Source organism: Oncorhynchus gorbuscha, linkage group LG17, assembly GCF_021184085.1.
Source record: "Oncorhynchus gorbuscha isolate QuinsamMale2020 ecotype Even-year linkage group LG17, OgorEven_v1.0, whole genome shotgun sequence".
Lineage (NCBI taxonomy): Eukaryota > Metazoa > Chordata > Actinopteri > Salmoniformes > Salmonidae > Oncorhynchus > Oncorhynchus gorbuscha.
In genome coordinates, this window is record NC_060189.1 from 52,508,056 (window position 1) to 52,569,003 (window position 60,948).

General features: G+C 42.6%; 3 protein-coding genes across 4 annotated transcripts; all 3 read left to right on the forward strand.

The window, feature by feature from the left end:
• Positions 1-283: 283 nt before the first annotated feature.
• Positions 284-9,118, forward strand: LOC124001639. The gene is made up of 6 exons (XM_046308612.1): positions 284-816; positions 1,716-1,843; positions 2,039-2,206; positions 5,655-5,816; positions 7,351-7,462; positions 7,673-9,118. The coding sequence occupies exons 1-6, from the start codon at positions 561-563 to the stop codon at positions 8,617-8,619; spliced, it is 1,773 nt and encodes a 590-aa protein (XP_046164568.1). The 5' UTR covers positions 284-560; the 3' UTR covers positions 8,620-9,118.
• A 13,499-nt stretch (positions 9,119-22,617) lies between these two features.
• On the forward strand, positions 22,618-26,776 carry LOC124001673 (Wilms tumor protein homolog). Of its 2 annotated transcripts, XM_046308672.1 has the most exons (4): positions 22,620-22,723; positions 22,810-23,058; positions 23,417-23,547; positions 25,164-26,776. In XM_046308672.1, the coding sequence occupies exons 2-4, from the start codon at positions 22,818-22,820 to the stop codon at positions 26,223-26,225; spliced, it is 1,434 nt and encodes a 477-aa protein (XP_046164628.1). In that variant the 5' UTR covers positions 22,620-22,723; positions 22,810-22,817; the 3' UTR covers positions 26,226-26,776. The 2 variants fall into 2 exon arrangements, with proteins under 2 accessions (XP_046164627.1, XP_046164628.1); XM_046308671.1 differs by having other exon boundaries at positions 22,618-23,058.
• A 17,926-nt stretch (positions 26,777-44,702) lies between these two features.
• LOC124001637 (Wilms tumor protein homolog) lies at positions 44,703-55,479 on the forward strand. Its single transcript, XM_046308611.1, has 6 exons — positions 44,703-45,159; positions 45,511-45,641; positions 45,816-45,983; positions 48,930-49,076; positions 53,756-53,867; positions 54,259-55,479. The coding sequence occupies exons 1-6, from the start codon at positions 44,883-44,885 to the stop codon at positions 55,194-55,196; spliced, it is 1,773 nt and encodes a 590-aa protein (XP_046164567.1). The 5' UTR covers positions 44,703-44,882; the 3' UTR covers positions 55,197-55,479.
• The last annotated feature ends 5,469 nt before the right edge of the window (positions 55,480-60,948 follow it).

The window sequence follows — 60,948 nt, forward strand, 5'->3', positions numbered from 1 at the left end:
GCGAATGGAATGGCATGGAAACAATTTATTCCGAAGTGTGAAAAGGGGCATGGGATAAAGGAGTGTGTAATTTAAGTGGGATGTTTTTTTTTTTTTTGGGGGGGGTGCCCAAATGTCTGTTTATTGCTATGGTCATTAATTGTACCGCACAAATGGAATGGAAATCCCAGAAGATTTATTTGGTAGTAGCAACAGCAGATATTTTAGTGCAGGGGGTTTTGAGAGAAGGGCTTCCATCCAGGATCTGTTAGAGCTTTTTTTTTGTGAACAAAATGTGCAATTCACACTCCGACCTGTGACAGTAATACGCAACACAGCGTCTAGTCTGCCGGAAATTCATACAAAAAAAGTCAACGGTGAACAAGAACAGTTTCCAGGTTAGCGTTGTTATTTATGGATTTATTAACACTCTGGAACTGAAGATATGACTAATTTAACTGCACAATATCACACACTTATCACATGTATTATTTAGTTCGCATTGGAGACCAGACGTTGTCAATAGAAGTTATCTAGGGGACGATAGCTAGCTAGATACTGACGTTAGCAAGCTGCTAACAATGGCTAAATGTATGGTTTCTCACACTCAAATAGCCTCCATCATGGAGGTACTAGCGAATGCAGCCGTGGCAGAGATCTGTAAAGTCGTAGACGACGACTATGCAGTGTTTCGTTTGGAAATAACTCAAACCCAAAAAGAAAACAGGACATTGCGGAAGAAACTACAGCTACTGGAACTGAAGGTGGCACGGGAGCGCGTCCTCGCCAGTCCCAGTAGTGTCAAGATCATCGACCGATACAGAGGAATGGCAAGAGGTACATTTAGCAAAGGCCGAGGCTGTAAATATATGTCTGTCGCCTCCTGCACATGTGTTCAGATGTGTGACAGCGATCCAGCTGTGACATCATCTCTGAGAGGTCATCCCTTTGCGGTCTCTATGCTGCCACCTACTGATATGTAAATCAATCTCTCAGTGCAGTGTAGCTCATCTCTCAGGAAAAGTAGTGGTTTCGAAAGGAGTGGACATTTAGAAAGGAACCATATAAGTAGGTGTGGGGTTTTTGAAAGGTGCAACTCAAGACTTCGTTTGGGTTATCGGACGTTAGTCGTGGTCTGCACTCTGCAGAGATGACAGCAATGAATTTCAGTTATGCAAAGAAATGTCTATCGTGAGCTGTCTTTGAACGTTACCATCAGGTAGCCATGTATGTAACTATTTTTTTTCGTAAATGTAAGTACTAGCTAACATTAGCTACCTTAACGTTTTTACAATATTTGAAATATAATTGATATATCAAGTCATTGCGGTTCCAGCACTTCTCGAAATCCACTCTTCCCGAAACGCCCACTTTCTAAAGGGATGACCGCTCTGAGAGATGATGTAGCAACTGGACCCCATTGAGATGTGTTGCCAAGAATTGGGTCTTGGGCAGTTTTTTATGCAATAATTCCCCTGATTACTTAGCTAGCTGTCTTGCTCAAAGACACTCATTCTAACCAGATTCTTGATTTACTGCACTTATTATTTACTCAATGAAAACAATGTGATGCATGGAATATAATACATCAATCTATAAATAGTATATCAAGAAGTAATGAGAAGTGTTGCCTTACATCCTGGCCAATTCTAGACAGTGTCAATAGTGTACAATACAGCGTTGAACATTGACAGTAGCTAACCTAACCACCTCTTTCCCCCCAATCACTCTCTCAGGTGGACGTCTCACTGGAGGCTACAGGAGCTTTGTGAAACCAGCGGGACACAATACATGGAGAGATGACCAACCAATCACTGTTGATGAGGGGAGTGGAACATCAACCCAGCACATTATCATGATAGAGGTTAGTGTAATAGTGTTGCATAAAAAATGTGCTACTTTGTAAATCAAAGTATTTCAGAAAGGCTCCCCTCAGCTATTCACTTGTTTACATGTACATCCTCATGTAATCTGCCATAGGGGAGCTTGTGAGACTTCCCTACAACATTGTTATACAATTGAACTCATGTACTGATAACCTCCTCTCTTTTTGTGTCAGTCTGCAGAGGCTGCAGGTCCTGGAGTCAAGCAGGAGAGGTATGAAGGAGAGGAGGACCTACGGCACAGCAGAGACATTCGGACTGGAGCAGCTAACGAGCCCACCGTAGCCATGGAGGACCCCACCACCCCCCCAGTGCAGCCCAGGACCCGACGCAGAATCACGGAGGTCAGTGGAACGCCGAACGCCGTCCTCAAGTCAGAGACAGACACAGAGACTTTAACGGGGATGGGGCAACTTGGCTGTCCTCTTGCTTCCCGCTCAGAGAATTTACTTTATGGTAACACGAGCCAGAGGACGGTGAGGTCCCATCCGTATTCAAGTGACTTGTTACAGACTCAGAATGGCCCGTCCTGTTCATATGCTACAGAGACAGAGATTATATCTGGTGACATGCCTTTGGTCTTGGATACACAGACTAATTCAATGACAGGGGACTGGAACCAGTACAGTAGTAGTGTATACTCTGAAGGGTTCCAAGATAATAAAGGGGAGGGGCTGGACGTAGATGAGGTGACTGTGAAAGTGGAGGGTGGTGCTCCTCTGACATGGAATGCAGACCAGACTCCTTTAGGAGAAGGACACTCGCAGGGAAACACCAGTGACTTCTTAGACTACAGGGAAAGCTTAGAGACAAATCTAAATGTTGCGACCCACTCCCCTTTACTCTCGTTCAGAGATCGCGACCCAGTGTCCACATCGATGGCACCTTCTGATTCACACGGCCGCATCCTTTTCGATCAGGTATTGAACTCAAACAACAGGGCTAGAGCTCAGGCTCGGGGAGGGGAAGCAACATCAAACAACAGTAAAGAGAAACGGTTCCTCTGCATGTTCTGTAACAAAGGCTTCAGCTGCCCCCAGAAGGTGGAGATCCACCAGAGGGTCCACACAGGGGTGAAACCCTTCAGCTGTACACAGTGTCATATGCACTTCGCCAAGGCTGGCAACCTGAAGAGGCACCATATGGTCCACACAGGGGAGAAACCATTTAGCTGTAGCCAGTGTCACATGCGCTTCGCCCAGGCTGGTGACCTGAAGCGACACCAGAGGGTCCACACAGGGGAGAAACCCTTCAGCTGTACCCAGTGTCACATGCGTTTCACCCAGGCTGGTGACCTGAAGAGGCACCAGAGGGTCCACATGGGAGAGAGGCCGTTTGTCAGTACGCAGTGTGGGAAGAGGTTTTCAGAGAGGAGATACCTCAGGATACACCAGCAGAAAAAACATTCCACTAAATAACTTCTGACATTTAGATCAAACCCTGCCTTAAAGGAAAATATACATTTTCATTGTTGTAAGCAGAAAATATCCACAGATTCATTTAGAATAACAAGAGTAACAGATTTAAATGTTGAATATTCCTGGGTAGAGTATTGCATCCAGACATTGTGTGGAACACCTTCCTAATATTGAGTTATACCCCATTTGTGCCCTCAGAACAGCCTCAATTCGTCAGGGAAATGACTACAAGTGCGTCGAAAGCTTTCCACAGGGATGCTGGCCCATGTTGACTCCAATGCTTCCCACAGTTGTGTCAAGTTGGCTGGATGCCTTTTGGGTGGTGGAACATTCTTGATACACATGTAAACTGTTGAGTGAGAAAAACCCAGCGGCGTTGCAGTTCTTGACACACTCAAACCGGTGCACCTGGCAACTACTACCATACCCCATTCAAAGGCACTTAAAAACGCGACACTGTTTACACATGTTGACTCACCTGCACCCATTTTCTCCCATTGTGCTATTTGCAAACCAACTGTTCTGGGGAACTGCAGTAAGCTTCATAATGTATAATGAAGAACGCAATCTGCTTTATCTCCTAACGTATTGCACAAGTTTACTTAATAGGATCGGACCCTTTTTTTCAATTTTTGCCTAAAACGACATAACCAAATCTTAACTGCCTGTAGCTCAGGCCCTGACTTGATACCATTTGAAAGTAAACACTTTGAAGATTGTGTGAATGTGGAATTAGTGTAAGATAATAATACAAACAAAAAACATGTTTGTTCCATCGTGTTTGAAATGCAAGAGAAAGGCCATTGAGGATTCTGTGTAATTTATATGTTGTCCACAAGATGGCAGCAGTGTGTGTGCAAAGTTTCAGACTGATCAGTTTATTAATTGTTTTATTTTATTTCACCCTTTTATTTAACTAGGTAGGCTAGTTGAGAACAAGTTCTCATTTGCAACTGCAACCTGGCCAAGATAAAGAAAAGCAATTCGACACATACCACAACACAGAACTACACATGGAATAAACAAACATACAATCGATAATACAGTAGAAAAATCTATATACAGCATGTGCAAATGAGGTAGGATAAGAGAGGTAAGGCAATAAATAGACAATGGTGGCAAAGTGATAACAATATAGCAATTACACACTGGAATGGTAGGATGTGCAGAAGATGAATGTGCAAGTTGAGATACTGGGGTGCAAAGGAGTAAAATAAATAAATAGAGTATGGGGATGAGGTAGATTGGATGGGCTATTTACAGATGAGCTATGTATAGGTGCAGTGATCTGTGAGCTGCTCTGACAGCTGGTGCTTAAAGCTAGTGAGGGAGATATGAGTCTCCAGCTTCAGAGATTTTTGCAGTTCTTTCCAGTCATTGGCAGCAGAGAACTGGAAGGAGATTGTAGATGTTTAGTGTGAGTCTGGAAGGAGAGATTACAGTCTAACCAGACACCTAGGTATTTGTAGTTGTCCACATATTCTAAGTCAGAACCGTCCAGAGTAGTGATGCTGGACGGGCGGGCAGGTGCGGGCAGCGAACAATTACACCACTTTTACATTACACCATTTTGTATCAAGTCTGCCAGGAGTTTGCCCAAATGTGTCAAATTGGTCCATTTATACATTTTAAGTAGCTACAAATATAAAAAATGTATTGAAAAACAGCAAAGAAATAGTTAATACGGTATTGATAAACCATCCTGTGGCTATTTCCAAATACCCCAGTATACACGGTTTACCTCCCAAGCCTAGTTCCTAATGTTTTGTACACTCTGTATAAGGCATATACTGTATAAGCCTAAAAAAGTCTGTTAGATATTGTGTTTGTACTGTGTAGTCTATAATGATGTTCACAAATGCCTATTTCATTACTTCCATTCAATACTTATTTTTTTCCCAAGACACTTTGAATATGAATGCAGATTTGTAGTTGACATGTATATTTGTGGTGTATTTAAAACTTGTTTATGTTTATTAATAAACACAAAATGGTACTCTTCTAAGACTATCATTGAGGCTCTCTTTAATATACATCACATCTGATTTCACCCTATTCTGCAAACACCTGACAGCACTTTATAACCATTATACACTAACTAAATATACCCACACACTGACAAACACCTACTGTACATGTCAAAATAGGTTTGTCTGACTTTTGACTTATCATAGCTGACTCATTTACCCTCAACATCATATTTATGTCCACCATGATGGGCTTAACAACAATGAAATCATTCTCTAACTACAGTATAGGACTCGGATGTAGTGGGGATTGATAAACGCTCCGTGTTTAAAGTGTTTCATATCTGTGTGTGTGTGTATCTGAGGGAGTGTATGTCTGTGTGATCTGTATCACTTGTCTCTTCCAGGAGGAGGGTCCAGAGGTGCTGCTAGTGAAGGAGGAGGGATGTGAGGAGGGTCTGGGGAACTCTGAGGGGAACATGGTCATGGAGGACAACCAGACTACACCTCCTCCTGAACCCACAGATGAACCAGCTGAGCAGCACAGGACCACACACAGTCTCACTGAGGTAAACCCACTGAACTACAGTATGTTTGGTATTAGGCCTCTCAGAGTGTTGTCTTTTAGATCATAATGAATAAGACTATATAGACAAGTGGGGACCTGATCCTCAATCAGCACTTCTACTCTGAGACTCTTTGTGGTTACGGGCCCTGGGCATCTCAGAAAAGGGCCTAGGAATCCAGTTCAACGTTTTTTTTAAGACTAAAAAAACTCCCAGCTCAGCGTAGGTTTTAGGATGATGTAAAGACACTGTTCAGACAAACTCTGAGCCAGGAGTAAAATCAACTCTTAAAAGTTTGTCAGCTGGTAGTCTCGACAGTTGACGCTCATTGGCAATGTCTCAAATAATGGGGAATAACAAATCGCAATGAGGCATCGCCAGCTGTGAACTATAGAGCAGTGATTCCAAAACTGGGGAGGCAGAGTGTAATTTTGAAATTCGTTTTTCTCTTGTCATGTCAGTCATTGCATACCTTAGAGAGCTATTTTGAACTTGTCAGAAATGTCCAGCCCATGTCAGCTAACATTTTTTAGCCCATAGATTTTTTTGTAATGCTTGAGTTACTCAAATATTACGGGATGTTCCCCAATGCTGGAAGGGGGGCCTGAGTGAAAAAGTTTGGGAACCCCTGCTCTATAGCATGCTTTAGACAACCACAATGAATGTGACTGTGAATGTTGCAATAGTAAATCGTTTGATATCATTTGTCACCTGACACGACCACTTTGCCTAGTCTTAATTATTGCCTATATAATATGTTGGCATGCATATGCTTTTTTTAAATGTATTTTTTTAACCAATTATGATGTTTGTTAAAAGCAAAATGTTGCTGTTATGTCAACACACTCGTCACTCCTTTTTAACAACTCTATATCGCTTTGGCACAGTAGGCATCAAGTTACTTGTCAATAATGTTGCATGCAACATTTTACTAAAGGTCGATTCATTTTCATCGAACACAATCAAACTTAACATAAGCTCTAGATGCCCTCCATTGCTACAAAGGGATAGCTTGGCATAACGTGTAGGAAATTCAATAATTAAAGAAAAACATGTTTATACATTTTTGTCTAGTGGTTATAAGTATTTAGACATATGTGAAATGGGCCTCATGAAATCTTTATCAAAAGTGCAAGATATAATGTAGGTCTATATTATTTATGGATTATGGATTGATCATATAGAAATATCAAAACATTATTTGAACAACTCTAAAGCATTTGCAAGTGGCACAGGAACCACTGACTCGCTGCATATTTACCCATAAGAGTAAGGAGTATTCTCAGCACTTACGACCAATTTCCTACTCTGAGATGCTTTGTGGATACGGGCCCAGGTCTTGATAAATTTTGTCTTAAGTGTGGGACCATGTCTTTGAATGATCAAACCATTGAAGAGTGTCAAGTAATCAAATTAACTAACATGTTTGCATAATACTCATAGAAATCCCTCATTGCCCAATCAAAAGATGCTCCATAGCAGGGTGCTGATATAAGATTTCTTGATCCAACATCCTCTCACTCTGTATCTCTTACAGTCAGTAGACATGGAGGATGGGAAGCCTCATCTGCTGCTGGTCAAAGAGGAGAAAGTAGAAGACAGACCAGAGAGCATTGACCTGCTGAGTGGACTAAAGGTGGGGGAGCAAGGTAAAGGAGAAATACATATAGCCTCCATACAGTAATAGATCTTCAATGGGACTATTTTTTATTTTCTTCATTCATAAAATGAAATCAATACAACTTATGTTTACATACAAAACACACATTATAATGTATGAACAATTAATTGACTCAACTGCACGTGTAGAGTCTTCTCTTCCATGTTTGTGAAGTCTATTTTCTAACCTCTTCCTGAAGGTGGTTGGCTGGAGGCTAACAGAGCAGACTGGGTGGCCATCTTGGATTCCCAGACCCAGACGGGTGCAGCTAAGAGCCCAGGGGACAAGGTCACTGAGCAGGCCAGGACCAGAGGGGACAGCATCAACTTTGGGATGGGGAACAACACTGTTAAGCACAACCAGAAACAGACAGTCGATCACAAAACAACAAACAAACTTAGTCTCCATGACAACAGACTGGCTGAGACCAGGGCGGGGCGTAGATTAGGTCTGCGGGGACAGGGACATCCATCCTGCTCCTATAGTTGTGATTCAGAGAGACTGATGGGGCCTCAGGTAAACCCCCTAACAGGTGCTGCCTTTAGCCTGCCTTCTATAGGATCTATCGACTGGAACATGGACCCTGCAACAACACAGACACTCCCTGGCCTTCGTCCTCCTCACACTCTCCTAATGTTAAACCAGACCTCAGACAATGCCAGTGCCTCAACACTAAATGGCTACACAAGCCCATTGACAAATTACAGTAGTAGAGATGGAATCAGTAAAGGTGGCAGCGCCAAAGAGAAGCGATTCCCGTGTTCATTCTGTGGGAAAGCCTTCAGTTTCCCCAAACAGGTGAAGATCCACCAGAGGATGCATACGGGGGAGAAACCATTTGTCTGCCCCCTATGCCGGGCCAGTTTCTCCCACCCGTCCAACCTGAAGAGGCACCAGAGGGTCCACACAGGGGTGAAACCCTTCAGCTGTACCCAGTGTCACATGCGCTTCACCCAGGCTGGCCACCTGAAGAGGCACCAGAGGGTCCACACGGGGGAGAAACCCTACAGCTGCCCCCAGTGTGAGAAGAGGTTCTCCCACCAGCACCATCTGAAGATGCACCTGAAGATCCACACAGAAGAGAGGCCGTTCGCCTGTACGTTACCTCAGGATACACCAGCAGAAAATGCACACGGCCTTGTATAGATTGTAGTGATATGTAGTATTAGCTAGTATAGTGTACAGTGACATGTAATGTAGTACTAGTTAGTTTGTAGTTAATTACGTTGTTTTTGGATGTAGTGGGGAACTGGATGAGGTGAACTGAGGAAAGAATGAGTATGATGAGACAGAGTAGATGATATGGTGATGATGGTGTCTGTAAAAATGCTTCAATGATAAATAACCTTGTCTTTTTGTTTGATGCTGGTGTTTTATAATGAGGAAATTATAGTGCCTTAATTCATGTTTACTTGACATAAATTAGTGAAGATGTGCGTACTGTAATGTTGAACCTTTTCCAAAGCGAGGGAACCAGATTTACAGAAAAAGGTAAAGTGTTACCATAGTGAGAAAAGTTATTCTACTTGTCACATATACAGACAGTGCCTTGCGAAAGTATTTGGCCCCCTTGAACTTTGCGACCTTTTGCCACATTTCAGGCTTCAAACATAAAGATATAAAACTGTATTTTTTGTGAAGAATCAACAACAAATGGGACACAATCATGAAGTGGAACGACATTTATTGGATATTTCAAACTTTTTTAACAAATCAAAAACTGAAAAATTGGGCGTGCAAAATTATTCAGCCCCTTTACTTTCAGTGCAGCAAACTCTCTCCAGAAGTTCAGTGAGGATCTCTGAATGATCCAATGTTGACCTAAATGACTAATGATGACAAATACAATCCACCTGTGTGTAATCAAGTCTCCGTATAAATGCACCTGCACTGTGATAGTCTCAGAGGTCCGTTAAAAGCGCAGAGAGCATCATGAAGAACAAGGAACACACGAGGCAGGTCCGAGATACTGTTGTGAAGAAGTTTAAAGCCGGATTTGGATACAAAAAGATTTCCCAAGCTTTAAACATCCCAAGGAGCACTGTGCAAGCGATAATATTGAAATGGAAGGAGTATCAGACCACTGCAAATCTACCAAGACCTGGCCGTCCCTCTAAACTTTCAGCTCATACAAGGAGAAGACTGATCAGAGATGCAGCCAAGAGGCCCATGATCACTCTGGATGAACTGCAGAGATCTACACCTGAGGTGGGAGACTCTGTCCATAGGACAACAATCAGTCGTATATTGCACAAATCTGGCCTTTATGGAAGAGTGGCAAGAAGAAAGCCATTTCTTAAAGATATCCATAAAAAGTGTCGTTTAAAGTTTGCCACAAGCCACCTGGGAGGCACACCACACATGTGGAAGAAGGTGCTCTGGTCAGATGAAACCAAAATTGAACTTTTTGGCAACAATGCAAAACGTTATGTTTGGCGTAAAAGCAACACAGCTCATCACCCTGAACACACCATCCCCACTGTCAAACATGGTGGTGGCAGCATCATGGTTTGGGCCTGCTTTTCTTCAGCAGGGACAGGGAAGATGGTTAAAATTGATGGGAAGATGGATGGAGCCAAATACAGGACCATTCTGGAAGAAAACCTGATGGAGGCTGCAAAAGACCTGAGACTGGGACGGAGATTTGTCTTCCAACAAGACTGATCCAAAACATAAAGCAAAATCTACAATGGAATGGTTCAAAAATAAACATCCAGGTGTTAGAATGGCCAAGTAAAAGTCCAGACCTGAATCCAATCGTGAATCTGTGGAAAGAACTGAAAACTGCTGTTCACAAATGCTCTTCATCCAACATCACTGAGCTCGAGCTGTTTTGCAAGGAGGAATGGGAAAAAATTCAGTCTCTCGATGTGCAAAACTGATACCCCAAGCGACTTACAGCTGTAATTGCAGCAAAAGGTGCCGCTACAAGGTATTAACTTAAGGGGGCTGAATAATTTTGCACACCCAATTTCTCCGTTTTTGATTTGTTAAAAAAGTTTTAAATATCCAATAAATGTCGTTCCACTTCATGATTGTGTCCCACTTGTTGTTGATTCTTCACAAAAAAATAGTTTTATATCTTTATGTTTGAAGCCTGAAATGTGGCAAAAGGTCTCAAAGTTCAAGGGGGCCGAATACTTTCGCAAGGCACTGTATCATTTGTGCAATGTGTGTGTGACCATTTAAAAAAACATTAATTACAAAATAGACTCTGCTGACTGACTGACTTGGTTATTTTTGTATCATTGCAGGGACTGAGTTGCCCTTTGCTCAGTCAAACCAAAACATTATACTTAATTCTTCAATCAACACATGGAATTCTTTTATGAACTCCAATGATTCCATGTTGTTAGGTACTTCAATCACAGTGTTAAAGATGGGCTTGACTGTGATTAACATTTTATAATATAATTTCATGTTTCTGTAAGTACAAATGGTTTCTTAGAAAACCTTTATGCTTTTCTGTTGAATTTGGTGAATATCTATATAATCATAATAGATATATAATCAAATGTATTTATATAGTCCTTCAAACATCAGCTGATATCTCGAAGTGCTGTACAGAAACCCAGCCGAAAACCCCAAACAGCAAGCAATGCAGGTGTTGAAGCACGTTGGCTAGGAAAAACTCCCTAGAAAGGCCAAAACCTAGGAAGAAACCTATAGAGGAACCAGGCTATGAGGGGTGGCCAGTCCTCTTCTGGCTGTGCCGGGTGGAGATTATAACAGAACATGGCCAAGATGTTCAAATGTTCATAAATGACCAGCATGGTCAAATAATAGGTCTGGGACAGGTAGCACGTCTGGATTCCATAGCAGCAGGCAGAACAGTTGAAACTGGAGCAGCAGCATGGCCAGGTGGACTGGGGACAGCAAGGAGTCATCATGCCAGGTAGTCCTGAGGCATGGTCCTAAGGCTCAGGTCCTCCTCCGAGAGAGAGACAGAGAAATAAAGAAAGAGAGAATTAGAGAGAGCATACTTAAATTCACACAGGACACCGGATAAGACAGGAGAAGTACTCCAGATATAACAAACTAACCCTAGCCCCCGACACAAACTACTGCAGCATAAATACTGGAGGCTGAGACAGGAGGGGTCAGGAGACACTGTGGTCCCATCCGATGATACCCAGACAGGAAGGGCCAAACAGGAAGGATATAACCCCACCCACTTTGCCAAAGCACAGCCCCCACACCACTAGAGGGATATCTTCAACCACCAACTTACCATCCTGAGACAAGGCCGAGTATAGCCCACAAAGATCTCCGCCACGGCACAACCCAGACAGGAAGATCACATCAGTGACTCAACCCACTCAAGTGGCACACCCCTCCTAGGGACTGCATGAAAGACCCCTCCTGTCTCAGCCTCCAGTATTTATGCTGCAGTAGTTTGGGTCGGGGGGCTAGGGTCTCAGCCCCTGTGAAGGTGACTCAGCCCCTGTAATAGGGTTAGAGGCAGAGAATCCCAGTGGAAAGAGGGGAACCGGCCAGGCAGAGACAGCAAGGGCGGTTCGTTGCTCCAGAGCCTTTCCGTTCACCTTCACACTCCTGGGCCAGACTAGACTCAATCATATGACCCACTGAAGAGATGAGTCTTCAGTAAAGACTTAAAGGTTGAGACTGAGTTTGCGTCTCTCACATGGGTAGGCAGACCATTCCATAAAAATGGAGCTCTATAGGAGAAAGCCCTGCCTCCAGCTGTTTGCTTAGAAATTCTAGGGACAATTAGGAGGCCTGCGTCTTGTGACCGTAGCGTACGTGTAGGTATGTACGGCAGGACCAAATCGGAGACATAGGAAGGAGCAAGCCCATGTAATGCTTTGTAGGTTAGCAGTAAAACCTTAATCAGCCCTTGCCATGACAGGAAGCCAGTGTAGGGAAGCTAGCACTGGAGTAATATGATAACATTTTTTGGTTCTAGTCAGGATTCTGGCAGCCGTATTTAGCACTAACTGAAGTTTATTTTGCATCATTTTTGGACAGAAAGTTTCTGATTTTTGCAATGTTACGTAGATTGAAAAAAGCTGTCCTTGAAACAGTCTTGATATGTTCGTCAAAAGAGAGATCAGGGTCCAGAGTAACGCCAAGGTCCTTCACAGTTTTATTTGAGACTACTGTACAACCATTAAGATTAATTGTCAGATTCAACAGAAGATCTCTTTGTTTCTTGGGACCTAGAACTAGCATCTCTGTTTTGTCCGAGTTTTAAAGTAGAAAGTTTGCAGCCATCCACTTCCTTATGTCTGAAACACAGGCTTTAGCGAGGGCAATTTTGGGGCTTCACCATGTTTCATTGAAATGTACAGCTGTGTGTCATCCGCATAGCAGTGAAACTTAACATGATGTTTTCGAATGACATCCCCAAGAGGTAAAATATATAGTGGAAACAATAGTGGTCCTAAAACTGAACCTTGAGGAACACCGACATTTACAGTTGATTTGTCAGAGGACAAACCATTCACAGAGACAAACTGATATCTTTCCGACAGATAAGATCTAAACCAGGCCAGAACTTTTCCGTGTAGACCAATTTGGGTTTCCAATCTCTCCAAAAGAATGTGGTGATCGATGGTATCAAAAGCAGCACTAAGGTCTAGGAGCACGAGGACAGATGCAGAGCCTCGGTCTGATGCCATTAAAAGGTAATTTACCACCTTCACAAGTGCAGTTTCAGTGCTATGATGGGGTCTAAAACCAGACTGAAGCATTTCGTATACATTGTTTGTCTTCAGGAAGGCAGTGAGTTGCTGCTTAACAGCCATTTCTAAAAGTTTTGAGAGGAATGGAAGATTCGATATAGGCCATGTAGTGTCTCAACACTTAGTACTTATTTATGTAATAAGAAAGACTCTGAATACAAGCAAATGAACTGGAGCTTCACATTTACTCAAACTAGTTAGTACCAGAATAACATAGAACAATACTGCACATGACCAAGGGCGCTCCATCCTTAAAGGCGACATCAGTAATTAACAGAACATAACATTCCTTCTCTTATACAATCAGAGTTACTTTTTTTAATCAAATCAAATTTTATTTGTCACATACACATGGTTAGCAGATGTTAATGCGAGTGTAGCGAAATGCTTGTGCTTCTAGTTCCGACAATGCAGTGATAACCAACAAGTAATCTAACTAACAATTCCAAAACTACAGTCTTATACACAGTGTAAGGGGATAAGGAACATGTACATAAGGATATATGAATGAGTGATGGTACAGAGCAGCATACAGTAGATGGTATCGAGTACAGTATATACATATGAGATGAGTGTGTAGACAAAGTAAACAAAGTGGCATAGTTAAAGTGGCTAGTGATACATGTGTTACATAAGGATGCAGTCGATGTTGTAGAGTACAGTATATACATATGTATATGAGATGAATAATGTAGGGTAAGTAACATTATATAAGGTAGCATTGTTTAAAGTGGCTAGTGATATATTTACATCATTTCCCATCAATTCCCATTATTAAAATGGCTGGAGTTGGGTCAGTGTCAATGACAGTGTGTTGGCAGCAGCCACTCAATGTTAGTGGTGGCTATTTAACAGTCTGATGGCCTTGAGATAGAAGCTGTTTTTCAGTCTCTCGGTCCCAGCTTTGATGCACCTGTACTGACCTCGCCTTCTGGATGATAGCGGGGTGAACAGGCAGTGGTTCGGTGGTTGATGTCCTTGATGATCTTTATGGCCTTCCTGTAACAACGGGTGGTGTAGGTGTCCTGGAGGGCAGGTAGTTTGCCCCCGGTGATGCGTTGTGCAGTCCTCACTACCCTCTGGAGAGCCTTACGGTTGAGGGCGGAGCAGTTGCCGTACCAGGCGGTGATACAGCCCGCCAGGATGCTCTCGATTGTGCATCTGTAGAAGTTTGTGAGTGCTTTTGGTGACAAGCCGAATTTCTTCAGCCTCCTGAGGTTGAATAGGCGCTGCTGCGCTTCTTCACGACGCTGTCAGTGTGAGTGGACCAATTCAGTTTGTCTGTGATGTGTATGCCGAGGAACTTAAAACTAGCTACCCTCTCCACTACTGTTCCATCGATGTGGATAGGGGGTGTTCCCTCTGCTGTTTCCTGAAGTCCACAATCATCTCCTTAGTTTTGTTGACGTTGAGTGTGAGGTTATTTTCCTGACACCACACTCCAAGGGCCCTCACCTCCTCCCTGTAGGCCGTCTCGTCGTTGTTGGTAATCAAGCCTACCACTGTTGTGTCGTCCGCAAACTTGATGATTGAGTTGGAGGCGTGCGTGGCCACGCAGTCGTGGGTGAACAGGGAGTACAGGAGAGGGCTCAGAACGCACCCTTGTGGGGCCCCCGTGTTGAGGATCAGCGGGGAGGAGATGTTGTTGCCTACCCTCACCACCTGGGGGCGGCCCGTCAGGAAGTCCAGTACCCAGTTGCACAGGGCGGGGTCGAGACCCAGGGTCTCGAGCTTGATGACGAGCTTGGAGGGTACTATGGTGTTGAATGCCGAGCTGTAGTCGATGAACAGCATTCTCACATAGGTATTCCTCTTGTCCAGGTGGGTTAGGGCAGTGTGCAGTGTGGTTGAGATTGCATCGTCTGTGGACCTATTTGGGCGGTAAGCAAATTGGAGTGGGTCTAGGGTGTCAGGTAGGGTGGAGGTGATATGGTCCTTGACTAGTCTCTCAAAGCACTTCATGATGACGGAAGTGAGTGCTACGGGCGGTAGTCGTTTAGCTCAGTTACCTTAGCTTTCTTGGGAACAGGAACAATGGTGGCCCTCTTGAAGCATGTGGGAACAGCAGACTGGTATAGGGATTGATTGAATATGTCCGTAAACACACCGGCCAGCTGGTCTGCGCATGCTCTGGAGGCGCGGCTGGGGATGCCGTCTGGGCCTGCAGCCTTGCGAGGGTTAACACGTTTAAATGTCTTAATCACCTCGGCTGCAGTGAAGGAGAGACTGCATGTTTCCGTTGCAGGCCGTGTCAGTGGCACTGTATTGTCCTCAAAGCGGGCAAAAAAGTTATTTAGTCTGCCTGGGAGCAAGACATCCTGGTCCGTGACTGGGCTGGATTTCATCTTGTAGTCCGTGATTGACTGTAGACCCTGCCACATGCCTCTTGTGTCTGAGCCATTGAATTGAGATTCCACTTTGTCTCTGTACTGACGCTTAGCTTGTTTGATAGCCTTACGGAGGGAATAGCTGCACTGTTTGTATTCAGTCATGTTGCCAGACACCTTGCCCTGATTAAAAGCAGTGGTTCGCGCTTTCAGTTTCACGCGAATGCTGCCATCAATCCACGGTTTCTGGTTAGGGAATGTTTTTATCGTTGCTATGGGAACGACATCTTCGACGCACGTTCTAATGAACTCGCACACCGAATCAGCGTATTCGTCAATATTCCCATCTGACGCAATACGAAACATGTCCCAGTCCACGTGATGGAAGCAGTCTTGGAGTGTAGAGTCAGCTTGGTCTGACCAGCGTTGGACAGACCTCAGCGTGGGAGCCTCTTGTTTTAATTTCTGCCTGTAGGCAGGGATCAGCAAAATGGAGTCGTGGTCAGCTTTTCCGAAAGGGGGCGGGGCAGGGCCTTATATGCGTCGCGGAAGTTAGAGTAACAGTGATCCAAGGTTTTACCACCCCTGGTTGCGCAATCGATATGCTGATAAAATTTAGGAGTCTTGTTTTCAGATTGGCTTTGTTAAAATCCCCAGCTACAATGAATGCAGCCTCCGGATAAATGTTTTCCAGTTTGCAAAGAGTTAAATAAAGTTCGTTCAGAGCCATCGATGTGTCTGCTTGGGGGGGATATATACGGCTGTGATTATAATCGAAGAGAATTCTCTTGGAAGATTTGAACTTGAACAGTTCGTTTTTGTTTGGTTGTTTATAAGTCTAGTCTGTCTGGTGGACGGTGCCTTCGTTCTGGGTAGCGCCTCAGATTGTCTGGAGGCTCCTGAACATCCTCAGTGTGTGCTTGTTCCATTATCTTCTGCTATAGCAGCACCTTCATCAACACGTTCCCTTCTTTCAGCCTGGGGTCTCTCTACTGCCCCACAGTCCTCTACAGTTCCCTGTGTGTCACTCTTAGGGTCTCTCTGTGCCTGTTCTCTCTCGATTGTTGTGCTGTTTTCCGTGGAATGCATTTGGTTACTGTGACGCCGCCACATTATGTCTGGGCTCACTTGAACCTGGTAAGTTCTGGGTCCCATTTGTGTGTGTACGGTCCCTCTTGTCCATTTCCCAGCTTAGACATGACACCTTGAGAACATCTATTTGGATAATTGAACTACAGTAATTGAAGTTGATTTACATCCGCTAACAGAATTACGGTAATGAAATGACGTTATGGGTCCCCTATCTGTACTGTACAGAAATGCATAATTATGGATTTGAATGTTCATGGTGATGATTTGAAGAAATTTGCTCAAATTTAAATTGAATTAAATACGTTTTCACTTTGTAATTATGGAGTATTGTGTGTAGATGGGTGAGAATTGTTATTTTTAATCCATTTTGAATTCAGGCTGTAACAACAATGTGGAATAAGTCAAGAGGTATGAATACTTTCTGAAGTCACTGTATATTTCAGTACAGACACACAAAGTTGGTCACATGGGGGAGAGCTGTTGTAGTAACGTGAGGTGTTGCTTTATTTGTTTTTTTGAAACCAGGTTTGCGGTTAACTTGTGCTATATTAGATGGAAGGGAGTTCCTTGCCGTCATGTGTCTGTATCAGAGGAGAATGCTGAGGGGAGGACGGCTCGTAATAGTGGCTGGAATGGCTATTCCATTAGCTACAGCTATTACCACAAGCCCCAATTAAAGTGCCACCAAGCTCCTGTGCTCTGTATAATACTGTAGATATGTCGGGACCAGTTTGTTACTGGTCACCCATTCTAAAACTGACTGCAACTCCATGCTTAGGGTCACTTTGTTTAGTGTTGCAGTGATTTCACTAGCTGTGGTTGCTGACACATATAGGGTTGAATCATCAAAGGCTGCACTGAAATGTAACAGTATAGCTCCCCCACAATCTTCTTATTATCAATTTATTTTAACCAATCATCAGTCATTTGTGTCAGTCTAGTACATGTTGAGTGCCCTTCTCTTTAAGAATTCTGAAAGTCTATATTGGTCAAACACCATTTTTCCAAGTTTGCTAAGAACTGGCAGCAAGCTGATAGGTCGGCTGTTAAAACCAGTAAAGGTCACCTTACCATTCTTGGGTAGCAGAATGACTTTGGCCTACCTCCAGGCCCGAGGACAAATATTGATCAATAACAATACTTTTTTCCACCTCTCTCATAGTAACAAAATTCAAACTTAAAATGCTTTTTTCATTACTTGTTTTTTTTATGCATGAATACGATGGTTTTCTGTTCGTTCTTGGCATTTCCTGCCTAAGTTTGCCCACTTTGCCAATGAAGTAATCATTCAAATGGTTGGTTATTCATCACAAAAGCATTTGATGTTGCCAATCTGACTTGAGGAAAGATGGAGTTGAATTTGTATTTCTGCCCATAATTTAATTTAAAGTACTCAAGTTTGTTTTCTATAATTCTTTATATCATTGATCTTGGCTTCATAATAAAGTTTATTTTTCTTTTTGTCACATAATTTCTCCATTTGCAGTCAGATGTGCAGCCAGACATATTGGCCACTCCTTTTAACCCCCATCTCTTTCATCCATACAGTTTTTAAATTCCTCATCAACCCATGGAGCCTTAACAGTTCGATCAGTTAGTTTCTAAACTGCTGCATGTGTGTTAATAATTGGAAGAAGCAATTTCATAAATTCATTAAATGCACTATCTGGGTGCTTCTTACAAATATTTGTGTATGATCTTATACATTATTTTAGGCCCAGCCTTTGGAACCTTGGCTTTCCTTGATATAGCCACTATATTGTGTTCATCCAATGGATACGGATATAGCTTTAGAATATAGTTCTACAGTATTAGTACAAATGTGATCATTACATGAGGATTACACAGTTCCTGTGGTGTTTGTAAACACCGTGGTAGGTTGATTAATAACCTGAACCAGATTACAGGCACTGTTTACAGAGAAGCTTCCTCTTGATGAAAACCAGTCAATATTCAGGTCCCCAAGGAAGTAGCCCTCTCTATCTACATCACAAGCTATCAAGCATTTCACCACATTATCTAGATACTGACTGTTAGTACTTGGTGGCCTATAACAACACCCTAAAATAATAAGCTATTTTGTTTGACCAGCAATCAAAGCCTTTGCTTATTACTATTTTTTTAGTATATAAAATGGTTTAAATCTGTATATATGCCTACATTTCCCAAAAATATAGACTCTTACCTTTCATTTGACACCTAATTTGACATGATCCTATGATTTTCACGTGTTGGTGTTGTCGAGTCTTTGGCTATGGCGGATTAAGTGATATGACATGCTATTCTATAAAATCCTGATTGAGCTAATCATGTAAATGTAATTAACTAGAGAGTCGGGGCACCACAAAATAATATTTATAGAGCTGTTATCTTCCAAATAAACTTTTAAAGACCTAGTCATATTTTACATCAATAGCTGTCAATATTAATCGTCACCTTAATTCAGTCTCATCTGAAAGTGGTAAATTCTTGGTTATCTTCACAAACCCTGGCTAACAAGTTGAATCAGCAATACAAAATTGGGTTTAATTATTTATTTACTAAATACCTAACTAATCACATAGAATTACATATACAAAGAATGAATTATACCTTGATTACAAATTACGTCATAAAGGAAAACGTCCCTAGCGGGCGGAACAGATATGACAGCTGGTTACACAAAAGAAAAGGGGCTGGGTTTGAGTGAAAGAGCGGGAAGACTGAGGGACAAAGGGAGAAGCTGTTTTCTCTGAGCTGCGCTTTGGTAGGTTGGTGATAGAAGGAAGGCCGTGTTGCCAAACCGAGTCCTTTGAAGAATGTCTCTGGTGGTCAATTGGAAACATTGTAGTAACGTCGTTGTTTGGTAGATGGGATACTCTGTCTGTTCTTTCCTAGCCCGCGTTTGCAGCTGCTGTGACTATAACTCAACTATAACGCAGAGGCTGCAGACCTCAGGTACTTGGAACAGGAGGTTACATTTTCGCCAAGGCTTTATATAGTGGAGCGAGAAGGGTGTGTTTGAAAAGTTTTCTAACCCATGTCTCTTCACAGGGGCGGGCCACTCAAATCTCTCATTTGGAAGCTAAAATTACATTTAATCTTTTCACTAATAATTTTATATTCAAACATTTAAATTGAACAACAATTCCATGTGAATCCGATAACTCTGATGTGTAGACTTTCCACGGCAGAGTTTGTCATTCTATCATCGATGATTATGTCTCAGATGACAACCGAACTGACATCATATTCATTAAGTACCAACGCATATGTTCAATTGGTCGGATTACCAGAATATAGTTAATTTCCCCCACCTTCTGATGTTCCCAGAATCTCTATGTTAACCAAGGGGTTTTCAAATGTCACATCAGTAGGGTAGAGAGAGGAAAAAGGGGGGAAGAGGTATTTATGACCGTCATAAACCTAACCCCAAGCAAATGTCATGACAGTGCTCATGGATCCTTTTACATGAAAATGCCCATTTGTTATGACAGTCTGCAGTCCATGCTGGGTGAGAGACTCTAAAGCGGCTGGTCACAAACCCTGACCCTGGATCAGAAGCCATTGCTCTTCCTTCCCGAGTCAGAACCAGGACCAAACCGCAAAGGACAGAGACTCCACCATTGCACAAAACACAACCAGTGGACAGGTGGACTGAACAACTTCAGTCCTGGTGGTCATCAGTGAGACAGAGGCTCCAGTCAGGGATCCAGTCTGCAGCCCAGACCATTCTCTTCAGGCTCAGTGCAGGGAGGGAGCCGGACCTGGGGCTGATAGAGATATACCCTCCTGTTCCTATGATACAAACACCAGAGTATCCATGATGAACTGAGCAGGTCACCCTGGGCTTCAGCTTTCACAGAGAGTTGTGGGAGACCCCCCTGGTGGTAGTCTAATAGGAAGTCTGTCTTCTCTTTCAGGATCTCATCTAATGCCTTGTGACTGGGTTCATATAAGCTCTAGGCCTTCCTCAGTTACCTCATGGTTACCCCACCAATACAGGATGGGTGTTCAACACAAGAGGTATCTAGCCTATAACACAGCACACCATCCCAACAACACCCCAAGCAATGGCTTGAGGTCAAGGAGGGAGCTCAAAGACTAACCACATGAGGGTGGTTGCTTCTGTTTCTACCTCCAGTGTCATTGGGTCACAACGTGAAAGGTCGAGCATTAGAACGGACGCTGACAAGCTGTACGTCTGCCCCACTTTTGGGAACTGCTTCACTGAGGCAAACTATGTGAAGAGGCACCAGACCGTTCTCACCAAGGAGAGGCCCTTCAAGTGTAAACTATGTCACAAGAGCTTCTTCTTCCTGAGTAACCTTACCAGACATAGGAGTGTCCACAATGGGGAGAAATCGTAGCACTGTGGCTTGAGATGTATGCAGGGGATATCTGGGCACCATTCTTTAGCTGACCTATTATGGTCGTCATGTGAAGTGTCTTGGCGGAAGAGTTTTTTTTTTGGATGACTAAGTGCCTCAGTTGAGCATCTGGGTATGCTCACATTCTCACATGACTTGTTGCTTGGTGTGCTGGCATTAAAGTGTGACACTACATTTCCCCCTCCGAGTTTGGATTTTCCTGTGTTCTAATCATAACAATATAATGTTGAGGAAAGCCAGTGTGTCTATGTATGCGGAAGACTCAACACTAACAAAGAGGTAACCGTTAGTTTCAGAATGGGTGGCAAGGAATAGGTTAGTCCTAAATATTTCAAAAACTAAACCGCTTGGAGTAACACTGTCATGGTCAAAACATATTGATACAACAGTAGCTAAGATGGGGAGACGTCTGTCCATAATAAAGCGCTACTCTGCCTTCTGCACAGCACTATCATCAAGGCAGGTCCTGCAGGCCCTAGTTTTGTCACACCTGGTTTACTGTTCAGTTGGGTGGTCAGGTGCCACAAAGAGGGACTTAGGAAAAATGCAATAGGCTCAGGCTCAGAACAGGGCAGCAGGCTGGCCCTTGGATGTACACAGAGAGAAACATTAATAATATGCATGTCAATTTCTCCTGGCCCAAAGTGGATTTGTGAGAGTAATTGACATGTTGAATGCACCGAGCTATCTATTTGAACTACTTGCACACAGCTTAGACACCCATGCATACCACATAAGACATGGGACACCAGGGGTCTCATCACGGTCCCCAAGTTCAGAACAGACTATGGGAGGCACACTACATAGAGCCATGACTCCAGATAACTCATGCAAGCAGTAAAATTAGATTTTAAAAAATGGATAAAAATACACCTTATGGAACAAGGGGGACTGTGAAGCAACATAAACATAGGCACAGACATATGCATACACACACACACACAATAACATACGCACTATACACACACATACACATGGATTTTGTGTTGTAGATATGTGGTAGTAGAGTAGGGGCCTGAGGGCACACACTTAATGTGTTGTAAAATCTGTTGTAAATGCATTGTAAGGTTTTTTTTAAATTGTATAATTGCCTTAATTTAGCTGGCCCCCAGGAAGAGTAGCTGCTGCCTGGGATCCATAATAAATACCAATACAAATACACAATTGCCTGTACGTTGTGTCTCAGTAAAAGGGAAAATCATTCTACTCAGGAGAACTTCTACATTCCAAATCCACAAAGTGTACACCCCAAGGAGCGTTGCTGCTCATTCTGCGGTACAGTCCAGTGGAGGCTGCTAAGGGGAGGACGGCTCATAATAATGTCTGGAAAGGCGCGAATGGAATAACATTTGATAATGTTCCACTTCAGCTGTTACCATGAGCCCATCCTCCCCAATTAAGGTGCCACCAACCTCCTGTGGTACAGTCCAATAAATGATAGGACAAACACACACAAAAAACATTGTTGATAATGTAGGATTTAAAAAATAAAACATGAATCACATAGAAATACTTTCAAGTATTATTTGTATGATAGATCGATAATTGTGGACATTTTACATTATGTTGGCACTACAGGACTCTTATTCAGGATTCCAAAAATCCGTGACTCGGAAGTAGTTAGTTCTTCTTGCCTGCGTCACAATTGCTGGACCGAAGAGTTTCTGTACTGCCTTTGGTCAGACTTTGGCGCAAACAACAAAACCGCAGTGTCCAATTACAATTTTTACGTTAGCGTTTTTAATTCGCGTTGGAGGTAGGATTTGGTTGACATATGTTATTTAGGCACCGCTAGCTAGCTGCTAACAATGACTAACTATATGGTTTTTCACACTCAAATAGCCTCCGTCATGGAGGTGTTAGCGAATGCAGCCGTGGCAGAGATCTGTAAACTCGTAGACGACGACTATACAGTGTTTCGTTTGGAAATAACTCAAAGCCAGAAAGAAAACCGGACATTGCGGAGGAAACTACAGCTACTGGAACTAAAGGTGGCACGGGAGCGCGCAGAGAGGACAATGCGAGAGCGCGTCCTCGCCAGTCGTCCCAGTAGTGTCAAGATTCTCGACCGTTTCAGAGGAATGGCAAGAGGTACATTTAGCAGAAGGCCAAGACTGCCGGCCATAGTGCCCTGTTCCCCTCAGCGCACGTGTGGCTTTACATGTGTTAAGTACACATGGTTAACCAAAATTGGGTGTTGGTCAGTTTTTGGATTGCAAGGAATAATTCCACTGATTCCTTAGTTATCTTGAACAAAGACACTATCATATTTGAACCAGATTCTTGATTTACAACATTTCCTATTATTTGCTAATTGAAAATAATATGATGCATGGAACATAACTTATTGATACACTTTTTGTAGATTGATTTATGAGAAGTGTTACCTTACAGTGTCAAAACTGTCAATAGTGTACCTAACCACCTCTTTTCTCCCAATCACTCTCAGGTGAAGGACATCTCACTGGAGGACACAGAAGCTTTGTGAAGCCAGCTGAACACACTACATGGAGAGATGACCAATCAATCACTGTTGATGAGGGGAGTGGAACCTCAACCCAGCACGTTATCATGATAGAGGTCAGTGTAATAGTGTTACTTTGTCAATCAAATGTGGCCCGTTTATTTCCCAAAGGCTCCCCTCAGCTTTTTAGTTCCTTACAGTGCATTTTCCACATTACAGCCTTATTCTGAAATTGATTGTTTTTTCATACATCAATCTACACACAGTACCCCATAATGGCAATTTTTTTTTTAATGTAAAAAATGAAATATTATATTTACATAAGTATCCAGACCCTTTACTCAGTACTTGGTTGAAGCCTCTTTGTCAGCGATTACAGCCTCAAGTCTTCTTGGGGATGACACTACAAGCTTGGAACACCTGTATTTGAAGAGTTACTCCCATCCTTCTCTGTAGATCCTCTCAAGCTCTGTCAGGTTGGATGCACAGCTATTTTCAGGTCACTCCAGAGATGTTCGATCGAGTTCAATTCCAGGCTCTGGCTGGGCCACTCAAGGATATTCAGAGATTTGACACAAAGCCACTCCTGCGTGGTCTTGGCTGTGTGCCTAGGGTCATTGTCCTGTTGGAAGATGAAACTTCACCCCAGTCTTAGGTCCTGAGCAGGTTTCTAACAAGGATCTCTCTTACTTTGTTCCGTTCATCTTTCCCTCGATCCTGACTAGTCTCTCAGTCCCTGCCTCTGAAAAACATCCCCACAGCATGATTCTGCCACCACCATGCTTCACCGTAGGGATGGTATTGGCCAGGTGATGATCGATGCCTGGTTTCCTCCAGACGTGACACTTGGCATTGAGTCTTGGTTTCATCAGACCAGAGAATCTTGTTTCTCATGGTCTGAGAGTCCTTTGGGTGCCTTTTAGCAAACTCGAAGTGGGCTGTCATGTGCCTTTTACTGAGTGGCTTCCATCTGGCCACTCTACCATAAATACCTTATTGGTAGAGTGCTGCAGAGATGGTTGACTTTCTGGAAGGTTCTCCCATCTCCACAGAGGAACTCTGGAGCGCTGTCACAGTGATTATCGGGTCCTTGGTCACCTCCCTGACCAAGGCTCTTCTCCCCCAATTGCACAGTTTGGTATTGGTGGTTACAAACTTCTTCCATTTAAGAATAAAGGTCAATGTGTTCTTGGGGACCTTCAATGCTGCAGAAATTATTTGGGTACCCTTCCCCAGATATGTGCCTCGACACAATCTTGTTTCGGAGCTCTACAAACAATTCCTTGTACCTCATTGCTTGGTTTTTGCTCTGACATGCACTGTCAGCTGTGGGACCTTTTATACACAGGTGTGTGCCTTTCCAAATCATGTCCAGACAATTGAATTTACCACAGGTGCACTCAAATTAAGTTGTAGAAACATCTCAAGGTCGATCAATGGAACCAGGATGCACCTGAGCTCAATTGCTTTATAGCAAATTAAAGTTAATGTTTATTTTTAATACAATTGCAAAAATGTCTATAAATCTGTTTTCGCTTAGTCATTATGGGGTGTTGTGAGTTGATTGAGGACATTCTGAATAAGGCTGTAACATAACAGTGTGGAAAAAGTGAAGGGGTCTGAATACTTTTCGAAAGCATTGCACATCTACATCCTCATTTCTCGTGAGACTTCCCTATGACATTGTTATTCAACTCATGTACCGGAATATCCTCCTCTCTTCTTGTGTCAGTCTGCAGATGTAGCGGCTGCAGGTCCTGGGGTTAAGCAGGAGATGGCTGAAGGAGAAGAGGACCCACGGCACAGCAGAGACTGCCAGACTGCAGTGGCTGGAGCAACCCCTGTAGCCAAGGAGGGCCCAAACACCGCCCCAGCACAGCCCAGCAGCATCACGGAGGTCAGTGGAACACAGAACACCATCTTCAAGACAGAGACATACCCCAACACTTCAATGGGGCTGGAGCGACTGGGCTCTCCTCCTGCTCCCCACTCAGAGTATTTACTTTATGGTAACCATAGCCCAACGACGGTTCTGTCCCATCAGGACCCAAGTGACTCGTTACAGACTGTCAATGATCCGTCCTGTTCATACGCTACAGAGACACAGATGATACCTGGTGACATGCCTGTGGGCTTAGATACACAGTCTAATCCAATGAGAGGGGACTGGAACCGGTACAGTAATAGTGTATACTCTGAAAAGTGCCTGGATGAGAAAGGGGAGGGTCTGGCCTTAGATGATGTGAAAGTGGAGGGCGACACTCTGAAATGGAATGAAGACAAGACTCATTTAGGAGAAGGACACTCGCAGGGCACCAGCAGTGCCTTCTTAGACTACAGGGAAAGCATAGAGACAAATCTAAATGTTGGGACCAACTCCCCTTTACACAAGTTCCGGGATCACAACCCAGTGTCCACGTCAATGGGGCCTTCCGATTCACACAGCCATGTCCTTTTCGATCAGGTATTGAATTCAAACGACAGGGTTAGAGCCCAGGCTCTGGGTGGGGGAGCAACATCAGGAAAAAGTAAAGAGAAACGGTTCCTCTGCGCGTTCTGTAACAAAGGCTTCAGCTGCCCCCAGAAGGTGGAAATCCACCAGAGGGTCCACACAGGGGAGAAACCCTACAGCTGTACCCAGTGTCATATTCGCTTCGCCCAGGCTGGTGACCTGAAGAGACACCAGAGGGTCCACACAGGGGAGAAACCCTTCAGCTGTACCCAGTGTAACATGCGCTTTGCCCATGCTGGCAACCTGAAGAGACACCAGAAGGTCCACACAGGGGAGAAATAATACAGCTTCCACCAGTGTGAGAAGAGATTCTACCGCCAGCACCAGCTGAAGATGCACCTGAAGGTCCACACGGGAGAGGTGCTTCGCACTGCAGAAAGAGGTTCTCGGAGAGGAGCTACCCTCAGGATACACCAGCAGAAAACCATTCCACTCAATAGCTTCTGACGTTTAGATCAAACCCTGCATTAAAGACAAAGATGAATTGTCAAAAGATCCGCAGTTGAATTTGGAATTACGAGAGTAACATGTTTTAGTGTTGAATATTCGGGAGGAATGTTGCTTCCAGACCTGTGATATACGCTGAGTGTACAAAACATTAGGAACAACTGCTCTTTCCACGAATGCAGGTGAAACCTACAGTATGATCCCTTATTGTTAAATTCACTTCAATCAGTGTAGATGAAGGGCAGGAGACGGGTTAAAGAATATTTTTTTTAAGCCTTGAGAAAATTGAGGCATGGATTATGTACAGTGGGTCAGCCAACAATTGTGCAAATTCTCCCACTTAAAAAGATGAGGCTTGTAATTTGCATCACAGGTACACTTCAAATATGACAGACAAAATGAGAAAAGAAATCCAGTAAATCACATTGTAGGATTTTTTATGAATTTATTTGCAAATTATGGTGGAAAATAAATAAGTATTTGGTCCCCTACAAACAAGCAAGATTTCTGGCTCTCACAGACCCAAGTTAAGAGGCTCCTCTGTCCTCTACTCGTTACCTGTATTAAATGGCACCTGTTTGAACTTGTTATCAGTATAAAAGACACCTGTCCACAACCTCAAACAGTCACACTCCAAACTCCACTCTGGCCAAGACCAAAGAGCTGTCAAAGGACACCAGAAACAAAATTGTAGACCTGCACCAGGCTGGGAAGACTGAATCTGCAATAGGTAAGCAGCTTGGTTTGAAGAAATCAACTGTGGGAGCAATTATTAGGAAATGGAAGACATACAAACCACTGATAATCTCCCTCGATCTGGGGCTCCACGCAAGATCTCACCCTGTGGCGTCAAAATGATCACAAGAACGGTGAGCAAAAATCCCAGAACCACATGGGGGGACCTAGTGAATGACCCGCAGAGAGCTGTGACCAAAGTAACAAAGCCTACCATCAGTAACACACTACACCGCCAGGGACTCAAATCCTGCAGTGCCAGACATGTCCTCCTGCTTAAGCCAGTACATGTCCAGGCCCGTCTGAAGTTAGCTAGAGAGCATTTGGATGATCCAGAGGAAGATTGGGAGAATGTCATATGGACAGATGAAACCAAAATATAACTTTTTGGTAAAAACTCAACTCGTCGTGTTTGGAGGACAAAGAATGCTGAGTTGCATCCAAAGAACACCATACCTACTGTGAAGCATGGGGGTGGAAACATCATGCTTTGGGGCTGATTTTCTGCAAAGGGACCAGGACGACTGATCCGTGTAAAGGAAAGAATGAATGGGCCCATGTGTCGTGAGATTTTGAGTGAAAACCTTCCATCAGCAAGGGCATTGAAGATGAAACGTGACAATGATCCCAAACACACCGCCCAGGCAACGAAGGAGTGGCTTCGTAAGAAGCATTTCAAGGTTCTGGAGTGGCCTAGCCAGTCTCCAGATCTCAACCCCATTGAAAATCTTTGGAGGGAGTTGAAAGTCCGTGCTGCCCAGCAACAGCCCCAAAACATCACTGCTCTAGAGGAGATCTGCATGGAGGAATGGGCCAAAATACCAGCAACAGTGTGTGAAAACCTTGTGAATACTTATAGAAAACGTTTGACCTCTGTCATTGCCAACAAAGGGTATAACAGTATTGAGAAACTTGTTTTTGACCAAATACTTATTTTCCACCATAATTTGCAAAAACAAATAATTAAAAACCCTACAATGTGATTTTATGTATTTTTCTTTCTCTCATTTTGTCTGTCATAGATTAAGTGTACCTATGATGAAAATGACAGGCCTCTCATATTTTTAAGTGGGAGAACTTGCACAATTGGTGGCTGACTAAATACTTTTTTGCCCCACTGTATGTGTGCCGTTCAGAGGGTGAATGGGCAAGACAAAAGATTTAAGTGCGGGGTATGTTAGTAAGTGCCGGGCGCACCTGTTTGAGTGTGTCAAGAACTGCAATGCTGCTGTTTCCCGTGTGTATCAAGAGTGGTCCACCACCCGAAGGACATCGAGACCTGGACACTGGAGACCTTTTGAGTCAATGCCCCGACGAATTGAGGATGTTCTGATGGCAAAAAGGGATGTAAATTCCATATTAGGAAGGTGATACTATTGTTTTGCACACTCAGTGTATAAGGCATAAAAAATGTTTTTGTAGTACTGTGTTGGCCAGTGGTTCCCAACTCCAGTCCTCAAGTACCCCCAACAGCACACATTTGTTGTTGTATCCCCAGACAAAAACAGATGATTCAACTCATTAACTATGTTTCCATAAATTTGCCCAGAGATTTTTCATTGACATTTAGAAAGTTTGCGTAGAAAATAGATGACAGTTGCCTATCGCTGTGTGTTTCCATAGAACTGTCTTGGGTCGATCAAAAACGGCAGACGTAATATGACTTCACATCAAGAAAAAGTACCAGTCAAAAGTTTTGGACACCTACTCATTCAAGGGTTTTTCTTTTATTTGGACTATTTTCTACATTGTAGAATAATAGTGAAGACATCAAAACTGTGAAATAACACGTATGGAATCATGTAATAACCAAACAAAACCATATATTTTAGATTCTTCGAAGTAGCCACCCTTTGCCTTGATGACAGCTTTGCACACTCTGAAATATCACATTTACATAAGTATTCAGACCCTTTACTCAGTACTTTGTTGAAGCACCTTTGGCAGCGATTACATCCTCGAGTCTTCTTGGGGATAACGCTACAAGCTTGGAACACCTGTATTTGAGGGGTTTCTCCCATTATTCTCTGCAGATCCTCTCGAGCTCTGTCAGGTTGGATGGGGAGCGTTGCTGCACAGCTATTTTCAGGTCTCTCCAGAGATGTTCGATTGGGTTCAAGTCCGGGCTCTGGCTGGGCCTCTCAAGGACATTCAGAGACTTGTCCCAAAGCCACTCCTGCATTGTCTTGGCTGTGTACTTTTTAAAATTTAATTTCACCTGTATTTAACCAGGTAGGCTAGTTGAGAACAAGTTCTCATTTACAACTTTGACCTGGCCAAGATGAAGCAAAGCAGTGCGACACAAACAACAACAGAGTTACACATGGAATGAACAAACATACAGTCAATAACACAATAGAAAAAGTCTATATACAGTGTGTGCAGATGAGGTAAGACAAGGGAAGTAAAGGCAATAAATAGGCCACGGTGGCGATGTAATTACAATATAGCAATTAAACACTGGAATGGTAGATGTGCAGAAGATGAATGTGCAAATAGAGATACTTGGGTGCAAAGGAGCAAGATAAATAAATTCAGAATGGGGATGAGGTAGTTGGATGGGCTATTTACAGATGGGCTATGAACAGGTGCAGTGATCTGTGAGCTGCTCTGACAGCTGGTGCTTAAAGTTAGTGAGGGAGATATGAGTATCTAGCTAAAGTGATTTTTTAAATTCGTTCCAGTCATTGGCAACAAAGAACTGGAAGGAAATGCGACCAAAGGAGGAATTGGCTTTGGGGGTGACCAATGAAATATACCTGCTGGAGTGCGTGCTACGGGTGGGTGATGCTATGGTGACCAGTGAACTGAGATAAGGCGGGGCCTTACCTAGCAAAGACTTATAGATGACCTGGAGCCAGTGGATTTGGCGGCGAATATGAAGCGAGGGCCAGCCAACGAGAACATACAGGTCGCAGTGGTGGGTAGTATATGAGGCTTTGGTGACAACGGATAGCACTGTGATAGACTGCATCCAATTTGTTAAGTGTTGGAGGCTATTTTGTAAATTACATCGCCGAAGTCAAGGATTGGCAGGATAGTCAGTTTTACGAGGGTATGTTTGGCAGCATGAGTGAAAGATGCGTTGTTGCGAAATAGGAAGCCGATTCTAGATTTAATTTTGGATTGGAGATGCTTAATGTGAGTCTGGAAGGAGAGTTTACAGTCTAACCAGACACCTAGGTATTTGTAGATGTCCACATATTATTCTAAGTCAGAACCGCCCAGAGTAGAGGTCGACCGATTTATGATTTTTCATTGCCGATACCGATTGGAGGACCGAAAAGGCCGATACCGATTATTAAATCGGCCAATTAAATTTTCTTTATTTGTAATAATGACAATTACAACAATACTGAATGAACACTTATTTTAACTTAATAATACACCAATAAAATCAATTTAGCCTCAAATAAATAATAAACATGTTCAATTTGGTTTAAATAATGCAAAAACAAAGTGTTGGAAAAAGTAAAAGTGTAATATTTGCCATGTAAGAAAGCTAACGTTTAAGTTCCTTGCTCAGAACAATAGAACATATGAAAGCGGGTGGTTCCTTTTAACATGAGTCTTCAATATTCCCAGGTAAGAAGTTTTAGGTTTTAGTTATTATAGGAATTATAGGACTATTTCTCTCTTTACCATTTGTATTTCATTAACCTTTGACTATTGGATGTTCTTATAGGTACTTTAGTATTGCCAGTGTAACAGTATAGCTTCCGTCCCTCTCCTTGCTCCCCCCTGGGCTCGAACCAGCAATACATCGACAACAACCACCATCGAAGCAGCGCTACCCATGCAGAGTAAGGGAAAAAAACACTCCAAGGCTCAGAGCGAGCGATGTTTGAAACGCTATTAGCGTGCGCTAACTAGCCAGCCATTTCACTTCGGTTACACCAGCCTCATCTCGGGAGTTGATATGCTTGAAGTCATAAACAGCGCAGCGCTTGACGCACAACGAAGAGCTGCTGGCAAAACGCACAAAAGTGCTGTTTGAATGAATGTTTACACGCCTGCTTCTGCCTACCACTGCTCAGTCAGATACTTAGATGCTTGTATGCTTGTAAACTCAGTCAGATTATACGCAACCTATGACACTCTAGATAATATCTAGTAATATCATCAATCGTGTAGTTAACTAGTGATTGATTGATAGTTTTTTATAAGATAAGTTTAATGCTAGCTAACAACTTACCTTGGTTTACTGCATTCGCGTAACAGGCAGTCTCCTTGTGGAGTGCAACAAGAGGCAGGTCGTTATTGCGTTGGACTAGTTAACTGTAAGGTTGCAAGATTGGATCCCCCGAGCTGACAAGGTGAAAATCTGTCGTTCTGCCCCTGAACGAGGCAGTTAACCCACCGTTCCTAGGCAGTCATTGAAAATAAGAATGTGTTCTTAACCGACTTGCCCAGTTCAATAAAGATTAAATAAAGGTGTAAAAAAAAAGAAGATTTCCGATTGTTATGAAAACTTGAAATCGGCCCTAGAAGTATACAGAATGGTGTTGTCTGCATAGAGGTGGATCAGAGTAAGTCGCTTTGGATAAAAGCGTCTGCTAAATGGCATATATTATTATTATTATTATTAGAATCACCAGCAGCAAGAGCGACATCATTGATGTATACAGAGAAAAGAGTGGTACTTAAGGTCATTGTCCTTTTGGAAGGTGAACCTTCACCCCATAAAGGCTTGATTGGTGGAGTGCTGCAGAGATGGTTGTCCTTCTGGAAGGTTCTCCCATCTCCACAGAGGAACTCTAGAGCTCTGTCAGACTAACCATCGGGTTCTTGGTCATCTCCCTGACCAAGGCCCTTCTCCCCCTGATTTCTCAGTTTGGCCGGGTGGCCAGCTCTAGGAAGTCTTGGTGGTTCCAATCTTCTTCCATTTAAGAATGATGGAGCCCACTGTGTTCTTGGAGACGTGCAATGCTGCAGAAATGTTTGGTACCCTGCCCTAGGTTTTTCCTTCGACCTTATGGATTGGTTTTTGCTTTGACACGCACTGTCAATTGTGGGATCTTTATATAAACAGGTGTGTGCCTTTCCAAATCATGTCAAATCAATTGAATTTACCACAGGTGGACTCCAATCAAGTTGTAGAAACATCTCAAAGATGATCAATGGAAACAGGATGCACTTGAGCTCAATTTTGAGTCTCATAGCAAAGGGTCTGAATACTTATGAAAATAATGTATTTTTGTTTTTAAATTTGCAAAAATGCCTAAACCTGTTTTTGGTTTGTCATTATAGGGTATTGTGTGTAGATTGCTGAGAACTTTTTAAAAATGTAAAAATACATTTTAGAGTAAAGCTGTAACGTAACAATATTTGGAAAAAGTCAATGGATCTGAATACTTTCCGAAGGCACTGTATATAGCAACACCTCCCCCATAAGCATTCCTGTCTCTTCTATAGATGTTATCCTTGTATTACTACTGCTGTATCATCAAAGGAATTATCTAAGTGAGTCACAGAAATGGCTACTATTTGAATGCTATCTGATGTCAGCAAGTTATTGATTTTCATTAACCTTATTTCTAAGGCTACATATATATTAATATGAGCAAATGTTTTTGCCCTTTCCTGGGTAGCTTCTCAGAGACATACATAATATGGAAAAGAACAAACAAATGAGAAAAAAAAACATTCAGCAGTCCATTAATCAGTTGGTGTGTGTGTGTGTTTTCTGCGGGTGGACAATACGCCTGTCATAGTGGATGTAAGCAATGTACCCACACGCTTTGGCAGCTTTCATCGCTGGGACAAGTTATTTTTCTCTTCTGGCGCATAGCTTCGAGAACTTGAAGATTTTTAAAGAGAATAATAGGCAATTGTTGGTTAATCCAGGTGTGGAAAGCTCTTAGACTTACCCAGAAAGGCTCAAAGTTGATTCTAACATGTATTGACTCAGGGGGTTAAGTACTTATCTAATTATGATATATTAGTGTTTTATTTTTATTTATTTTTAAAATAAAAATGTTAGAATTATTCTTCCACTTTGGCAGAGTATTTTGTGTAGATTGTTGATATGTTTTTTTCTCAATTGAATCCATTTTTATCCTACATGGTAAAACAACAAAATGTGGAAAAGGTCAAGGGGTGTGAAAATGTTATGAAGGCACTGTATATGATGTTCCCAAATGCTTATTTCATAACTTCCATTCAACTACTTAATTTCTTTCCCAAGACACTTAATGAGAAAATGAATGTAGTTTATGATGCAGATTTGTAGTTTAGACGTGTATGTGTGGTTTTCATATGGTGTATTTTAAACTTATTTATGTTTTAATAAACACAAAATGGGATTTTTCATTCTAAGACTTTAATTGAGACTCTCTTTTGTATACATTGCATCAGATATCACCATATTTAACATACAGTACACCCAACAGCCCTTTATAACTAAATATACAATGAGCTAAAAGTATTGGGATGGGTAGGCCCAATTCCATCTGGGGTATGACAAATAAAAATGCGATTCACTTTTTTTTTTACACATTTTCTGGGACATTTTCAGTCCATTTATATTTAACATTGGTGTGTTTTTTTTCTTTCTCGTCTGAGTAGCCTCGTTTCACTGCCAAAAATGAAATTAAACCATCTAGTGTTAAGCGAAATAACAACACAATGTCGAATACAGGTAGCCTAGTCAAATAATTAACATCCAGTCATCTAAAATGTTACTCTCTTGCGGGAATTCCACTAATGGTCAGTATGTAGCCAAACGTAGCTGCTGCTCATGTTGGTATCTGTACATGGCAAAAGCCATGACAGGGAGACATAGTGGAGTGGTAACACACGTGCATGAACGCTTGAAAAACGTTTTGGACACTACTATGAAAATGGTTAACTTTGTTAAAGTAAGGCCCCTGAACTCTTGTCTATTTTCTGCACTATGCAATGATATGGGCAGCAACCATAACCACTTTTACAACATACAGAAGAAGTGTGCTGGTTATCAAGGGGCAAAGTAATGACACATTTAAATAAAAAAATGTAAAAAAAATTGAGATGAGCTTAAAGTTTTCTTTACTGACCATAATTTTTACTTGTCTGACCGCTTGCATGATGATGAGTTTCTCACACGACTGGCCTATCTGGGTGATTTTTTTTTCTCTCGCCTGAATGATCTGAATTAAGGTTTACAGGGACTCTCCGCAACTATATACAATGTGCAGGACAAAATTGAGGCTATGATTAAGAAGTTGGAGCTCTTCTCTGTCTGCATTAACAAGGACAGCACACAGGTCTTCCCATCATTGTATGATTTTTCGTGTGCAAATGAACTCAAGCTTACGGACAATGTTAAATGTGATATAGCGAAGCACCTGAGTGAGTTGGCTGCGCAATTAAGCAGGTACTTTCCCAAAACGGATGAAACAAACAACTGCATTCGTTATCCCTTTCCAGTTGCCGATATCTGAACAAGAGAGCCTCATCGAAATTGCAACAAGCGGTTCTGTAAAAATTTAATTTAATCAGAAGCCTCTGCCAGATTTCTGAATTGGGCTGCACTTAGAGTAGCCTGCCTTGGCAAATCATGCTGTTAAAACACGGATGCCCTTTGCAACCACATACCTATGTGAGAGTGGATTCTCGGCCCTCACTAGCATGAAATCTAAATACAGGCACAGACTGTGTGTGGAAAATGATTTAAGACTGAGACTCTCCAATACAACCCAACATTGCAGAGTTATGTGCATCCTTTCAAGCATACCCTTCTCATTAACCTGTGGTGAGTTATTCACAATTTTCGATGAACAAATAAGGTTTTATAGGTAAGATGGTTAAATAAAGAGCAAAATTATTTATCATTATTTGTGCCCTGGTCCTATAAGACAAAAACTCACACTCATTCTTATGTTTAATAAATGTATTGTATAGCGTGTGTGTGTGGAAGGCTTACAATGATGGCAAAAAAACAACATTTGAGAGTGATCTGACCCTGGTGCTATAGAAGGGGTATGCAGCTGGAGGTTGAATGTTTGAAGAGGTATGGGACTATAAAAAGTTTGGGAGCCACTGCTCTAGCACTTTTGATTGTAAATGATACAATGACTTTGAGGTTAAAGTTTAAAGTACAGACTGTCAGTTTTAAACGGAGGGTATTTTAATCCATATTGGGTGAACCGTTTAGAAATGGTTTACAATTTTTGTACATAGTCCCCCCATTTTAGGGGACCGAAGTAATGGGACAAAAAAGTGAGAAAGTTACAGAAGCACAAATATCATACCCCCCACAAAAATGTGTCACTGTCCCAATACTTTTGAAGCTTACTGTATCTACACATACCCACACACTAACAAACACCTACTGTACACGTCAAAATAGTTCAGTCAGGTTTGTCTGATGGTGACTTGACTTATCATAGCTGACTTATTTCTACCCACAACATCATATTTATGGCCACCATGATGGGTTTAACAACAATTCAGTAATTTAACTACGGTATAGGACTCAAACGTCTGTGTGTACGTACCTGAGGGAGTGTATGTCTGTGTAATCTGTATCACCTGTCTCTTCCAGGAGGAGGGGTGTGAGGAGGGTCTGAGGAACCCTGATGGGAACCAGACTACACCTCCTCCTGAACCCCCAGAGGAACCAGCTGAACTGCACAGGACCACACACAGACTCACTGAGGTGAGTCCACTGTTAACTACTGTCTGAATGGTATTAGGTTAGGTCATAATAAATTTTGTCTTAAGTATGGGACCATGCCATTGAATTCTCCAACCATTAGTATAGTATCAAATCAACTAATTGGCCTAATCACCCAACATCAGTGCCTGATCTCACTAATGCTCTTGTAGCTGAATGGTAGCAAGTCCTTGCAACAATGTTCCACATCTAGTGGAAAGCCTTCACAGAAGAGTGGAGGCTGTTACAGCAGCAAAAGGGGAACCAAATCCTTATTAATGCCCATGATTTTGGAATGAGAAGTTGCAACGAGCAGGTGTCCACATACTTTTGGCCATCTCTTTGGTCACTGCTCCTCCAAAGTGTTCTTGTGGGAAAGCCGCTTTATCTCTTCACCAGAGCTCAGATTAGGACACTGTTAATGATGGTATCCTTCAGGCTTATGAGTTGATTTCTGAGGCACGACAACAGTTCTGTAAATGACAAAATACAGAATCACAAAGCCATGTTGAATTCGCAATCAACCAGTCAATCAAATTGATTTATAAAGCCCTTTTTACATCAGCGATGTCACAAAGTGCTGTACAGAAACCCAGCCTAAACCCCCAAACAGCAAGCAATGCAGATGTAGAAGCATGGTGGCTAGGAAAATCTCCCTAGAAAGGCTGGGAACAAGCATGACTGTTTGATCGGTGGTTTGGTTCTCAAGAGGTCGAAGGAATTAAAGACACTCATCAAGCACTGCAGCAGTAATGAAAGTAGGAAAGTGTTTCAATGGGCCTGCATTGTTATTATTAGTGGTTTGGGTCTTTTTTAATTTAGAAATATTTAACTTTTTCTGTTTATCGGAGTAACAACATGAATTTGTGCATGAGGCACAAATAATGCAGTGCGACTCAAAATTTGCCATCAGCTTTTTTTGGTCAGTGGAGGAAGGGGATGTCAGCCCAGTAAAATACAATTATTTAAATGTATGCTCACTCAGCTATGCTTCACAAGTAATACAACAACGGATATATTATCGGTGTGATCATATAGCCCACCTCAAATTTTGAAATATAATTTTAAAAAATGGCCCGAACAACAATGCATTGACCTGACCCTGGTGCTATAGAAGGGGTATGCAGCTGGAGGTTGAATGTTTGAAGAGGTATGGGACTATAAAAAGTTTGGGAGCCACTGCTCTAGCACTTTTGATTGTAAATGATACAATGACTTTGAGGTTAAAGTTTAAAGTACAGACTGTCAGTTTTAAACGGAGGGTATTTTAATCCATATTGGGTGAACCGTTTAGAAATGGTTTACAATTTTTGTACATAGTCCCCCCATTTTAGCGGACCGTAATGGGACAAAAAAGTGAGAAAGTAATTTTAAAAAATGGCCCGAACAACAATGCATTGGCAGGGCAATTCAAGCAAAGTCAATATGCGGTTATAATGTATTGGGCTTATAGCTTACTGCACAAACCTCATTGCTACAGTACTGTTTTTAATTGGTTAATGTTGCATAAGCAATGTGTCTATTTCACAATAATCTATGATACTGGGTTCATTTCATGAGCTGAAATAAAATATCCCAGAAATGTTCCATGTGCATAAAAAGCTTATTTCTCTTAAAAATGCTGCACACATTTGTTTAAATCATAGCATTTATCCTTTGTCAAGATAATCCACCCACTTGACAGGTGTGGCTGATTAAACACCATGATCATTACACAGGTGCACCCTGTGCTGGGGACAATAAAAGGCCACCCTAAAATGTGGATTTTTTTTCACACAACTGTAGCGTGTGTGGGCTGGAAGTCGGGAAGCAAGTTCAGGGAGTGCATAATTTAATAAACAAATGAACAAAACAAGAGACACAAACAACGCACAGACATGACACTGGAACAGAAACAATGATGCCTGGGCAAGGAACCAAAGGGATTGACATATATAGGGAAGGTAATCAGGGAAGTGATGGAGTCCAGGTGAGTCTGACGACAAGCAATTATGGTGACAGGTGTGCACCATAACGAGCAGCCTGGTGACCTAGAGGCCGGAGAGGGAGCACACGTGACAATACCCCCTCCCCGACATGTGTGGCTCCGGCCGCAGGACACCGACTAAAATGACAATCCCGGGGATCAGGAGCGGACCGGTCACCTCTGCTGAGGCGCGGGAAACCTGTCAATCCCGCTGAGACGCGGGAGCATGGCTACCTAGAGCACCGGAGAGAGCATACGTGATGGTGTCCCCTCCCCGGCGCATTCGGCTCCAGCCGCAGGATTCCAACCAAAGGGACGATCCCGGGGATCAGGAGCGGACCGGTCACCCCTGCTGATGCTTGGGAACCTGACAGAGCGGCTGAGGCAGGGGAGCCTGGCGATCTGGCTGAGGCATGAGAGCCGCCTGTAGCGGCTCCCGGACCCGACATCATTCCCACCGAAACTATTTTTAAAAATTTAAATAAAAACACTCAAAAAACAATGCTTCCCTTTGATGAGGCGTCATTCTGTAACGTGTGCGCTGAGAGTCGGGAAGCAAGTTCAGGGAGAGCATAATGTAATAAACAAATGAACAAAACAAGAGACACAAACAACGCACAGACATGCCACTGGAACAGAAACAATGACGCCTGGGGAAGGAACCAAAGGGATTGACATATATAGGGAAGGTAATCAGAGAAGTGATGGAGTCCAGGTGAGTCTGACGACACGCAAGTGCGCGTAACGATGGTGATGGGTGTGCGCCATAACGAGCAGCCTGATGACCTAGAGGCCGGAGAGGGAGCACACATGACAACAACACAACGCCACAGATCTCTCAAGTTTTAAGGGAGCATGTAATTGGCATGCAGACTGCAGGAATGTCCACCAGAGCTGTTGCCAGATAATTGAATGTTCATTTCTCTACCATAAGCCACCTCCAATGTCGTTTTAGAGAATTTGGCAGTACGTCCAGCCGGCCTCACAATCGCAGACCACGTGTAGCCACGACCTCCACATCCGGCTTCCTGCGGGATCATCTGAGATCAGCCACCTGGACAGATAATTAAACTATGGGTTTGCAAAACTGAAGAATTTCTGCACAAACTTTTAGAACCCATCCCTGGAAAGCTCATCTGCATGCTCGTCATCCTCACCAGGGTCTTGACCAGACTGCAATTCGGCGTCGTAACCAACTATAGTGCGAAAATGCTCACCTCCGATGGTCACTGGCACGCTGGAGAATTGAGCTCTTTACGGATGAATTCCGCTTTCAACTGTACCAGGCAGATAGCGTGTATGGCATCGTGTGGGCGAGCAGGTTGTTGATGTCAACATTGTGAACAGAGTGGCCCATGGTGGCGGTGGGGTTATGGATAGAATTTTACATTCACAGAGATGCCGTGACGAGATTCTGAGGCCCATTGTCGTGCTATTCATCCGCCGCCATCACCTCATGTTTCAAGGATCTGTACACAATTCCCCATGTTGCAAGGATCTGTACACAATTCCTTGAAGCTGAAAATGTCCCAGTTCTTCCATGGCCTGTATACTCACCAAACATGTCATCCATTGATCACGTTTGGTATGCTCTGGATCGACGTGTACGACAGCGTGTCCCAGTTCTCGGCGATATCCAGCAACTTCCCACAGCCATTGAAGAGGAGTGGGACAACATTCCACAGGCCACAATCAACAGCCTGATCAACTCTATGTGAAGGAGATGTGTCGCACTGCATGGGGCAAATTGTGGTTACACTGGATACTGACTGGTTTTCTGATCCATGCCCCTACCTTTTTTTAAGGTGTCTGTGACCAACAGTATTCCCATTCATGTGAAATCCATAGATTAGGGCCTAATTCATTTATTTAAATTGACTGATTTCCTTATATGAACTGTAACTCAGTAATATCTCTGAAATTGTTGCATATTGCATTTATATTTTTGTTCTGTGTAAATATAAGTGTTGATATTAGTTGGCAGGGGTCTCTACTTCAACATGATTGTGTTTGGATGTATTTCTAAGAGCTTTTAAGACTGTTTCCGGAAGCTGTTGTCTCAGACCCCTTTTCATTTGATTGACCAGAAATCAAAGGCTTCACTTATTTCACATTTATAGGATGAAAAATGGTTTTAAAATGTATATATGCCTTAATATAAACAAATATATATACACTGCTCAAAAAAATAAAGAGAAACACTTAAACAACACAATGTAACTCCAAGTCAATCACACTCCTGTGAAATCAAACTGTCCACTTAGGAAGTAACACTGATTGACAATAAATTTCACATGCTGTTGTGCAAATGGATTAGACAACAGGTGGAAATTATAGCAAGACACCCCCAATAGAGGACTGGTTCTGCAGGTGGTGACCACAGACCAATTTTCAGTTCCTATGCTTCCTGGCTGATGTTTTGGTCACTTCTGAATGCTGGCGGTGCTTTCACTCTAGTGGTAGCATGAGACGGAGTCTACAACCCACACAAGTGGCTCAGGTAGTGCAGCTCATCCAGGATGGCACATCAATGCGAGCTGTGGCAAGAAGGTTTGCTGTGTCTGTCAGCGTAGTGTCCAGAGCATGGAGGCGCTACCAGGAGACAGGCCAGTATATCAGGAGACGTGGAGGAGGCCATAGGAGGGCAACAACCCAGCAGCAGGACCGCTACCTCCGCCTTTGTGCAAGGAGGAGCAGGAGGAGCACTGCCAGAGCCCTGCAAAATGACCTCCAGCAGGCCACAGATGTGCATGTGTCTGCTCAAATGGTCAGAAACAGACTCCATGGGGGTGGTATGAGGGCCCGACGTCCACAGGTGGGGGTTTGCTTACAGCCCAACACCGTGCAGAACGTTTGGCATTTGCCAGAGAACACCAAGATTGGCAAATTCGCCACTGGCGCCAGGTGCTCTTCACAGATGAAAGCAGGTTCACACTGAGCACATGTGACAGAGTCTGGATACACCGTGGAGAACGTTCTGCTGTCTGCAACATCCTCCAGCATGACCGGTTTGCCGGTGGGTCAGTCATGGTGTGGGGTGGCATTTCTTTGGGGGGGCCACACAGCCCTCCATGTGCTCGCCAGAGGTAGCCTGACTGCCATTAGGTACCGAGATGAGATCCTCAGACCCCTTGTGAGACCATATGCTGGTGCGGTTGGCCCTGGGTTCCTCCTAATGCAAGACAATGCTAGACCTCATGTGGCTGGAGTGTGTCAGCAGTTCCTGCAAGAGGAAGGCATTGATGCTATGGACTGGCCCACCCGTTCCCCAGACCTGAATCCAATTGAGCACATCTGGGACATCATGTCTCGCTCCATCCACCAACGCCACGTTGCACCACAGACTGTCCAGGAGTTGGCGGATGCTTTAGTCCAGGTCTGGGAGGAGATCCCTCAGGAGACTATCCACCACCTCATTAGGAGTATGCCCAGGCGTTGTAGGGAGGTCATACAAGCACGTGGAGGCCACACACACTACTGAGCCTAATTTTTACTTATTTTAAGGACATTACATCAAAGTTGGATCAGCCTGTAGTGTGGTTTTCCACTTTAATTTTGAGTGTGACTCCAAATCCAGACCTCCATGGGTTGCTAAATTTGATTTTCATTGATAATTTTTGTGTGATTTTGTTATCAGCACATTCAGCACACACAAAGAAAAAAGTATTTAATAAGAATATTTCATTCATTCAGATCTAGGATGTGTTATTTTAGTGTTCCCTTTATTTTTTTGAGCAATGTATATAGAGAGACTCTTTCATTTGACACCCAATTTGACATGCTCCTATGAACTTCACATGTTGGTGCTCATGGATCCTTTTAGATGGAAATGTCCATATGTTGTTTCAAGCTGGGTGAATGACAAACTGATAACAGTTGCATCCTCTGCCCAAACGTAGTGGGCGCTCCGCGTCACGTGCCTCGGAGATTGACCTGTGTCGTGCAGCTCGCCACTCAAAGGAGTGATCAATGGGGTAGCGTTGAGTGTAATATTTCCTGGTGTTTCTGATGCATGCCGTTTGGTGAGATGTAGACCCGGTGGCAATGGCGAGACAGAGCTTTGGCACAGAGTTTCTACCTGGTAAGGTTAGGTGATATTTGCTATTCTCTGAGAGCCTATGTTCTGAAACCCTACTGTGCTGTAGGTGCCAATGATTTGGTGCAGTATGTAGGAGGGAGATCCCAAAATGTGAGAAATGTACACAAGCAGGATTTTATTCTTGTTGAATATATCAATATATTTAACTATATAGAAGTATGTCTGTGATTTTTTGGTACTTAGGTATATTCTTAGTTTATTAGATAAACAGCTAGACACCAAACACACTTCAAACAACTATTATATGTAATTATATTAAAGAACCCCATTCATTTCAGTATCAATTTTAGTTTTAGAAATCATAGTAAAGTTACTCTTTCTGTTTAAAGCATTGGATTTTGCAATCACATGAAAACTGTTGCCCATGAAAACATTTTCCATACCATAACATAGAGAGAGATACGAAATGTTATGAGGTTACAGTACACAATCCAAGATCTCCATTTTAAAAAAGTCTGACAACAATATCCACGAATTTCACAGAATCAATGTCAATGTGTAATTCAATTAGTAAATCCTTAGTATATGATATAACAACAAACAACTGTATCATAAATGTAAGGAAAGAAAGGTTGTGTTTTATGTCACATGATTTTTGCCAACTGTGAAGACTCCCAAGCATGAAAAAGGGTTTAAACATAAGTTTGGTTCAACTCATGAATTCAATTGAATGTATCTATATTCCCCCTTTTATATCATAATGTATTCACATGGGGAAAAAATGCAAAAGTTTATTAATGACTTGGTACCCTTGTTTTTAGAAAGATCCATATACACTGAGTATACAAAACATTAGGAACACCTGCTCTTTCAAATCAAATGCCGAATGCAACAGGCGTAGACCTTACAGTGTGAAATGCTTACTTACAAGCCATTAACCAACCATTCAGTTTTAAGAAAATACCCCCCCAAAAGTAAGCGATAAGAATAACAAATAATTAGTAGTAAATATCAATAGCGGGGCAATATACAGGGGGAACTGGTACAGAGTCAATGTGCGGGGCACCGGTGTTGAGGTAATATGTACATGTAGATAGAGTTATTAAACTCCTCTGACACCGCCTGGTATAGAGGTCCTGGATGTCAGGAAGCTTAGCCTTGGTGATGTACTGGGCCGTACTCGCTACCCTCTGCCTTGCTTTCGGAGGCCGAGCAGTTGCCATAACAGGCAGTGATGCAACCCGTCAGGATGCTCTCGATGGTGCAGCTGTAAAACCTTTTGAGGATCTGAGGACCCTTGCCAAAACTTTTCAGTCTCCTGAGGGGGAATAAGTTTTGTTGTGCCCTCTTCACGACTATCTTGGTGTGCGTTGACCATGTTAGTTTGCTGGTGATGTGGACGCCAAGGAACTTGAAGCTCTCAACCTGCTCCACTACGGTAGTATACTTAGAAAAACATTGCTTTTAAAATGTGTGTTAAGTGTAATGATAGTAAAGATAGTACTAGATATACTAAAAAAGTACATCTCATATTTGTAGTATATTATGTGAATTTGTAGCATATTTAAGTATACTTCAGTATACTTGTAATATATAAAAATATACTTTTTTCTCAAATGGATAGTCAAAGTGAGTGTAAAGTTGGGATAGAGAAAGCACTGTGTGTGGGCGCCCATGCAGCTGGGGATCCGAAGTGCCCTGTGAGAGAGAGACAGGTTGAGATTTCCAGAGTTTGAGTGGGGAAGAAAGTGTCCTATGCTAAGGCAGTGTCAAGAGTAGCGGTTAGCCCAAGGGTGAGGGATTCGACTGGGAGCCCCCCAGTGAGTAGGCCTGAAGAGAGGGATCCAGAGAGAATGAGTTTAATAAGGTAGGGTTTCTTGCGTTTATTGCTATGGTGGTGCTTGAATCAATTTGCAGTGGAAATTAAGAATGGACATTTGTCCAAACAAATGGAAAAATAAGCTAAATTAATGTGGGAAAGGAAAAGGCTAGGGTTGATAATTCCCCATCGTATCTTGGTAGAAGTATGTTTTCTGGAACTATGTACCCCCAAGTCGGTAAACCCATTGAAGATATCCAAAGTGGTGGAGAAAGCTTTGGGTAAAGTCAAATCAGAGCAGGGCACTTATTAAAGGAGTCATTTCTGGAGTTGCATAATAATTTGATATTAATATGCTAAAGTAAAGTCCTGGAGTGGTTGATGTATGCTGGATGAATGGTGTGGTTCATGGCAAGAAGGAGAAGAGTTCGTCTCTCCTTGTGTTTAAAAAAAATGTGGAGTCCCTCCCAACCCGAGTTCAGCTGGGATATGTGTATTATCCTTTCAGAGCCTTTATATCCAGGCCTTTGCAGTGTAACAGATGTAAAATGTTTGGACATGCAGAAAGTGTCTGCAGACGGAACGAGCCGAGATGTGGGACGTGTGGGGGAAACCACTTTGATGGAGACTGTATAGCAGAAGAGAATTACAGAGGAATAAAGTATTGTAACTGTGGTGGAGAACATGAGGCGACATCCTTGGAATGCCCATATAGGGTGAAAGAGATGGAGAGACAAAATCAGGAAATTCAGTCTGTCTCCTATGCGGAGGCGGTAGAAAGGGTAGAAAAAGTAGAATGCAGAGTTGGCCTCCCACCAGCAGGATCCAGATATGCTGTATGTAAAGAAGGTGGACTTTGTGATGGCACAGCTAATGTGGAGGGAAAGTCAAGGAAGATGGGCATTATTGTGGATTATGGTGGATGCCCATTATTGTGGATGTGGCAGAGTGGTTTGAAGAACTGAAGGAGAGAGAGATAATATCAAAAAGTATCTCCCACTCACCGTATGCAGTTTCCTTTTTTCACCCCTGTACAGTTGGTGGCGGTAATGCATCGTCAATATTGGATGACAACCGCAGTTAAACCCCACCTAAGAAGAAGAAGTAAACGGAAGTGAACCACAATGACCATGAACAATTTCTTAGACGTTAATTAACACCCTGGATTTCAAAGTATGAGTAGTCATAACTGCACAGCATCACATTCTCACCCCATATAGAGTATAATTCGTGTTGGAGACGACTTAGTTGATAGAAGGTATATTGGTAACGCTAGCTACTAACGTTCGCAAACAATGGCTAACTGTATGGTGTTTCACACTCAAATAGCCTCCATCATGGAGGTGCTAGCGAATGCAGCCGTTGCAGAAATCTGTAAACTCGTAGACGACGACTATGCAGTGTTTCGTTTGGAAATAACCCAAAGCCAGAAAGAAAACAGGGCATTACGGAGGAAACTACTGGAACAAAAGGTGGCACGGGAGCGCGCAGAGAGGACAATGCCAGAACGCGTCCTCGCCAGTCGTCCCAGTAGTGTCAAGATCCTTGACCGATACAGAGGAATGGCAAGAGGTACATTTTGCAGAAGGCCGAGGATGCGCGGCCTGTCGCACCGTTCCCCTCTGGACATCTGTTCAGATGTGTTACCCAGAATTTAGTCTTGGTCAGTTTTTGGATAGTATGCAATAATTTCCCTGATTACTTAGCTATTTTTGCGCAAAAACACTCATTCTAACCAGATTATTAATTTACTGCATTTCCTGTTATTTACTCAATGAAAACAATGTAACACATGGAACATAATACACCGATCAATAAATAGTATTTCAAGAAGTTATGAGATGTTACTTTGGTGTACAATATACAGTTGAGCATTGACAGTACCTAACCTATCCACCTATTTTCGCCCAATCACTCTCTTAGGTGAAGGACATCGCACTGGAGGCTACAGAAGCTTTGTTAAGCCAGTGGGACACAATACATGGAGAGATGACCAACCAATCACTGATGATGAGGGGAGTGGAACCTCAACCCAGCACATTATCATGATAGAGGTTAGTGTAATAGTATTACATCAAAATTACAGTACATCAAATGTTGCCAATTTATTTCAGAAAGGCTCCCCTCAGCTATTCATTTGCTTACATGTACATCCTCATTTATCTGCTATAGGGAAGCTTGTGAGACTTCCCTATGACATTGTTATCCAATAACCTCCTCTCTCTCAGTCTGCAGAGGCTGCAGGTCCTGTGGTCAAGCTGGAGCAGTCTGAAGGAGAGGAGGACCCACGACACAGCACAGACATCCAGACTGGAGCGGCTGGAGCGCCCCCTGTAGCTACGGATGACCCCACCACTGCCCCAGCACAGCCCAGGACCCGACACAGCATCACGGAGGTCAGTGGAACACCAAACGCCGCACTCAAGTCAGAGACAGACACCGAGACTTTAACGAGGCTGGGGCGACTGGGCTGTCCTCCTGCTCCCCACTCAGAGTATTTACTTTACGCTAACCCGAGGACAGTTTTATCCAATCGGGACTCAGGTGATGCATTACAGACTCACAATGATCCGTCCTGTTCGTACACTACAGAGACACAGATGATATCTGGTGACATGCCTGTGGGCTTAGATACACCAACTAATCCAATGAGAGGGAACTGGAACCAGTACAGTAGTAGTGTATACTCTGAAAGGTACCTAGATAAGAAAGGGGAAGGTCTTGTCGTAGATGAGGTTAATGTGAAAGTTGAACGCAACTCTCCTCAGACATGGAATGCAGATGAGACTCACTTAAGAGAAGGACTCTCGCTGGACAACACCAGTGACTTCTTAGATTACAGGGAAAGCTTGGAGACAAATCGAAATGTTGTGACCCACTCCCCTTTACGTGCGCTCAGAGATTGCGACCCAGTTTCCACGTCGGTGGAGTCTTCTGATTCACACGGCCGCGTCCATTTTGATCAGGTATTGAACTCAAATGACAGGACTAAAGCCCAGGCTCAGAGAGGGGACTCAACATCATGCAATAGTAAAGAGAAACGGTTCCTCTGCATGTTCTGTAAAAAAGGCTTCAGCTGCCCCCATAATGTGGAGATCCACCAGAGGATCCACACCGGAGTGAAACCCTACAGCTGTACACAGTGTCACATGCGCTTCGCCCAGGCTGGCAACCTGAAGAGGCACCAGAGGGTCCACACAGGGGTGAAACCCTTCAGCTGTACACAGTGTCACATGCGCTTCGCCGAGGCTGGTGACCTGAAGAGGCATCAGAGCGTCCACACAGGGGAGAAACCCTACAGCTGCCCCCAGTGTGAGAAGAGGTTCTCTCGTCAGCACCAGCTGAAGATGCACCTGAAGATCCACACAGGAGAAATGCTGTTTGCCTGTATGCACTGCGGGAAGAGGTTCTCAGAGAGGAGCTACCTCAGAATACACCAGCAGAAAAATCATTCCAATCTATAACATCGAAAGAAACCATTTCATGTCATAGCTTCTGACGTTTAGATCAAACCCTGCATTAAAGACAAATTTATACATTGTCATTGTTATCACCAGAAAAGATCCATAGGTGCATTTGGAATAACGAGTAACAGACTTCAGTGTTGAATATTCCTGGGTAGAATATTGCATCCAGATATTGTGATATATAAGCCTAAAGTCTGTTACATATTATGTTTGTACTGTGTAGGATATATGTTTACAAATGCCTGGATTACTTCCATTCACCTACTGAATATTTTCCCAAGACACTTTTAATTAGAAAATAAATGCAGTTCAACAAGTTAATGCTGATATTTAGTTGGGACATGTGTATATGTGGTTTTCATATGGTGTATTTAAAACGTGTTTATGTTTAATAAACACGAAATGGGACTTTTATTGAGATTCTCTTTAATATTCATCACATATGATCTCAACCTATTCTGCATACACACAACAGTGCTTTATAACCAATATACACCTACTAAATATTTCTACTAGGGCCATCGTTTAACATGTGACATGTTTATTTCTGTACATTTTTTGAATGCCGTTAATTGCTTTTCCATATCTTCACCACATGGAACCTTTTTTGTGTTTCCGCACCGGTGCTTTTAAATGCAGAACACAACAGGGAACACAGCTACAGTCAACGCTTGCACGTTTGCATAGCTGAAGACTGTGTGCCTCTAGCCAAAATCATGAGAGTTATACCCAATAGTACTGGAGCTATGTTTTTTCTTTCAGACGAGGATTCGTTTTAAACTACTCACAAGCTGCTGTTTTTGATTTGACAACAAACACCATTGGTTAGCTAGCTAGTCATGTTACCGAGCAACCTGATAACTTGACCACTGACTAGGCTATGCACATTTGGATGGCACAGGAAGAACTGAAAAGGAATAGGCTCCTCAAAAATATCAAAGTTAGGCTGCATATGCAAGAGTGGGGTGTGTATGATTGTGTGTATGTGTGAGAGAGAGGTTGGGTGTTTCACATTTTTATTGTCATGTGCACTAGTCCAGCGAAATGCCGTTCTTTCTCTTTCCCAACAAAGTAGTCAACAATATCATAGTCAATAGTGTGAGAGTGGGAGGGAGACTGCATAGGACTATGTGAGTAAAGGTATCTGAACAGTACAGATGGTTATAATGCTTTCATCAGTTTAAAAGCTCTTTGTTCTTTGTATCCAAAGAGACAAGTTATTTTTACCTAGAATGCTTTAACAGTACTTAAAATGGTGTGTGTAAGAGAAAGAGAGAGTGTGTCTGTACTGTGTACAAGTGTTACACTTCAAGAACATTGATAAGAGGGAGTAGGCCTACATAAACATTGGGAACATTACAAGCTGTAGCTATGTTAGTGACTTTTGTGTTGTTTATGGTGAAAATGCTATTAAAAGATTCTGATGTAGATCAGTTTGTGTTTCCTTCCCTTACGATCAAAGCATCGTATGCCTGTACCTCAATGCACTACTTTTTAAATGGAAAAGTCTTTCTTTGGGGACAAATTTGAGCACATTTAAAAATGTTGACTAATTCGATTTATTAATGCCATTAACTTGATTATTGATATCGTTTCACAGTCCTAATACCTACACATACCCAGACACTAACAAACACCTACTGTACATGTTAAAATAGTCAGGTTTGTCTGATGATGACTTATCATATCTCACTTATATTTACCCACAACATATTTATGTCCACCATGATGGGTTTAAAAACAATGAAGTCATTCTGCAACTACAGTATAGGACTCAAAAATAGTGGGGATGGATAACTCCATGCTGGAAGTGTGTTTTATTATCTGTGTGTGTATGTACCTGAAGGAGTGTAATCTGTATCGCCTCTCTTCAAGGAGGAGGGTCCAGATGTGCTGCTGGTGAAGGAGGAGGGCCTGGGGAACCCTGAGGAGACCATGGTCATGGAGGACAACCAGACAACTCCTCCTGAACCCAAAGAAGAACCAGCTGAGTTGTACAGGACCACACACAATCTCACTGAGGTGAGCCCACTGTGAACTGGGTTGTTCCACAAAATGAGTGCCTTTTAAAAAATATTTTAAGTTGAAATTGTCCACCAATATTACATTTTAAAAGCTTGTTATGGGGCCTCCAGAGTGGAACAGCTGTCTAAGGCATTGCATTACAGTGTTGAGGCATCACTACAGCCTGGGGTTCGAGGAAGCATGACTCGACCTTCACCTCTCCCGAGCCCGTTGGGGAGTTGCAGCGATGAGACAAGATCGTAACTACTAATTGGATATTACGTAAAAGGGGGTAAAATTACAAAAACAAAAATATACACTATTCCCGATTTTCTGGAACCCAACTTGCCGTGGCTATTGATAGAGATTTCTGTGCATGTGCTAGATTTTCTTTTACTTAGCTGCTGCCCACTCTGCTGCCTATGTAGCTCAAATTGATACAATATTTTCTTCCTCATCAATCGGCACATAATACCCCATAATGACAAAGTGAAAACAGGTTTTTAGAAATGTTTGCAAATTAAAAATGCAAAAAAATACTAATAATACCTTATTTATGTAAGTATTCAGATCCTTTGCTATGAGATTCGAAATTGAGCTCAGGTGCATCATGTTTCCATTGATCGTCCTTGAGGTGTTTCTACAAATCAATCTACAGACAATACCCCATAATGACAAATCAAATCAGGCTTTTAGAAATTTTTGAAAATGTATTAAAAATTCAGAGCTGGAATATCACATTTACATAAGTATTCAAACCATTTACTCAGTACATGAAGCACCTTTGGCAGCGATTACAGCCTCGAGTCTTCTTGGGTATGATGCTACAAGCTTGGCACACCTGTATTTGGGGAGTTTCTCCCATTCTTCTCTGAAGATTCTCTCAAGCTTTGCCAGGTTGGATGGAGTGTGTCGCTGCACGGCTGTTTTCATGTCTCCTGAAAGGGTCGTTGTCCTGTTGGAAGGTGAACCTTCGCTCCAGTCTGAGGTCCTGAGCGCTCTGGAGCAGGGTTTCATCAAGAATCTCTCTGTACTTTGCGACGTTCATCTTTCCCTCGATCCTGACTAGTCTCCCAGTCCCTGCCTCTGAAAAACATACCCACAGCATGATGCTGCCAACACCATGCTTCGCTGTTGAGATGGTGCCAGGTTTCCTCCAAACGTGATGCGTGGCATTCAGGCCAAAGAGATCAATCTTGGTTTCATCAGACCAGAATTTTTTTTTTTCATGGTCAGTCCTTTACTGTAGGTGCCTTTTGGCAAACTCCAAGCAGGCTGTCATGTACCTTTTACTGAGGAGTGGCCACTCTATAATAAAGGCCTGATTGGTGGAGTGCTGCAGAGATGGTTGTCATTCTCAAAGGTTGGGATATTGTGTGTAGATTGAGGGGAGAAAAAATATTTTATTTGTTTTAAAATAAGGCTGTAACGTAGCGAAATGTGGAAAAAGTCAAGGGATTTGAATACTTTCCGAATGCACTGTTATTGGAAAGATCCTATATCAGTACTCCTACTCTGAGACTTATTTTAGATACGGTCTTGGTTCATGTCATTTTAAAGGTCCGTTCTGTCACTTTTCAATCTCATAATCAACATTTCCAGCACTAAATCAGTCTACATATGCGAAAACAAGACTGTTTCTGTGATCTGTGGTTAAAAAGATAAGGTCTAAAAAAACGCTTCTCTGTGACATCTCTGTGTAGTTTTGAAAGTTTAAAAACCATTCATTTTCAAAACCTGTACAGGTTTCTAGCCCAAGGGAAGGTATTTTCTTGCTCCCCACATCACTGTGAATTTTAGTGTTTGAAAATCACCTTTTTTTATGTCATCGGGTAGAATGTTTTTATTTAATATTTTTTTCTACTAAACTTTAGAAATGTGCCGTTTCCATGGTCAAGCAGCTGCACACAAGCAGATCCCCATGCGCAATGCCGAGCGTCGGCTGGAGTGGTGTATAGCTTGCCGCCATTAGACTCTGGAGCAGTGGAAATGCGTTCTCTGGAGTGATAAATCACGCTTCACCATCTGTCAGTCTGACGGATGAATCTAGGTTTGGTGGATGCCAGGAGAACTCTACCTGTCCCAATGCGTAATGCCAACTGTTAAGTTTGGTGGAGGAGGAATAATGGTCTGGGACTGTTTTTCATGGTTCGGGCTAGGCCCCGTAGTTTCAGTGAAGGGAAATCTTAACTCTACAGTGACACAGACACCCGGCCAGTCCCAGATCCCCATCATTCCCTGGAGAAGGAAACTGAGATTTCACAGAAAAATATCAGGTTGCCTTGTGAGGATCAAGCGACGAATGGCTAATCTGCCTTTGCCTTCTGTCCTGTTAGCTTCAATCGCTGGAAAATAAATGGGACGACCTGAAGGCACGTATATCCTACCAACGGGACATTAAAAACTGTAATATCTGATGTTTCACAGAGTCGTGGCTGAACGAAGCTCTCCATCGCCCTCCATTTGGCAAATATGACCGTAATTCTGTCCTCCTGATTCCTGCTTACAGGCAAAAATTCAAGCAGGAAGCACTAGTGACTGTCTATAAAAAAAGTGGTCAGATGAAGCAGATGCTAAACTACATGACTGTTTTTCTAGCACAGACTGGAATATGCTCCGGGATTCTACCGATGGCATTGAGTAGTACACCACAAAAGTCACTGGCTTTATCAATAAGTGCATTAAGGACGTCGTCCCCACACGTACATACCCCAACCAGAAGCCATGGATTACAGGCAACAGTCGCACTGAGCTAAAGGGTAGAGCTGCCGCTTTCAAGGAGCGGGACTCTAACCCGGAGGCTTATAAGAAATCCCGCTATGCCCCCAGATGAACCATCAAACAGGCAAAGCGTCAATACAGGACTAAGATCCAATCGTACTACACCGGCTCCCTTGCTCGTCGGATGTGGCAGGGCTTGCAAACTATTACAGACTACAAAGGGAAGCACAGCCGAGAGCTGCCCAGTGACACGAGCCTACCAGACAAGCTCAATATGCTCGCTTCGAGGCAAGTAACACTGAAACATGCATGAGAGCATCAGCTATTCTGGACGACTGTGTGATCACGCTCTCCGCAGCCAATGTGAGTAAGACCTTTTAAACAGGTCAACATTCACAAGACCGCAGGGCCAGACGGATTACCAGGACGTGTACTCTGAGCATGTGCTGACCAACTGGCAAGTGTCTTCACTGACATTTTCAACCTCTCCCTGTCTGAGTCTGTAATACCAACATGTTTTAAGCAGACCACCATAGTCCCTGTGCCCAAGAACACTAAGAACCTGCATAAATGACTACTGACCCGTAGCACTCACGTCTGTAGCCATGAAGTGCTTTGAAAGGCTGGTCATGGCTCACATCAACACCATTATCCCAGAAACAGCACGAACAGATCCACAGACTCCACACTGCCCTTTCCTACCTGGACAAAAGGAACACATGTGAGAATGTTTCCTCCAAACGTGACGTGTGGCATTGAGGCCAAAGAGTTCAATCTTGGTTTCATCAGACCAGAAAATATTTTTTTTCATAGTCAGTCCTTTATTTATTGACTACAGCTCAGCGTTCAACACCATAGTTCCCTCAACTCATCACTAAGCTAAAGACCCTGGGACTAAACACCTCCCTCAGCAACTGGATCCTGGACTTCCTGACGGGCCACACCCAGGTGGTAAGGGTAGATAACAACACATCCGCCACGCTGATCCTCAACACGGGGGCCCCTAAGGGGTGCATGCTCTATCCCCTCCTGTACTCCCTGTTCACTTGTGACTGCACGGCCAGGCACGACTCCAGCACCATCATTAAGTTTGCTGATGACACAACAGTGGTAGGCCTGATCACCAACAACGATGAGACAGACTATAGGGAGGAGGTCAGAGACCTGACAGTGTGGTGCAAAGACAACAACCTCTCCCCAACGTGATCAAGACAAAGGAGATGATTGTGGACTACAGGAAAAGGAGGAGCAAGCATGCCCCCATTCTCATTGACAGGGCTGTAGTGGAGCAGGTTGAGAGCTTCAAGCTTCCACCTTTGTGAAAACAGTTTGGGGAAGGCCTTTTCTTGTTTCAGCATGACAATGCCCCCATGCACAAAGTGAGGTCCAGACAGAAGTGGTTTGTCGGGATCGACGTGGAAGATCTTGAGAGGCCTGCACAGAGCCCTGATCTTAACCTCATCTAACACCTTTGGGATGAATTGTAACGCCGACTGCGAGCCAGGCCTAATCGCCCAACATTAGTGCCTAACCTCACTAATGCCCTTGTCGCTGAATGGAAGCAAGTCCCCACAGCAATGTTCTAGCAGCTAGTGGAAAGCCTTTCCAGAAGAGCGGAGGCTGTTATCCCAGCAAAGGGGGGACCAACTCCATATTAATACCCATGATTTTGGAAAGAGATGTTCTACGAGCAGGCGTCTTCATACTTTTAGTATATGTTGACACTGGTATTGTGCTGGAGATAATGAAAGTGAGGTTGAAAAGTGGTGGAGTTGCCCTTTAAGTGTGAGACCATGCCTTTGAAATATCAAATCATTGGAGAGTGTCACGTAATCAAATCAACCAATATGTTTGCATAATACTCATAGCAATCTCTCAATCAATCCCTCAATCCCCCAATCAGAAGATGGTCCATAGCAGGGTTCTGATAATCAGATTTCTTGTTCCAACATCCTCTCACTCTGTATCTCTTACAGTCAGTAGACATGGAAGATGGGAAGCCTGATCTGCTGCTAGTCAAAGAGGAGACAATAGAGGACAGACCAGAGAGCATTGATCTGCTGAGTGCACTAAAGATTGGGGAGCAAGGTAAGGGAGACATGCCAATTTACATTTTAGTCATTTAGCAGACACTCTTAACCAGAGCGATTAGGGTTAAGTACCTTGCTCAAGGGCACATCAACAGATTTTTCAACTTGATGGCTCGGGTATTCGAACCAGCAACCTTTGTTTACTGGCCCAAAGCTCTTAACCGCTAGGCTACCTGCCTACATACAGTAATAGATCTTCATTGGGAATTGTGATGCACCTGGCAATTTTCTTTTCTTCTATAATGTCTTCATTCATGAAATTAAATCAATAGAACTTATGATGTATGAACTTCACCAGGTAATTGACACAAAAATTGACACAAAAAAACCTCCATATGTAGAGTTCTCTGCCATGTTTTTAAAGTCTATTTCCTAACCTCTTCCTGCAGGTGGTTGGCTGGAGGCTAACAGAGGAGACTGGACAACAATTTTGGATTCCCAGACCCAGACTGGTGCAGCCAAGAGCCCAGAGGATGATATCACTGAGCAGGCCAGGACCAGAAGCGACATAGTGGAGGTCAGTGGATGGGACAGCATCCTCAACTCTGGGCTGGGGAACAACACTGTTAACCACAACCATAAACAGACAGTCGACCACAAAACAACAACCGAACTTGACAACAGTGCGAGGTGTAGATTTGGTCCACGGGGACTGGTAGGTATCCATATGCGGCAGGAGAGAACAGAAACAGACTCTGCAAATGATGCTCCGTCCTGCTCCTATAGTTGTGATTCAGAGAGACTGATGGCGCCTCAGGTTGACCTCCTAACAGGTGCTGCCTTCAGGATACCTTCTATAGGATCTATCAACTGGAACATGGAATCTGCAACAACACAGACCCTCTCTGGCCTTCGTCCTCCTCACACTCTCCTAATGTTAAACCAGACCTCAGACAAAGCCAGTGCTTCAACACTAAATGGCTACACAAGCCCATTGATAAATGACAGTAGCAGTGATGCTATCAGTAGATCTGGTGGCAAAGAGAAGCTCTTCCCATGTTCGTTCTGTGGGAAAGCCTTCAGTTTCTGCAAACAGGTGATCCACCAGAGGGTGCACACGGGGGAGAAACCATTCGGCTGCCACCTGTGCCAGGCCAGTTTTTCACAATCGTCCAGCCTGAACAGGCACCAGAGAGTCCACACGGGGGAGAAATCCTACAGCTGCCCCCAATGTGAGAAGAGATTCTCCCGCAAGCACCAGCTGAAGATGCACCTGAAGGTCCACACGGGAGAAAGGCCATTCGCCTGTACTCAGTGTGGGAAGAGGTTCTCGGAAAGGAGATACCTCAAGATGCACCAGCAGAAAAAACATTCCACTATAACATAGAAAGTAACCATTCCACTTGATAGCTTCTGACGTTTAGATCAAACCCTGCATTACAGGTAGACGCAGCAAGATGACATAGATGCAGCCAGTAAACAGTAGTTGTGGGTCAATCGTTGAAGTGCAAGGCCCATACATTGTGTGATATATAAGGCATGTAATACAATATTGTGTTACAGCCTGAATTTAAGATGTATTTCATTTATATTTTTTGTCACTCGCCTACACACTACCCTGTAATGTCAAAGTAGAATTATGTTCTTCAAAAGTTTTACAAATGAAAAGCTGAAATGTCTTGAGTCAAAAAGTATTCAAACCCTTTGTTATGGCAAGATTGAATAAATTCAGAAGTACAAATGTGCTTAACAAGTCACATAATAAGTTGCATAGACTCTGTGTGCAATAATAGTGTTTAACTTGATTTGTGAATGACTACCTCATCGCTGTTCCCCACACATACAATTATCTGTAAGGTCCCTTAGTCATGCAGTGAATTTCAGACACAGATTAAACCACAAAGACCAGGGAGGTTTTTCAATGCCTCACAAAGAAGGGCCCCTATTGGTAGATGGGTAAAAATGAAAAAAGCAGACACTGAATATCCTTTCATTACACTTTGGATGGTGTATCAATACATCCAGTCACAACAAAGATACAGACGGCCTTCCTAACTCAGTTGCTGGAGAGGAAGGAAACCACTCAGGGATTTCACCATGAGGCCAATGGTGACTTTAAAACGGTTACAGAGTTTAATGGCTGTGATAAGAGAACACTGACACAACAACATTGTAGTTACTTCACAATACTAACCTAATTGACAGAGTGAAAAGAAGGAAAAGAATAAACATATTCCAAAACATGCATCATGTTTGCAACAAGGCACTAAAGTAATACTGCAAGAAATGTGGCAAAGCAATTAACTTTTTGTCCTGAATACCAGTGGTGGAAAAAGTATCCAATTGTTATACTTGAATAAACTATAGATACCTTAATAGAAAGTTACTCAAGTAAAATACTACTTGAGTGAAAGTATTTGGTTCTAAATATACTTAACTATCAAAAGTAAATGTGTAAATCATTCCTTATATTCCTTATATTATTCCTTTATATTAAGCAAAGCAGACAGCACCATTTCCCTGATTTTGAAAATGTACGAATAGCCAGGGGCACACTCCAACATGATTTATAAATTATGCATTTGCGTTCAGTGAGTCCGCCAGATCAGAGGCAGTAGGGATGACCATGTATTATCTTGATACGTGTTTGAATTGGACCATCTTCATGTCCTGCTCATCATTTAAAATATAATGATTACTTTTGGGTGTCAAGGAAAATGTAGGGAGTAAAAAGTACATTATTTTCTTTATGAATGTAGTGAAGTAAAAAGTAAAAGTTGTCAAAAATATAAATAGTAAAGTACAAATACCCCCAAAAACTGCTTAAGTAGTACTTCAAACTATTTCTACTTATTAAGTACTTTACGCTACTGCTGAATACAAAGTGTTATGTTTGGGGTGATGGGGTTCACCTTGGGGTCATGATAGGGGCTGCACCAAATGATTGATGTATTATAATAATTGATTATGCTTATGTTGTATTAATAGAAGGGGAGGGCTATAAGACCCCTCCCCCACTACACATGTAGGGTCTTGGAATACAGATTACCAATATATATGCATTATAAGGTTTAATATTGTTCCACGGTTCTTTTCTAGTCTCTGCTTCTTATAAGAAGCTGTCTGAGAGATGTGTGAGTTATTGCAGTCAAAACAGGGTGTCTGTGAGAAAGCGCCTCAAGACTTAAAGAGATTCATAGATGCAGAACCCTGCAGGGTAATGAATGAGATAAGAGACTAGTCAGACATACCACTATAAAGCAACTTGGGGAGTGGAAAATTACTGCTGAGCCCTTAGAAAACACTGGAACTACTGTCTCTCCTGCAGGTTTGTATAACTGTATATGCATGGGCTTGGTCTCATGAGTAGAAGGTGTTGACGTAGGCAGTTACATCACTAGGGGTTGACTGTAAGAGTATTAAAGCAACTTGGACCCTTTCCTATTTTGCAGAACTTACTCGGAAACATGCATGCTATGTTCCTGTTGTCAACTTCTGTCTGCAATTGCATTAATAAAGGTTTTTGATTGATTTACTTAAAGATATTGTCTGATTGCTAATTTCACCAATAAGCAAATAATTGACAAGGAACCTACCCCAACATTGGTTGGAGGAAATTAACATGGTAAGCAGACATCTGTTTAATCTAAGTCTGTAATTAATTGGTATTCACTGGTGTGGTTTCCCTCTAACAAGGAAGTGGCACCTCACTCACTCTAAAATATATACATACACTTTGAATATGACATAGTCGAATTCTAGATTGGAGAAATTACATAACGGGCTATTGGTGAAATGCATGATGTCAATATATGATGAATAAAATTAATGATTGATGATTTTAATTTTTAGTTTGGGTGGTAATGCAGCGACCATTACTGAATACTAGTTATTTTATTTTTTGAGAGGTGATTCAGTAATAATCATCTATTTTATTTTGGGTGTTAATGCGGAGACCAATACTGAATAATAGTTATTTCATTTTGGAGAGGTGGTTCAGCGATAATCATCTATTTTATTTTATTTTGGGTAGTAATGCAGCGACCATTACTGAATACAAGTTATTTTATTTTGTAGAGGTAATTCAGCGACAATTACCCAGGCCACCTTGACCTATGGGAGGGTGGTTTATTTTTTATTTTTGTAGAGGTAATTCTATGTGAAATTTACCCAGTGAATGTTGAGTTGTTTATGAATAGTGCGTTGTATGTTTCATTTGTTTGTTTGTCTGTGGATTATGGTGGGGTTTTGGGGTAATAAAAGGTCATTTGAATAAAAGGCTGAAGATATTTGTTAGTGACACTTTCTTACCATATGACAGTATAGAAAACCTTTAGTATATCAATAAAATTATTACATGGAAGTCCTGAAGATGTTTTAATTGAGAATAACTTTGTGACGCTATCACTAGGGAGCACTGGTGTATAACATATTACTGTTACACTACACCCTTAAGATAGACTTTAATTTCTAATATTATATCCTGCGGTTGTCTCTGTGAGGCCCGTGTGTGAAATATATTTGAGTTTAGTAGAACCATTTACTATAGCCTGGATTAAGTGAAAGTAGAATTAGGATTACAGTATCATCCACTGTTGTTTAACACACACTGAAAGGAGATAGAGAAGAATCTATATAGGCATATGTCTACATATTACACCCACTTTAGGATAACCCTATAGAAATTGGGAAAACACAATACACGCAGACTATCGAAATAAAAAGTTGGAGCACCATGGCACAGTCAAACCAGAATGAGGAGATGGGAGCAATGAAGCCTGTAATGCCTGTTGAATATATGCAAAAGGGAGTTTCCTGCTGTGGAATTTACATTCACTTTTAACCTCTCTAGGGGGTGTGGGACGCTATCGTCCCACCTAGCCAACATCCAGTGAAATTGCAGAACTCCAAATTTCAAAAACAGTAATACTCATTATAAAAATGTATGTAACATACAAGTGTTATACATCGATTTAAAGATGGACTTCTTGTTAATCCAACAAACCATGCGAAAGCAAACCATGCGATTATCTGAGAACAGCACCCAGCAGACAAATCATTACAAACAGTAACCAGCCAAGTAGACGAGTAACAAAACTCAGAAATGGCGATAAAATGAATCACTTACCTTTGATTTTTATATGGTTACACTCACAAAACTCCCAGTTACCCAATAGATGTTTGTTTTGTTCAATCAAGTCCCTCTTTATATCCAAAAACCTCTGTTTTGTTCAGTAATCCATTGGAACAAAGCGCGGTCACAACAGACAGACGAAAAATCTTAAAAGTTCATAGAAACATGTCAAACAATGTTTATAATAAATCCTCAGGTTGTTTTTGTCAAAAATAATCCATCATATTTCAACCGGACAAAAGCTTCGTCAATAGAAAAGGTGCAACAAGAAAGGCGCGCTCCCAGTCACACGCTGGACTCATGTCTCGAAATTTCCACTGTCCTCTCATTAAAAGTGCTGTTTCTCTCTAATTTTTCAGTGTAAAAGCCTGAAACAATGCCTAAAGACTGGCCACATGTAGTGGAAGCCATAGATATCGTGAACTAGGTTATAAGTCTTTGTATGGTGAATAGGCTTTCAATGGAAAAACAGGCATTTCAAAATAATAGCACTTCCTGGATGGATTTTCCTCAGGTTTTCGCCTGCCATATCAGTTCTGTTATACTCACAGACATTATTTTAACAGTTTTGGAAACGTTAATGTTTTCTATCCAAATCTACCAATTATATGCATATTCTAGCTTCTGGACCTGAGTAGCAGGCAGTTTACTTTGGGCATGCTTTTCATCCAAAATTCCGAATGCTGCCCCCTACCCTAATGAGGTTAAGAAATGGCATCCCGGGACAGAGATGGCAGAAGAAAATAGATATCCAATGGATGGTTCATTCAACAAGACTAGGTTGGATTTAGTCAAGGAGATAATTCAGACAAGAAAAATTGACAACAAGAAGGGGAAGAAGAAAAGTCCTCTTGTATCAGAAACTATGATAGGAATGATGATGCTGGAAGGACAGATCTTCATGAACAAGGCTACCGTGACCAAACTAAAGCTGGAGAGAACAATTAGAGTGCAGGAGGGAAAGAAATTAAGTCAGGACAGAGGCAGAACAGGAGTACTCCCCACCTCCCCGCGCCATGTGAATATCAACCCAAAGTCACCCCCGGGTGACTATACACAGATCTACCCTCTCATACCACTGACAGAAGAAAATGGAGAAGCAACCACAATTATCCTCAAGGGGACTCTGATGAGGGAGGTGGATGATACAACAGCAGAAACAAAGCGGCATGAGAATAACAGTTCCTGGAGGGAATTTCCCTCGACACCCCAACTCACTCCGCAAAAAGGAACAGACTGGAAGACCCTAGACATAGGGTCGCCTGTAGAAAACAAACTAACTACTGTAATATTCATGTGTAAACATACTGAATTATAATTGGATGCATTTTACCACTGCATCATACTGTGCTATGATTGGTTAAGACCACCCAGATGGTTAGGTCATGGCAGTTGATCATGGTTGGAGATACGTGAACATGCAAGTTATAACTAGTTAATAAAGAGCTACGTTAAGAAATATCCTGTAGTACTGCATTCTATTATTTTGTACAAAGCGTGCAAAACAAGACATCTACTAAAGAAGTTCAAGAAAAGTACAGTGTTACCATCCATTGGTGACCTATTCAGAGGCCAGAGAGAAAGGTAAGAAAGAAAGAGAGAAGATAGATACGATAAGTTGTATACATTTCGAGAAGAGAAAGAGAAAGTTGAAGAACTGCAGGTGCTAATTGCTGATAAGATTAAAGAGACAATGGACATAGATGATGTGGACGAAAGTAAAAAGCTAAAAGAGGAGGTGGACCCGACAGAGCCCTTCGTGACTGGAACAACACTCAATGGTGGATCTGTGGGCAGTTGGGGCATGTGAGTTCGCAGTGTGGGGGAAATGAAAGAGGAAGAGGTTACAACAGGGGCAGAGTAAACTTTGGGCCTGGAAGAGGAAACTTTGCTAATGACAGAGGACAGCCATGGCCAATGTGAAATCAGAACACCAACAGTTCTTATTACCCTCAGAATCAACAATGAAGGCGCCCGACTCCCCTGCTCCTGTGTCCCCAGCATG

What these genes read in the sequence shown, in the direction of transcription:
- LOC124001673 (XM_046308671.1), top strand. Translation starts at nt 22,776, where the DNA reads ATGACTAACTATATGGTTTTTCACACTCAAATAGCCTCCGTCATGGAG. An exon ending in TTTCAGAGGAATGGCAAGAG is followed by an intron (nt 23,059 to 23,416) that starts GTACATTTAGCA and finishes AATCACTCTCAG; the next exon opens with GTGAAGGACATCTCACTGGA. An exon ending in AGCACGTTATCATGATAGAG is followed by an intron (nt 23,548 to 25,163) that starts GTCAGTGTAATA and finishes TTCTTGTGTCAG; the next exon opens with TCTGCAGATGTAGCGGCTGC.
- LOC124001639 (XM_046308612.1), top strand. Translation starts at nt 561, where the DNA reads ATGGCTAAATGTATGGTTTCTCACACTCAAATAGCCTCCATCATGGAG. An exon ending in CCCGACGCAGAATCACGGAG is followed by an intron (nt 2,207 to 5,654) that starts GTCAGTGGAACG and finishes TGTCTCTTCCAG; the next exon opens with GAGGAGGGTCCAGAGGTGCT. An exon ending in CCACACACAGTCTCACTGAG is followed by an intron (nt 5,817 to 7,350) that starts GTAAACCCACTG and finishes TATCTCTTACAG; the next exon opens with TCAGTAGACATGGAGGATGG.
- LOC124001637 (XM_046308611.1), top strand. Translation starts at nt 44,883, where the DNA reads ATGGCTAACTGTATGGTGTTTCACACTCAAATAGCCTCCATCATGGAG. An exon ending in ATACAGAGGAATGGCAAGAG is followed by an intron (nt 45,160 to 45,510) that starts GTACATTTTGCA and finishes TCACTCTCTTAG; the next exon opens with GTGAAGGACATCGCACTGGA. An exon ending in CCACACACAATCTCACTGAG is followed by an intron (nt 49,077 to 53,755) that starts GTGAGCCCACTG and finishes TATCTCTTACAG; the next exon opens with TCAGTAGACATGGAAGATGG.